Below are 72,089 nucleotides of genomic sequence, written 5' to 3'. Positions count from 1 at the left end.
GCATAAGCTTTCGCGGGCACTACAAAAAGTAATTTTCCCTCTGTTGATATTCACCCCTTCTCATCAACTGTTGGGAATGGGCCACATCCACCCTGATTGAATTGGATTCGTTAGCACTGACCCCCCACTTGGTTAGGCAACTCCCATCTTTTCATGTGCCGTGTATTCATTTATACCTGCCTACTGTATTTTTCAGTCCATGCATCTCATGAAGTGGGTTATAGCGCATAAAAGCTTATGCCCAAATAAATTTGTTAAGTCTCTAAGGTGCCACAAGGACTCCTTGTTGTTTTTATTGATACAGACTAACACGACTACCCCTCTGAAACCCATAATTTACAACAGTAATCAAATGGAGAAGGATATTCACGGAGACTGTAAAAAAAATAGACTAAGGATTTCTCAACTTAAGTAGTGATACTATGTTGTCCTATCTATTAATCACAAATCACACTAGCTTGATTTCATGCTCACTTGTGAAAAATGTTTGTGAAGTACTGACAAATCCCATCTTTACCTTTCCCAATATGGAAAATAAGGCTCTATAGTGGAGTTTCAATACCAAACACATTTAGGTGCTTAACTCTTCTATTACAGGCAGGATAATATTATAAGTTAAAAACAAGCTTTAACTGGGATAATCAAAAAAAAGAAGAAATAAATCTGATTCATGATGAAAAAACCACGGTAGATAAAACAGGAATGCACTCCTCTTTTACCTTTCTTAAATGTTTCAATACAAGAAATTAGGGCTTCAGTTTGTCACCCTTGTTCCCAATACTACTAATGTCACATCTTCGCACAATTTAACCTTCCTCAAAAGGACTGCACAATCTTGCATAGTCCATTTAGACAAACATTTATGACACAAGTGGAGGCATAATAGAGTGGACTAGGGGGACACGGTCTTGGGAACAATCTGATGAAGACTTCTTCAGCTAAACAGAAGGTTGAAAATGTTGCTTGCCTCAACACACACAGCCTTGGGAAAGGAATTACATGCAGTATTTTTGCAATTTAGACTCCACACTAGCCAACCAAACAGCAGCACCCTAGCTGCATTAGAAATCCTATGCTTTCCATCAAGTATATGCATAATTACTGTGGCTGTGGCAGAGAATGAAGATGGAAGATTGAAGTCACTGACAACTACTAGACAGGCAAATTTTATCAACATTTCAATCACTGTCTTAGAAAGGAAATTCTTCCTCCTGGGTACACAGATTCATCTTTCAGTCCTAAAATAGCAATTTTGCTTAACTTCTCTCCTTTGATGAAAGCAGTAATTACAAGTAAATAAAACCATGATCACAACTTTTTACCTTTATTAATAGATTTGTAACAGCCAATACAGACTCTTGCTTCCTTTTCAGTGTACTGCAGCTTACACCTCCGATTGCAACAACCACCACAGAATACCTGGGTCAGAACAAAATCTAGTTTAAACATTTTACTTGGATATGGTAGCGCCACCTATAGTTAAGATAGTCTTACAATGAGAAGTGCCAGGCAATTTTTACTTACTCGTATAATTACCAAGCTAACCATCTGAGCTGAAATTTTCCATGCTGGGTGTATGCCTCATGCTGAAATTTTTGCATTTCAGCAAAAATGGTGTAACCATCTCTCAGAATGAGGTTGGGGTGGAAATTTTTGTCCTCTCATATAAATACATTTCCATAACTGTTTCTCATTGAGAAGCTCTACATCCTCATGCTTTGGAGCAGGAATTTGAAGTTTAGGAGGGATTGCCTTTACGTTGAGGATGCACTTTTTGCTGTTCCCATGAAAATACACTTAAATTTGGCCAAATTATAAGCCTTTGAAAGATTTTAGGTCTCATGAAGGTGGCCACTCCTTAAATGGGGAAAAATGCATTTACTATGACCATAAGAACCCTAGAAAGTGTAGGATGAGAAAAGATGGGTTTGACCTTAATGTAACTTCAGAGTAGATATTACTGCCATATGGAACTTTAGAGAAGTTAAGGATAACCCCCAAGACTTAAAGGTGCAGAAGATGCTGTAAGACAGCAGAGTTCCCAGCCTAAGACTGAGCAAACCTTTTATCCAGTGCCCCAGATAGTAAACTCACTTGCAATTTTTTAGACTTTTCAAGGTGCTTTTGCAGCTCAACACAAGGGACTATATATCCCACATCTGAGAATATACAGGGGCACCTCTGGGTCTCGGTTTGCACATGCTCAGTAGAGACTTAAGAGTTTGGAAGCTAAGTTTTCTGAAAATGCCATTTGTACTGGACATGTTCTAGCCCAGGGCTGCAAGAGCTAGGCAGGACTTTAGCCTGGAACATCAACTGCAGGTAACGTAGCAACAAAAACCAAAACTAAGAGCAGGAAGACTATTTCTCCTCTGCTCTCAGGCAATATGGATGAAGAAACAGCTGACTCCAAAGCAGAAGAGACAAGAGATAAGCATGGATTGGGGGGAGAGAGTAGATTCATATAACTAGCTATGGGGAAGGAGAAAGACTAGAATTGGCTAGGCGAGAAGACTGGGATGTGACTCTGATGGGGGAGCACTGAGGAAAAAAAAGACAAACTATCTAGGCAAGGAAAATGGTATGAGGTATGGGGGGGGGGAGGAGAACTACTGAGACATGAGTGGGATGGAAGGGACAGACACAGAATGGGTCAGACTTGGGTTAAAAAACAGGGGCAGGATGATCTGTGACCACTAGAGAACACAGTCCTCCAGAACTTCAAAAGGAACCCAACATTCCTAAATCTCAACATACTTCTGTCATCAGCAAGACAGCTGTAAAACCTACCATCAAAATGAGCGTTCATCCTCTTCTAGAGTCTGGTTCACATACCAGATGACAACTTACTAGTGCTGTCAGTGAGCAGTTACCATGAGCCAAAATGGCAGATGTCTGTACTGTGGATCTAAGAGTTCCAACCCTGTTACTCAACCCTGTGGTATCAATATAAATCTATGAAATAAACTTACTTTTTTTTTCAGATTACCTTTTAAAAAGTTACAAACAAAATTATAGATAAAAAGATATGAAAAAATTAAGTTTGTAAAGTCAAGTACTCAAAAGTCAGGCAATGTCAAAATTAATATTGCCCAGAAATTCATATGGTCTCCCTATGAGTATGCATTATGATACAACTGCCATTACATAATCACATTTTTTTTTTTTTAAACAGTACTCCTGCCTCAGTCACAGCACAAGGTAAAACTGCTGTGAGGATGAAACAGGGTTGCGTAATGAAGGAAATGTGTGTAATACCACTGCATTATTTGCTACAGAATTTAGAAGGTGTATAGTGAATAAGGCTGGGGACAGCAGGTTAAGACAGCTGAATAATCCTCTGGAGAACTGGATTCTGCCATAGAGTTCTCAAGTGATTCTGGACAACTTGTTTAAACTAAAAACTTACCCCAGGTGCTTAGTTAGTGACCACCTGTGAAATGATATGCAGAATACTAAACACTCAGCTCTAACTAGAACCTATTGGAGATGTGCTTTGAACATGTGAAATGGTAAAAATAATATGTTACGTGCTTTGAAAAAAAATCAGGCTCTAGGCATCTCAAATTGGGCACCCAAAATTAGTGTACACTGTTGACCTTAATCTCTGAGCCACAGCTTCCTGTGTGTAAAACAGGAATAATACTGTCACCTCACAGGAGTGAGGTGAAAATAAGATGTATTACTATTTGTGAAGCAATCAGATAGTGATGGAGTGCCACAGAAAAGCCTATGAGGAAATTAATTATGTATTCAGAGAAGGCTTAAATGATGTGTGGCCCCATACCTTATTTACTGCACATTGAACCAGGATAATATAAAATATTAGATAGCAGCTTGCTGCTCATTAAGCACTATTCATCTGCACTGAATGAGGCAGGGGTCCTTAGTAAAAAATAGTATGTGATCATGTAATTAAAATCTAAGACTATTGTAATGTATATGCACTAAGTAGGCTGCACAGGCTTACGCTAAGCTCTTTGGGGCAGGGATCTTTTGTTCTGTGTTTGTACAGCACCTAACAGTGGGATTCTCGTTCAAGACTAGGGCTCCTAGATGTTACAATATCCTTAATTCTAGCATTTCTTAACTGTACGGTGCTTGACTTCGCAGTCTTAATATTCTTTTAACTTAGTGATTTTGTGTAATATATTAGCTCCATAGCAGATCATTGACATACAGTGGAAAAATAACTGAAAATAGCAAATCTTATTCATTATACCGACGACTTTACAGATTACCACAATCAAGAGTAATTATGAGTTGTCTTCCCCACATTCCCTGAACTGTCTCAGATTTCATTATGACTTGAAATACTAATTTTTATTATTCCATCATTTAGAGGGCAGAAAAAAAAAAAACTTCGGCTATCCAAAGAAAAAACTCCTTTGTAATTAAGGTGGTCAGTAACAGGTCATAGGGCAAGATTTTCCCCCTCAACTGTATTTTCACAGCAAAATCTTGTATCTTTGCTTAATACTTAGTATTTGACAATCACTGAGTCATCTGTAACTATAACACACATAGTTAATTTAATTCAAAAGTTTCCTAATGAAAAGTTGATAGGAGCCTAAAAAAGTAGTACTAAATATCAGGCAAAGGAAGGAAAAACTAAGTCAGAGTGGTTTTATTAGATTGAAAACCATTGTGTTATGGCATCATATTTTTCATTTGAGGACCCCAAAAAATTCTGAATGGAGATGCAGACTCCTTTGGAAATCTTAAGACAGTTTGCAGACTCCCAAGGGTCCATGGACCACAGGTTGAAAACCCCTGCTGTAATATAATCCATGGGCAAAAGCAATTTAATGCAAAGCACTTTTTTATAACTTACTTTCCCACACGCACGACAGTGGTGTCTTCTTTTTGTAAATGTGAATTTGACTTGGCAGTTCATGCAGTTGGGTGCCTCTGAATCAGGAACCCAGGGTGGCTGTTTTAATCCCAGAACTAGATGTGTTTTAACAGGTTCTACACTTGCAGATATGCAACTTCCGCCTGCTTCCAAGGAGTTTTCTGTATCAGGCTGATTACATTTGGAGCTTATGTCAGTACTAGTTTTGGTTTCTGAGAGAGGGGCCTTTGGGGGTATGCAATTCACTTCCTGGAATTCAGTCGTAGGCATATTTGGCTCTCTCTCAGTTGCAGTTCTTTGAGGAAGATTAAGCAACTGTTTAGGTCTAGCACCTCCAATATGTAAATTCTGATGGCTAAGAGTAGGGACAGGTACTTCAATAGGAGTCTCAGTTATATGGTTAGAGGCCTCTTGTTGAATAGGATATGTATTTTTTTCTGGGGGAGACTCCAATTTATATTCAACATCAGCTATTCTACAAGTACTTTTAATACTGGAAATCTCTTCAATCTCCTCCAGTTTTGCTTTTGTTTGTGAATCATCGACCCTTTTGAAATCCAGGTTTGCATCAGACTCCAGCAGATCATCCATACCTTCTTCAAAGGGCTCTGAATTATTGGGCTGAAGACACTGTCCAAATAAAAAGGCATCAAGCTCAGCATCACTAATCAGTGAATCACTTTTAATTAAGTCTTCCTCAATAGTTAAGTCAGCTAAAACTGGACAAGTAATACTTTGATCATGACTGTCAACTGGCTGAATACCATCACTGCAGAGTTCAATTTTAGATTCTCCAACAGGGCCAGCAGCAGCAGCAGCATGGATTTGGGGAGAATCACCTTTATTAATTTTGTTGTCAGATTCCCTCTTCTTTCCGGCTATAGTTATAGCTTCTTCTACAAAGCATTGGTTGATTTGGTTTAGATAGCCTTCCTGTTCAGAATGTTCCATCTTTCCAGAGGATTCCATATTGGAGAATCCATGCTTAGATTTTCCTGCATGCATAATCACAGTATCACTGATGACATCTGCTTTTTCATTCTGAGGTATATGACCACTTTTGTCTTCTGTTACAACTAATGAACCACATATGGATACAGCAAGTGGAAGACATGACAATGACGTTTGGATATCTTCAGCAGTTACATGTGAAATTGAAACACTGTGCAATATTTCATTGGTATTAAGTTCTGGACTGCACAAGTTCTCTTCTGTACTTTTCATCTTATCTAATACTACCCTATCCTCTATTTGAGATGAAGAATCTGGTAAAACACATTTTCCAGATAATTTTAAACTGCTTTTGTGTAATTCAGAACTCTTTGGCAGATCAGAAGGCAAGGATTCCCCATTATCTTCATCTTTTGAATCTACATTTTCATTAATACTCTCTTCAGGTGACTCTTGACTTATCACACAGCACAGACTTGCATCTTTTAGTGATTCACAAGGCAGCTTTTCAAGGATTGTGTCATCTTTGGAACTGAGTGCATTCGGGGTCTGTGATGTTACAAAGGCAGAAGTAGAGTTAAGGCCTGTGATTTGTTCCAGCTGATCAAATACCTGATTATCCTTTAAAGTTTCTGTCCTATTTTGACCATCAAGTGAATCTGAGAGCTTTGCTTTACCACGGCTGTGTGTTTTAAAATCCAACTGGCTCAACTCTTTTGTTGCAACATGTCCTTCATCTTGTAGTGTTGAGTCTCCACCACTCTGTTGTTCTGTGCCTGAAACACCACCAAAAGCTACTGACAAACTACAAACTGTAGCTGGTACTAAAGATAAATCAAACCCAACCAAAGAGTTCTCATTACATTGGAAGTCATCTGGCTGCAGCTTCTGAATATCTTCATGATTACTCGCTGAATGGATCAAATTACCTGTGTCACTGATGAGATCACATACAGGTATACTACACCTCCCCAGGCTCAAAGGCTGAATTTCATTTGAGGCACCACCATCTACAGTAGACAGAAGATCGAGTCCAGTAACATTTTTCTCACTTTGCGCTGAGGAATTCAGTTCAAACTTTGCTGTATTTGTTGTAGCCTGACTGGCTAAAGAGAATTCTTCTGACATACTGCAAATGCTAACATATTCTTGCACTTTTGGTACCAGGAATACAGGTTGTAAGTAATCCAATTCTGAAGAGACTGAATGCTGTATTGAATCACACTGGTTTGCAGCTGTTCTGTAGCAGTCAAGTTCATCTATTTAAACACAAAAAGGGATCAAAAGCAAAGTTTATAAAACTGGTTCTTCACATGGCACTCCCGCTTTGCAAAACCTTTCTTCAAACAAAAAACACCACTTATGAAGAACAGATCTAATTATTTTCACTTCCTCTTGGTCTTAACCATTTAAGTTTGTTTTCCCCCATACAACAATAAATAAATAAAAATAATAAAAAGTAGCACGAAGATCCAACTAACCTGTATTTTGCTCAAATTCATCAAGTACTTTGTCCAAGTCACAGACTGCTGCTTTAAAGTAATTGTCCATTCTAGTTATGGCTCTTTGTACCTACAAAGAAAAATGTGCTATTTTATTTATTCAAGGGATTAGGTGACAAACTGTTTACAGAATCACCATAAAAATGCTGTTTGAGAATGAGAACAGTTTTATATTTTACAATGAAATATTTTTCTTGCAAATTTTAGCATATTTCCCCATATACAGAATCCAAGATTATAAACACTGCATTATAAAATCCTTTATGTTCAATATGTTCTCAAGAATCCTCAAAGACAGAAAGAAACAGAGGGATCTAAATGGCCTTGCCAAAACTGAATCATTTGAAGGCATTTGCTGTACTGTCACAATTTCAGTTTCAAAGAGTTTAGGGTAGGAATGAACCACAAAGAACAGACACCACTTGATCATCTAGTCTGACCTCCTGTGTATCTCAGGCCATTAAATTTCCCCAATAACCCTTATATTGAACCCAAAAACTTCAGATCAAACGATTTCAGTCCTCAGGAAGCTAACCTGAGATGCGCCACAGGCAGAAGACAGAAGAAACTTGAGCTGCCACCAATGCCCTAAGAAGAGGGATGGACAGAATACAACTGGCCAATCGCATATTGGGCAGGAAAATTCCTTCTTGATCCCTGAAAGCAACCAGCTGAAACTCTGAAGCATGAGATTTGATTACAGTCAATGTCTTAGTGCAGGCTGCAAGTATTAGGAGTATGCACCAGGCAATGCAGAGCTTCTTGTTCTCTCTATGGCACATTAAGGGAAGGAATGAACAGGGGGAGTCATAGGACTGGTCTACACAAGCCGGTTATTTCGGAATTATCTGAGTTAATTGGAAGAAAAATGATTCTGTCCACACAACCAAACCTTTATTTATTTATTTATTTTTATTTAAAGGACTCTTTAATCCGATTTCTGTACTCCACCTCAGCAAGTGACACAGCACTTAAATCAAGATTGCAATCCTGGGTTAAAGGTATTGTAGACGCAATTCGAGGTTATTGGCCTCCGGGACCTATCTCGGAATGCTCCTTTGTGACCACTCTGGACAACACTTTCAACTCAGATGCACTACCCAGGTGAGCAGGAAAAGCCCCGGGAACTTTTGAATTTAATATCTTGTTTGGTCACCATCAGCACAGGTGACCATCAGCACAGTCCACCATCACAGGCAACCATACAGAGTCCACCATCACAAGAGATCATGCAGTCCCAGATTTGCAGACGAGCTCCAGCATGGTCCAAACGGGAGGTACTGGATCTCATCACATATTGGGGAGACAAATCAGTTATGGAAGAACTACGTTCCAAAAAAAGGAACGCAAATACCTACACTAAAGTCTCCAGGGCCATGACAGAAAGAGGCTACTCCAGGGACACAGAGCAGTGTCATACAAAAATCAAGGAGCTCAGGCAAGTGTAACAAAAAGCCAGAGAGGTGAACAGGCACTCTGGGTCACAGGCCCATACATTCCGCTTCTACCGTGAGCTGCATGCAATTATGGGGGATGACACCACCATTACCTGACCACTGTCCATGGACACCTGTGGAGGAAGACACACTGGAGGACGAAGAGGAGGAGGGCAGTGCACAGGCAGCAAGTGAGGAATCCGTTTTTCCCCCCTAGCCAGGAACTATTAACACTAGAGTCAACAGCCTCCCCCTACTCCCAAGGCAGGCTCTCGGGCCATGACTCCGGAGAAGGTACTTCTGGTGAGAGAGTGTCTGATTCGAGCCACGTGGTGTGGGGAAAACCAGCCACGCTGGGCTGTTCACGTTTAGTTTAAAGGCTCATCTCTGCTCAGAGGCTCATCAGAGCCACGTGGTGTGTGTGGGGGTGGGGGGGCATTGTGTGAAGAGATCATCCCAGAGAGCCCGTAGGAGAGCTATTTGGTTCAAGATGGCCGATGAAAGGCAGGAAATGGTTGTCTTCTGTAGGTTTCACGGAGGCGGGAAGCTCACTAGAGCTGCAAGAGCAGGAGAGCAGAGTTTGCAGCGCAAGCTGTGTGGCTCAGTTCACGATGGCCGAAAAATAGTGGGAAATTGTTGCCTTCCTTCTGTAGCTTCCACAGGAGCCCAGGACCAACAAAAGGGAAAAATGAGCTAGCAATGCAAGAGCGAGAGAGCAGAGTTTGCTGCGGAGCTGTGCTACTCAGTTCACAGTAGCTGAAAAATGGCAGGAAATGGTTAGATAAGAGAGTAGATAGAAACACGAGAGGACACATGAGGTGGATTCATAGTACCAGGACACAGGCAGTGCACTGTACTGCACCGTCTGCTGGCAGTATGGCGTCTGCCATAGCTTTCACGGAGGGAGGAGCGAGTAATGACACACACTCAGAAACACCTGCGAGAATGTTTTTGCCCCATCATGCAGTGGGAGGTTAACCCAGAATTACAATGGGCGCAGGAACTGCAGGAACTATGGGATAGCTTCCTACAGCACACTGCTCCGACTTTCAGTGCTAGCCTCAGTACTGTGGACACACTCAGCTGAATTCACACGCTTTAGTGGGGACGCACAACATAGAATGTATACAATCGCTTCCGAAAATTCAAATAGAATAAGTTTGAATTAATTTCGTACTGTAGATGTACCCTACAGACTGCAAAGCCTGACTCCCGACCACCTACAGAACACAGAATTCCTCCCACAACTGGATTAAAGTATATTTTTTAGAAAAAGATTTCTAATCTAATTTTAATGATGCCAAGTGAGGGTGAATCCACCACCTCCCCCGATAAGATGTTCCAAAACTTAATTACTCTCAGAGCCAGGAAGTTGCATCTTATTTCAAGGATGAAGTTGTCCAAATTCAACATTCAGCCACTGGATCTTGTTATGCCTTTGTCTGCAAGACTGAAAATCCCCTTACTATCAGATATCTTTTCCAGGGTATATTCCTGTGCATGGTGATCATGTTACCTCTCAAACTGAGTAAATTGAGCTCCTTCAGTTCTGTGTTGCAAAGCTTGTTTACCAGTACTGGATTATTTTTGTAGCCCTCCTAACTCCTTCCACTATTTCCATATCATTTTCTGGAAGTGTGGACACCAGAACAGTACACACTATTCCAGTAGCAGTCTACCTATGCTGTGTACAGAAGCATGACCATTTCCTTATTTCTACTTAATATTCCCTTTTCATACATCCAGAGATCACATTGGCCCTTTTTTGCTGCAGCATTGCACTGAGTGGTCATGCTGAGAGTGATCTACAATCATCCCTAAGCTCTTCTATGAGTCATTGCTTTCCATAGCCAGATATATTACTTGCATTTACCTGTATTAAAAACACATTGTTGGATTGTGATCATTTAACCAGACTATTCACATCACTTTGTAACAGAAACCTGCCCTTTTTGTTGTTTAGTATTCTACCAATCTTAGTGTTATCTACCAATTTTATCAGCAAAAGATTTTATAATTAAATGGACGTTTGGATTAGAAGGAGGAGGAAAATGAAAGTGCAACTGCTATTTAGATTTATGCACATTTGCAGAATGCACTGAAGTGTATGTGCACAGGTAAGAATCACCAACTCAATTATGTTTGAGTACAATAGTTAAGAAACTTTTTGAATACAAAGTGTCTCCTTTAGGTTACTATACTCACAGCCATGCATTACTCACTCCAACTGACATGCAGTGTTTAGCAGGCTGTTTGACTTGTCAACTAAACCCTTTATTTCCCTATAAAACAGGCAGAACACAGACACCAGTAGTGCAAGCGTCCCAAATTGTTTTAACCCCATTCCTTGTCTCCTTTCCTTGCCCGTTCATTCAATCATCTGACCTCTGTACCTAACACTGCAAAAAAAACTGACAACCCAGTTACAAAATAACCACCACATTTGATTTGTGGTCTCCTGGCAAGTGAGAACTTGACTGAGACCACAAACTCATTTCCTACAGGCAATAAGGAGTCTTCAGATGGCAACAACTTTCAGCTGTTAAGCATTTCATGTCATTTAGACTAAACTTGGGGCACAAAGCTTATTTCTATTAATATCTTGAGAAATGTAGTCCAAGACAGAACTACTGTAAGTAAATATTATTTTATGTTCTGCCTCTTATAGTTAGTCTATGCATAAAGAAAATTACAAGAATTGAGCGGAAAATTATGTTACCAATACTAGGCAGAGGGGCCTAGGTGGACACAGGGCCACCTTCTATCCCCAAGTCAGTCTTCATTAGTGACCATTAACTTATTCCTTTTCATGATCAATTATTTCACTAGATTACTTTGCACAAATAAGATTTTTAGAAATGTTACATTAAAAAAACCCTGTAGTTTAAACATTCATTTTAGAAGCTACCACTTCATGTCTAGAACTTTTATTAGAGTTGAGAACCTGTACACTTGCTTTTAGCCTAGTCACAAACAATTTTTCCTCCTGTGAAAAGGGATATAAATGATCAGACCTACAGGCATGAGCTCACCACTACTGACGGGGGTTGGGCACAAACTTCTGCCAAGAATAGGTTATTCCATAGTTGCCCACTGTGGGCTTTCTTGTACCTTACTCTGAAACACCTCATACTGGTCATTATGAAACAGGATACTGGACCAGAACTCTGGTCTGACCCAGTATGGCAATTCTTATTTTTTATACTATTAAACCTTCAAGAATAAAATATTAACACTGCCTTAAAACATTACTTAAAAATGTACTTTTATATGCACACTAATAAAATTACTGAAGAGCTTTATGAACACTGACTTTCAGTATCAGAGTATCATTATATTATGCAGCACCAAACACTGCAACCACATACAAAACCCTTGTAATTCAGACATATGATGTCACCTATGAATTATGAATAAGGTAATTATATTCAAGCTGCAGAATGGGGAAGCTGTTGCAGAAAGACAAGTCATATTATCTGAATTTTATCTTAATTTTCTTCTGGGACTCTAGTCAATATATTAGCCAGTCAGGCTTCAGTCTCCAGGATTAGGGTTCTAGAAAACTGTCTGTGGAATTACAGCCCTATAACTAAGTTACCCATTTACTGTAACTGATTTCTTGAACATTTTTTATTATATATATGTTAAAAATACAGTAAGCAAAGTATCTAATTGTAGCTCCTGATGTTCAACATCTTTTAAAAATTCTATGTTTAGAGTATTTTAAAAGGCAAGACAAGACTAGATAGCTTTAAACAACTGTTTTTATCTTTTATTAGAGCTTGAATTTGTGTTTCTCTGACAAAAAGATACTTCGGAAAAATAATTAATCTTATAACTGAACTGTTTACAGCTCAGCCCAGTATTCACATTAAATAGAAAGGAAATAACAAATAAGATGTTTTTCATTAATGGCTGCTCACCTCCTGAAGAAAGATTAATAGGATTTATACATTTTACTGATTAAAAAAAAATGTAAGGGGGTACTGAGGCAGAGTGAAGAGATTAAAAAATTCCTCAGGCAAATCTTTGTCAATCTACATTTTTTCTTAGAGCATAAACCTTTCTGGGGCAAGGACTGTCCTCCTTTGTATTTGGACAGCACCAGGCATAACAAGGACCTGACCCTTATTGACGCTCCTTGACACTACCAGAATAGAAACAAATATTTATCCCTAATTGGTTGTGGAAGACTGCTGCTGAACACATACGCCTCCCTCAGGGGGCTGAATCCATTACAACTTTGGATCACTCCTAGCCTCCACTAGAACGGATTGAAAGAAGCAGAAAGAATCTGGGAGGATGAAAAGCTGCCTGAGTTTGGGAGGGGAGATTTATGGTAGGTATGCATGTGAATTTTTTAATATTTTTTTCGGTGGGGGAAGCTTGTATAAAAGTCCCACTTGTACTGAAGTTGAGAGGAGCCTGCATGCGTAGGTGGATTCTGCCTGTGTTTGTGTACTTGCTTGATTATGAAAAGAACACTGTAGAGAGAAAGATTGTCAGAGCATGCAGAAGAAAATCATGTGTGGTTTGTGACTGGGAAAGAAATGGATGAAAGTTTTTGGAGGGGACGGAGGAGACCCAAGATGAAACTGGGGATAGTAATAGAGAAATCGGGAATTGAGAATACAAGGTAATAAAGGAATAAAAGAGGGTGAGGTAAGAGACTAGAAACTTGGAGGGAGGGAAGACGAGCGCACAACAAAGGAGATGACAGACAAGAAAAGACTTGAGAAAATAGACTGAAGAGAGAAAAATAAACAGAAGAAAAGAACATAGAATGGAGATAAGTAAAAATTTACTTAACAGAAAAGGTGGGTGCAAAGTGAGGCAATAACCAACTCAAGTATGCTAGAAGAACAGAAATTCACCAGGGCCAGCCCCGGCTGTTTAGGCTGCCTGTCTCCCAATTTTATCTTTAGGTCAAACAAAATTCTCTCCTAATTTCCCCACAACTTTTTTCTGTAGCTGCTTCTAAAAGCACCCCAGTTTTTGAAAAATACGGTGGTCACTTTATAGACGACAGTCCTCCAAAGAAAACCCAACTGTTGCAGAAAGTTGTGCTGGCAATTAAGTATTGGGTGCTCTTTCCTTTAAGCCAATACTCAACTCCCTGCATGACATTGGGCAAGAGGATGCAGGGGTAAGGGGTGGAGCTATATGGCTGGAGATGTTTTTAAGATGAGAAATAAGTCTGAGGCCCTCACTATCCCGATCAATCCCATAACGTCTTAAGAAGAGAGGGAGCATTAACTCCAGTGCCCAAAATCTAACTAAAATAACTACATTCTGAATATGTAAATTTCCCCTACCTTTTGAATCAGGGATTTTTTTTCCCTCCCTCATTTCCCCTCCTGAAAAAATAAATGTAGTGCTGTCAGTACCAAAGAGATGGCACCTTTCAGCCAAGAGGTGGTTATATGATCACATACTACAACTATGTCAGTTTGTGGCATTTCCTAGTGATGTAGTTAGTGGTAGCAATATTTCATGACAAAAGAATTTTACTTTTATAGCACCCATAACAATTGCCTGACTGTTTATGGTAAGCAACCACAAGACACTGTATGAATTATTTGTATTTTTATTCTTCTTTAAAAACAAAAAAACAACCTTCACAAGTTTGTTTGTTTTTTAAGTTCATAATGAACAGGGCACCTAGGCACAAGAGGACTTTTTGTTTAGGACAAGGATGGTGAAGGCTCCTCCTGACTGTTCAGAGGAGACAAGAAGTATTTTGAAAAAAAATGAAATCTGCTTCTCAAGAGCAAGATCCTTACATTTTATTTACCAAGGTGAATGAATGGTATGGGAGCACATGAACACAGATGGATAGACAGGGCGTTCAATTTCAGGGTAAAAAGAAAGTCTGATATTTTAGGTTCTTCATAAATGCTTACGGTTTCATGTTAGCACACACTTAGAAACTGGATTCCAATACTGACTTCCAATCATTATTTTACATTTGTGTATTCAGCAATTAGAGGATAAAGATGCCTTAGAGGGTTATTTTTTTCAACAACATTTTATTTTTATTAAGGTACCATATTTATGCCTGTAAATTATTTCAAAAAACTTGTATACTATTTGAAGGTTATGAAAAATCTCTTCTTTGGTCCTTCAAGAGTCTATATTAAAAAGTCTGAGAGAACATATAGCACCATTCTGCTCTATGACATTTGATATCCGTTCAAAAGGTAGTGCTTTCACAGTACGTTGCTTGAACACTAGCATGATGCCACTTTTCAAAGCAAAAAGTTTCATACAATAGGGATTGCACATTGGGTTGTAGCAGTTCAAGCAAAACTCAAGGTACGTCTATAGTGCAATAAAAAAAACCCACAGCACCAGGGCTTGGGCTTTCGGACTATAAAATTGTAATATAACCATTCAGACTTGGACTGAAGCCCAGGCTCTAAGACGCTCCCCTCTTGCAGAGATTCAGAGCCTGACTCCAGCTCAAGCCTGAACATCTACACAGTAATTTTATAGCCTCACAGTCTCCCCTCTCCCTGCAAGCCTGAGTCAGTTGACTCAAGCCAGTCGGAGGTCTTTTATAGCAGTGTATACATACTCTCAGTTGTCTGTCACTGAGCATGTGCCACCACCTCAAGAGTGAAGAGGGGGGTGTTAAATATTTGTGAACTGGAAGGTTGGAAGTCGTAACCTACAGATGGCAGTCTCTCACAAGATGGGTGAGGTAATATCTTTTATTGGACCAACTTCTCTTCATAAAAGAGGGAAGCTTTTGATGCTACAGAGCTCTTCTTCAGGTCTGGGTAAGGTACTCAGTTGTCACAGATAAATACAAGGTTGAACAGATAGTTTAGCAAAAGTAGTTAACACATATTCTAAGGGACCATTCAAGGTGAAGTGGCCCATTAACATCACTGCAGTCAAAGGACAAAAAGGAGGGTTAGTGGGTTACAGATTGTTGGAATAAGCCATAAATCCAATGTTTATTAACACCATGATTTTTAGTGTCTCGCAAAATTATAAATTTAAGGTTCCAGGCTCATCTTTTCAAAGTGTGCAGTTTTCCTTTAAGGATGAGGACTGAAAGGTCAGATAGCATCATCAATCAATCTGTGAGAAGTGTTTACCCACAGATGATCTGGTGTTTTGTTTTTAATCATTTCCTGTGAGAGTTCTTTCAAGAGTATAATGATCATCTGGTTTCATCCACATAGCTGTTACTGGGGCATTTAGTGCATTGGGTGGATGAGGTACACCACATGTTGGCACGAATCTGAAAAGATGTGTCATGCAGTGTGCTGATCATTGTAGCAGTGGAGATAATGAATGCAGGTTTTGCATCTGCTGTTCTGGCAGAATCAGATTTGTAACCCACTAATCCCCTTTTTAGTCATGTGATTACAGAAGTGTTAACAGGCCACTTCACTTTGAATGGTCCATTATGTTTCTGTATTGGAGTTTACATGAATTATTACTCAAAGTTCTGTATTAATATGCCTAGTAAGGAGTCCAAAAACATTTCCTGGATCTTTTTTGTTATCTGCATTGTTACAGACATATTTGCTTAGAGGTACACCTCTACCTCGATATAATGTTGTTCTCAGGAGCCAAAAAAAAATCTTCACGTTATAGATGAAACTGTGTTATACTGAACTTGGCTTGATCCACTGGAGTGCGCAGTCCCGCCCCCTCAGAGCACTGCTTTACCGCGTTATATCCAAATTTGTGTTATATTGGGTCGTGTTATATCAAGGTAGAGGTGTATTTTAAATAAATTAAAAAATAATTGAAACTAGCATGATTATAATGTGTTTTGACAAATAAAATACGCAGAATTTTGCAGAATTTTTAAATATTATGCACACAATTTTAATTTTTTTTTTAACTTTTACTCTCCCAGGAGTAAAAGATGTTTTACACAGTTAAAGACTGTATGGCCTACGTCTAGCCTACTGACTCACAAGGACTTTGCAGTTATTCTGCTGCAGGAGTTGACTGTCACCCAAGGATAAATAAGTAGGAACCCCTTTAAAAAAAAAAAAAAAAAAAAAAGAGGCTGATCACGAATGTTTCCAAGGAAATATTTACCAAACGGGTCTTTTTTCCAGTTATCTATCATTCTATAATCTATTCATTTTGTAGGTTGAGCACTATTATAATTGGGCCTACAAATTTACCCTAACACTGAGCATAGCTGTAAGCAGTGAGCAAAAGTTTATAAAATGTCAACAACAAAAGTTAAAGGGAAAATGTATGAAAGGGAGACAAACACTGAATGAATCCAAGAAAAAAAGGCCTACTGATACAACTCATGTTAACTTATGTTAAGATCACATGTGGTTAAAAAAAAGCAGCCTGGGATCAGAAATCAGTGAATCAAAATTTGGTGTGTCAGAAATTAAGCCTAACTGGTGGACAAAATAATGAGAAGACAAGCTACTCCACCAATCACTCCCCTTTTGGAATCTTTAGAGAAAAACTGTGGGGAGAAAAGCTGGCTATTGAAGTAAGCTTCATGATCAGGCTGCCATCCCCATCATCTCCAGGGCCTTTGTTATCCTACTGAGAGATGTCTTCACCAGATTAGGCCAGAGAGGGATCCAGATGACATCCCTATCTCTGCTGGCTCTGGCTGAATCCCAATCACCACCTGGGATGTGAGACATTGTCAAACTCCCTACCCATTTGTGTTTTCTTCTCCTTCCCAATTTACTAACCTCCTCCTTTTTCCTTCTGTTTACTAAGAGTCTATATTAGCTGGCCAAGACTGTATATTTTGCAACACTGCTGTGACCAGAAAAAGGCAACTAAACGCACTGCCCTAAACTCATATCAGCATTGGGCAGTTTGCCAGGGCTGTGCCTGTTTTTTTTTTTCCAGTAGTGATGTTGCAAATGAGAGTCAACACCAGAGAGAGAAGCTGTATTTTCTACTTCTGCTGGTCTTTCCTGTCCTCTTGTGAGTTGGTTGTGTTTTGTCTTAAAGGAAATGAGCTCAAAACATAACTGGAGCTGTTGTTGTTGCTGTTATTTCAACTAACTTATCTTTTCCTCAAAGAGACACAGTTTTTAAGCATATATACTGACATCTAAAACAGTGGTTCTCAAATCCGGTCTGCTGCTTGTTCAGGAAAAGCCCCTGGGGGGCCAAGCCGGTTTGTTAACCTGTGGACTGGCAGGTATGGCCAGCACTTCCCTCAGCCCACGCCGCTTCCCGCAACCCCCATTGGCCTGGAGCAGTGAACCACGGCCAGTGAGAGCCGCGACTGGCCGAACCTGCAGAAGCAGCAGGTAAACAAACTGGCCAGGCCTGCCAGGGCTTTCCCTGAACAAGCAGTGGACTGGCTTTGAGAACCACTGATCTAAAAACGGTCAAACTAGGGACTTTTTCCTTCTAAAAACTCTCTTCAGTTAAAAGGAAAGGCAAGATGGGATGTTGTTAAAAGCAAGCCTTCATACCTTACATTCCAAATCCTTTAACTGCTTTTCCTTCTTTTCTGTATCTTTAATAAACGGTTACAAGAATTTTTAATTGTATTTGCACCATGGTACTAAGCAGGCTGATGTCTCTCTAAACCAAACGCTGAACCTTGTTTAAAACTGTTTAATGTTGAGCAGTGATTGGTTTATGCTAACATCTTTCATTCCTTGGGCCTGTTTATTCTCTAAATTAATGTAACAGTAATGGTACATATGGGAGATAAGGGTGTTTGCTAATGTAAATAACTAAAAGTGCATTCCACTTTTCTATGTAAACATTTGGTCTGCTTGGAAACAAACCCACCATAAAACCTTAAACTCATAGTCTCATTGTTTTAAACTTACCCCAACATTTTAGGACTAGCCGTCAATTTAATGTAGTAGAAAATAATCATCATACAAAAAAAACTTACCTGGGGGAGGGAGTGGCCAGCATGTCCCTGCAGTTCCTGACCTAGGCAGAGGGGCCAAGGGGCCCTGCGCTTGCTGTCCCTGCTTCCAGGCACCACCACCGCAACTCCCATTGGCTGCGTGTGAATCCTGGTCAATGAGAGATGCGGAGCCAGACCTTGTGGTGAGGGCAGCACCCGCAGCCTCCCTGGCCTTCTCTCCCCTTAAGAGCTGCAGGGACACACAAAGCCAGGTAGGGAGCCTGCCAGCCCTCCCCACTCAGTGCCAGCAGGAGTCCCAGGCCACACACCGCTGTCCCCCCACCAAGCCACACACCTAGCACATACAGCACCCCCAGACCACACCTCAGAGCACCTGTAGCCCCCCAACCCAAGTTTTAGTTAGGGGTATATAGTACAAGTCATGGACAGGTCACGGGCTGTGAATTTTTGTCCTAGACTTTTACTAAAAATACTCATGACTAAAACGTAGCCTTAATTTTAAGATAATATGATTTTTATAGACTAAAAAAATACTTGTGCCACTCGTGCTCCACAAGCTAAGGCTGCTTCACATATACATTGTTAACTAAATCATTCAGTTGTGGGTCAACTGTACTCACTAGTCTATTTTGAGCAAACCAATCAAAATAAAGCAAAACATCAGTTTATACTGCTCCAATAAAGTAACTGAAAACAATGTTCTGCTTTCTATGGTATGGCAGTAAGCACAATTCAATAACCTGAGGTCTTGAGAGTAATCACGTATATTACATAGTACCTGTGGAGTGCAAATTGCTTCAATCCAAATTAAAGATGTCTAAAAAAAACAGCTGGTCTCCACAATAACGATCTGCAAACAAAGTACCAGTTGCCAATATTTAAGGCTGGTGTTGCATTTGTCAACCCATTTTACTCCACCCCACCCACAGATTTTCAAAGGCAGAAAGTCTCTTTCTACATTTCTAAAATGTCTCTTTCCAATTTATAAAATACCTTGCACATCTAGCAAGCTATACAGATGATTTCCATGACTACTCATAAGTCTTTGTTACTAAACTATAAGAAATACCATGGCAGAGACTAGAAGAAACTATGGTCTGCAAAAGGAACAGCCAAAAGAAGTTAAATGTGTTCAGAGATCACTCATTTTACACCCTCACTGGACAAAAAGTTAGTTTCTAAATACAGTATGAAAGAGAAGCCAGCTGAGACTCAGAGGAGACAGAGAGAAGAAAGAGCAGGAAACGTTATACTGTGATCCCGCAGCAGTCAGGGGTCTCCCTGTACTGGGAACATTGAAGAGTCTCCACAAAGGAGGAAGGAAGAGCTGTGGGGCAGGGCGGGAGGACTTGGTTAAGCTAGGGATGGAAAGCGGCACACACCAGAAAGGGACAATGAATCCCAGGGGCGCCCACCGATTGGGACAGCTTTCCAGGGCCTTCTGCAAGCCCAACAACAGAAGCACAGTGGTTTGCGAAGAGCCTCGCCCCCAAATCCTCCACCATCAGATTCCAGGGACCCCTAATCTCGGGCAGGTGGGTAGATCAACCACCCTCCCCTCCCCCCCCCCATACCCCGCTCACGCCAGGAACTAACCCTGCCCCCCAATACCCTCCTCATCCCGGGCGGAAGGGGGCGGAACTCCCGTCTCCTCACTCCGCTGGGGGGGCGGCGGGCACTGACCCCGCCGCCCCGAAGAGGGTGCTCGGCCCACGGACGCGGCGTGACTCCGCGATGGGCTTCTTCGTCGCGCCTCGGGGCAAGGGGCCGGATCCCGCCTCCCTTAGGCGCCACCTCGCTCACCTCATAGACGCCCCTTCCCCGCTGGCTCCGGGACGGCGACACCCGCCACTGCTCAGCCGCTTGTTTGCGTTTTCACGGGACTCGCTCAGCTTTCTCCGCGCATGCGCAGAGCTTAGTTCTCCTTGGTCCGACGGAGGCTGCGGCCATTCCTTGGAAATTCCTTTCTGCGCCTGCGCAGAATCCTGCACTGTACTTGTGGGGCGTCTTGGCAGCTGGGGGTGAGTTCCTCGAGAGCCTCCTGCTGCATGGAGCAAGGCGGCGTCCAGAGATCTAGCCCCACCCCGCCCTGAGGGCACAGGAGGCGCTGAAGAGCTGGAAAGCTGAACGGCTGGAATCCAATAGTAAAATCATCCTTCAGGTCCAAATTTGCTGCTGGCCGGTAGCTGGCTCCAGGCGGGTCCCCGCGCAGATCTCACACCCAGATCTCACACCCGTTTAGTTAAAATAGCATTAATCTGTTTAGTGACTGATTTCAGTGTGTCTACACTGCAGTCAGCACCGGTTTCGCTACCTTAGTGGACAAAATGTCAGTACAAGTTTTGTGTGAAAAGAAGCCCTCAGTTCTTGTCCAACCTCCTCAGGTTGCAGCAGTTTCAGTCTAAATTATGCACCAAAATCTACGTTAAAGGACTCCAGATTGCAAAAACAAAACACTCAGATGTTAGGAATTGCCGACAGGGGTGGCTCTAGGTATTTTGCCGCCCCAAGCATGGCAGGCAGGCTGCCTTCGGTAGCTTGCCTGCTGGAGGTCCCTGGTCCTGGGGATTCAGTGGCAACCTGCGGGAGGTCTGCGGGACCAGCGGACCCTCCGCAGGCATGCCACCCTTCACAGTGACCAGCAGAGCGCCCCCTGCTTGCTGCCTCAGGCATGTGCTTGGCGTGCTGATGCCTGGAGCTGCCCCTGATTGCTAGAATTAAAGTTGTCTGTGCACCCTTATTTTGTTCCCCTTGTGTGAATATATGGTTGCCAACTTTCTAATGGCACAAAACCGAACACCCTAGCCCTGTCCCTTCCCTAGAGGCCCCATCCCCACTCACTGCTCTCTCCCACCCTCACTCACTTTCACTGGGCTGGGGTAGAGGGTTGTGCTGCAGGAGAGGGTGAGGGCTCCAGCTGAGGGTGCAGGCTCTGGGCTGGGGGGAGGGAGTTGGGATGCAGGAAGGGGCTAGGGTGAATAGATGTCCCGACTTTATAGGGACAGTCCTGATATTTGAGGCTTTTTTTTTTTATATTGGCTCCTATTACCACCACCACCCCCGTCCCAATTTTTCACACTTGCTATCTGATCACCCTAGAAGGGGCTGGAGGGTGGAGTTGAGGGATTTGAAATGTGGGAGGGGGCTGCGGGTTGAGGCTGGGGGTTGGTGTGTGGGAGCGTAGGCGCCGACTCCGTAGGTGCTCTGGGGGTTGGAGCACCCACGGGGAAAAATTGGTGGGTGCTCTGCACCCTCTGGCAGCTCCCCGCACCGCCCCAGCTCACCTCTGCCTCCTCCATTGAGTGCCCCTTCGCTGCTTCTCCCCCTAGCTCTCAGCACTTGCTGCCGCAAAACAGCTGTTTCGAGCCGGCAAGCACTGGGAGGAGGGGGAACTTGCAGAACAGGCAGGGCCAGTGGAGATTTGGGGAAGAGGTCTAACGGGCAGGGAGGGGGCAGAGTTGGGGTGGGAACTTTGGGGAAGGGGTTGGAATGGGGTGGGGGAAAGGTGGAGTTGTGGGGGTCAAGCACCCATCGGTGACAGGAAAAGTTGGCGCCTATGTGTGGGAGGGAGTATGGGCTCTGGGCTGGGATGCAGGCTCTGGGGTGGGGCTGGAGATGAGGGATTTGGGGTCCAGGCTGGGGGTGGGGCTGAGGGATTCGGAGTGCAGGAGGGGGCTGCGGGTTGAGGCAGGGGGTTGGAGTGTAGGAGGGGTTACAGGCTCTGGGCTGGGGCCAGGGACGAAGGTTTTGGATGTAGGAGGGGGCTCCAGGTTTGGGGAGGCTCAGGGCAGGGAGTTGGGGCATGGGTTTACCTCAGGCGGCTCCCGGTCAGCAGTGCATGGAGGTTAAGGTAGGCTTCCCTGCCTGTCCTGGTTCTGTACTGCGCCCCAGAAGCTGTCAGGAGCAGATCCAGCTCCTAGGTGGGGGGGTGGGGTGGCAGGAGGCTCCACAGGCTGTTCTTGCCTGCTGGCACCGCCCCCCAGCTCCCATTGGCATGGTTCCTGGCCAGTGGGAGTGTGAAGCCAGTGCTCAGGGTGGGATGGGGTTGCAGATCAGCGCCTTGCCCTCCCTCCCCACAGCTCCCACCTGCCACAATCAGCTGTTTCAAGGCATGCAGGAGGCTCCAGGGGAAAGGGGGAAGGAGCAAGGACACAGCGTGGTTGGGGAAGGGGGCAGAACTGGGTGGGAAGAGGCGGGGTGGGGCTTTGGGGGAAGGAATAGGCAGGGCCGCCCTTGGGGGGTAATTTGCCCCGGGCTCTGCAGGGCCCTCCTCGAGAATATAGTATTTTATAGTATTGCAACTTTTTTTTATGGAAGTGCCTCCTAAAATTGCTTTGCCCCAGACCCCCTGAATCCTCTGGGCGGCCCTGGGAGTAGAGTAGGGGCAGGGCCTTGGGCAGAGCCAGGCATCGAGCACCACCCAGCACTTTGGAAAGTCAGCACCTGTGCTGGTAGGTTTTAATCCTTCAAAACCCACAATTGGGTTTTCTCTGTGTTACAGATATATCTCTGTCTTAGATCCTGAGCAGAACAAAGGCATAACCTGTTTCTTTGTATAGTTTTGATCTTGGCCTTGTGTAACAGGTAATCATCAAAGACCCTCTCCTCACTCAGTAGCTTCAAAGGCTGGGTGTTTGCACAACTGGAGCTGAGTAATTTGCATTCACCTTTCCCTAGGGATTCTCCAGGAGATCCACTTCACACTTATTGTCCCATAAGTCCATACTTGTCTGGCACATTTTTAATATAGTCTTTTGAAATCCCAGGCCTCACATCACATCTCTCCCCTGGAGAGGTTACATACAATCCCAGCACACAATAATACATTAATTTAGTGCAATGAGATTTTTCCAAAGACATTGCAGGATATTCCCATATCCGTTACAATGAGCACCATGGAAAAGCCCATGAGAAAATTAATAATTCTATCATCAGAGCAGGATTTGTGTAATATGCAGTAAATAAGACATAAGTAAATGACTCCATCCATTTAATAACAAAATATTAAATGGATGCCCTCATTTACTTATGTCTTATTTTCTGCATATTATGCTGTCATAAATATAAAGGGAAGGGTAATGACCTTTTTGTATACAGTACTCTAAAATCCCTCTTTGGAAACGCTTGGAGATGGAGTTAGAGCTGTAATGGCCAGCTGCCCCAAGAACCCCAACAGATACAGTTCATAGCACCAGGGTCACACCAAAGGTCCTCAGCCCAGATACCTCCCATGTACCCTCAAAGCGAAGGAAAACTGTGAGTGTGCATGGGGAAAAAGTTACAGCATGAAGGGACACTGGAGCACAAGTGTCAGCTATCTACCAATCCTTAGTGGACCCCAACTTAATCAACCCAGAGGTCCAAGTGACAATTCAACCCTTCAAGTAAAACTCCTTTGACTTCCCTACAGCCAAGTTGCCTGTCCAGTACAAGAGCTGGTTAGGATTGTGGACTTATGCAGTATATGATGACTATCCCATTCCCATGCTGCTGGGGGAAAACTTGGCCAGTCATGTGAAGCTAGCCAAGAGGATGGGAATGGTCACCCGCAGCCAGGCTAAACAAGCTGTCACACCTAACACTGTTCTTGAAACTTCTACAAGGGCCCAGTCCGTGTTACCAGAGACTCAGACTGAGGTGGTGGAACCGGACCCCATGCCAATGTCTGCAACAGCAGTAGTCGATCCAATCACAGAGACCCAGCCAGAGACAGTCCCAGAACTGGAACTGGCGAAGCAACCAGCACCAGAACCATTGCCAGCACTGAATCCAGCAGCTGCAACCCTGTCTGCAACCCCAGCACCAGAGGGCACCACCGAGCCTGCACTGGCAGCATCAGATAAAAGTATGCAAGAGGCTTAGCCGGAGCCTGAACCCCAACATAGTGCACCAGTGGAGAGCGGTTCACAGTCAACAGAAACAGATCCATCCCCAACATCGCTTCCAGAAGGATCAAGCGCAAGTCCACAATCCAATGAGGAACTGATATCTCCAGCATCAAGGGAACAGTTCCAGGCCAAGCAGAAAGCAGATGAAAGCCTCCAGAGAGGTTGGACGGCAGCACAAAGCAAACCCACCACCTCTCAGCTCTTCTACTCGATCCAAGGAATTAAAGGTGTGTCAGTTTATAGCCCAGGGAGGAGATGATGCTAGGTGGCCTGAAGGTGTCTACTACGAAGAAAAAAGTAATGGTGGCGTGGAAGAGATGAACCTCTCCAGGAGCCTTGGGCATATGCAGCGACAGAAGATCAAGAAGCTGTGCACTAGCTACACACCGATGTTCTCAGCCACCCCCGGACGGACTGAATGGGCACACCACTCCATTGACACAGGTAATGCTCATCCAATTAGAGCCCAACCTTACCGGGTGTCTCCTCAAGTTAAAACTCCTATAAAATGGGAAATCCAGGATATTCTACAGATGGGTGTAATCCGCCCCTCTGACAGTGCATGGGCATCTCAAGTGGTTCTAGTTCCCAAACCAGATGGGGGGATACATTTTTGCGTGGACTACTGTAAGGTAAATGCTGTAACTCGCCCAGACAATTATCCAGTGCCACGCACAGACTAGCTATTGGAGAAACTACCTTAGACTTAACCAAGGGGTACTGGCAGGTACCACTAGATGAATCCGCCAAGGAAACGTCAGCCTTCATCACCCATGTCAGGCTGTGTGAATTTAATGTGCTCTCTTTCAGGCTGCGAAATGCACCCAGCACCTTCCAAAAACTTGTAGATGGTCTCCCAACAGAATTGGGAGAATATGTAGTTGCCTGTGTTGACGATTTGGCCATTTTTTCAAATTCATGGGCAGAACACCTGGAGCATCTCCAAAAAGTCTTTGAGCGCATAAGGGAGGCAGGACTAACTGTTAAGGCTAAGAAGTGTCAAATAGGCGTAAACAGAGTAACTTATCTTGAACACCAGGTGGGTCAAGGAACTATCAACCCCTACAAGACAAAGTGGAAGCTATCCAAAAGTGGCCTGTCCCAAAGTCAAAGAAACAGGTCCAATCCTTCTTAGTCTCAGATATTACAGGCCATTTGTATTGCACTACAGCCAAATCGCTACCCCACTGACAGACCTAACCAAAAAGAAACAGCCAAATGCAGTTCAGTGGACTGAAGTGTGTCAGAAGGCCTTTAATCAGCTTAAAGCGACATTCATGTCTGACCCTTTGCTAAGGGTCCCAGGCTTTAACAAACCGTTCCTAGTAATTACAGATGCATGCGAGCATGGTGTGGGAGCAGTCTTAATGCAGGAAGAACCAAATCAATAATTCCACCCTGTTGTGTTTCTCAGCAAAAAACCGTCTGAGAGGGAAAGCCTCTGGTCAATCAGCGAAAAGGAATGTTACGCCATTGTGTATGCGCTGGAAAAGCTATGCCCATACGTTTGGGGAACGGCGTTTCCACGTGAAAAATGACCATGCTGCGCTGAAGTGGCTTCATATCATCAAAGACAATAAAAAAATCTTCTTTGGTGGAGTTTAGCTCTCCAAGATTTTAATTTTGAAATACAACACATTTCAAGAGCGTCTAACAAAATGGCTGATGCACTCTCCCATGGGAGTTTCCCAGAATCAACTGGTTAAAATTGTCCTTGAAATGTGAAAAATATTGTTAGTGTTTATATAGTCAGTAGTATATCTAAAGGTGCATGTGTCTTCTTAACTCTCTGTTTTCTCCTAGAGCTCCAAGAAGAAATCACAGGCAATGTGGAACCAGCTGTCCAGCACTATCTGTGATTTGGGGGGCATGTCATAAATATAAAGGGAAGGGTAACGACCTTTTCAGTATACAGTACTGTAAAATCCCTCCTGGCCAGAGACACAAAATCCTCTTACCTGTAAAGGGTTAAGAAGCTCAAGTAACCTGGCTGGCACCTGACCAAAAGGACCAATAAGGGGACAAGATACTTTCAAATCTGGGAGTGGGGAGAGAGGCTTTGTTCTGTCTGTTCTGTTTGGCTTTTGCCGAGACTGATCAAGGAAGCAAGCAATCCATTTCCTATAGAGTTAGTAAGTATTTAGCAAGGAAATGCGTTAGATTATCTTTTGTTTTGGCTTGTGAATTTCTCTGTGCTGGGGGGGATGTGTATTCCTGTTTTCTTCTTTCTAAAAACCCAAGGCTGGTCTGTGCTCATCTTGTTTATTCTCAAGCCTCCCCAGGAAAGGGGGTGTAGGGCTTGGGGGGATATTTTGGGGAAATAGGATTCCAAGTGGTCCTTTCCATGATTCTTTGTTTGAATCTCTTGGTGGTGGCAGTGTTTACCTAATCACAAGGGAAAATTTGTGTCTTGGGGAAGTTTTATCCTAAACTGGTAAAGATAAGCTTAGGGAGTCTTTCATGCGGGTCCCCACATCTGTACCCTAAAGTTCAGAGTGGAGAGGGAACCCTGACATATACAAATCCTGCTCTGAAGATAGAATTATTAATTTCCTCATGGGCTTTTCCATGATCCTCATTGTAACGGATATGGGAATTTCCTATGAGTACTATCAATTCTGTGCACTGAATAAGTCAAGGGTCCTATAGAAAAAATAAGATGTGATCATGGAATTAAAGACTATCATAATGTATACACACAAGGAGGATGAATTAAGGTTGTACAGGTAACCTTACATCACTAGCTTCCTTGTACCACTCTGTCTTAATCCTATTTTGAAGCAAACACCGTATGAAATAAGGATATTTTTTTCAGGGGAAAAGCTAACTTAAATTGATAGTTGGTAACAGTGTCAGTTATTTAAGCTTTTGAAAAGTAGTAATTTGGCCAATAGTAATTTAAACAGAGACCAGAGTCACTGACACACACACCCCTGCACTCCAGTCAGTCACCTTAACACCTTTCATTCATAATGGCCCTGTTCCACACTTAAGATTGTGACCTTAAATTGTAAGACTCTGCATCTGAATGCTACCATCTCTTCTCCCCCGACACAAGAATTATCATTTATATTTTAGCTATCATAACTAAACCTTACCAAAAGAATATTCTACAACTATTAGACTGATTTTTGTCAAAACATCTGAACATATTCTCTCATTTTTAAAGACCTTTAGCAGAAGGCACCACTCAGCATGCCGTCTGCTTGCAGCCTACGCTTTTGTGGAGCTAAGATTGGTACATTTAATATTTTTTGCAAGATCTACTTTACAATGCTTCAAGGTCACAGATACTTTTGTACTGCTTACAAACAATACCATTATGATTTATATAGAACTTTTGATCTCCATGGAACTTTACAAGCGGCCAATTTCTCAAAGCTGAAACCAACTATGAGCCAGATCAGCTGGGAGGAAAAATTTAATCAGAAAAATGTGAAGGATAATTGGGAATCATTTAAGAACACCTTCTTAGATGCTAAAAAAACACAATCCCACATTCAAGAAGGCCATACTGGTTAAAAAAAAAAACTGACCTGGTATAAAGGGGAAGTGAAAGAAGCTATAAAAACAATACCTAACAAATGGAAGAAAGGGGAGGTTGATAGTAATGAATATAAATCATAAGTTAGGATTTATAGAAAATTGATAAGGGAAGCAGAGGGACACAATAAGCCCCACAGAGGTAGAATATTTGTCTAAGTACTCTGGTTTGATAGGAAATCACTGCTAGACCCAAGAGGGAAGAGAAGAGGGCAAATGGCCTGCAAAGACAGAAATTGCCACAAGGGAATGTGTGCAGGGATGGAGCCTATCATTAGCCATTGCATTAGATGCTTTGTAAACACTTAAATAAGACTGTCCCTACTAGAGCTGGTCAAATAACTCTTTTTTCAAGGGCAGGTCCAAAAAAATCAGAATTTTGGTTTGGTTTGGATGAAACTGAAACAGCAGTATTTCATGATTCAGAAGCTGGAAAAATGTCATTTAGCCAGCAGTTAGGGCACGCAACTAGAAGTGGGGAGAGGTGGCTTCAAGTCCCTATTCCAGAGCACAAATTAAAATCTTGCATCTCCCACATGCTAGGTTGAGTAGCCTAACTACATGGGTACAGGGTATACTTGAATAGTCATTAGTCCAGAGAGGGAGTGACACTTTAGTTCAATATCTAGGGCACCCATCTCAGGGGGATCTCAGATTCCAGTCCCCCCTGCACTATTTGTATGTACAAAGTGGAACAGGTTGTTGAAAGATTGCGACCAATCTCCCAACAGACTAGCCTATAGCTTGGTAGGTCAGGTACTCAACAAACACAGGGGGAAACTGGGTTCACGTCTCTGCACTGCTCAAATATCAGATGAATGCCTGATCTGAACATTATAAGAAGGGGCAGTGTCACTGCAAACATACAAATAGTGCAGGGGGGACTGGTGCCTAAGTCTCTTTGAGAACTGAGCCTGAAAAATCAAAACAAGTGTCAAAACCGTTCATTTAGATATTTCTGATTCTTATTTATTTTCTAACTTGGACTTGGACAAGTCTTTCAGAAGTGTCAAAACTGTTCATTTAGATATTTCTGATTCTTATTTATTTTCTAACTTAGACTGAAACAATTTGCTGAAATCGACACAAATTTGCAAAATGTTTTGGTTGACCCAAATCTGCCTTCTTTGTTTGAAAAGAGTTTCAGACAAAAAATGTCACCCACCCTTAGTCCCTACCCCAGCAAGCTTAGAGTCTTAGATAATGAAAAGATGCAAAAAAGTGGAAGAAACAGACAAAAGGAAGGTGCAAAGAGCACAGAAGGATGAATGAAAACACCATGTGCAGCAAACACCAGTGCCCAAAGCCCATTGAAATTGCTGTCCCAATCTCTCCATGCAGAAATAAAAAAAGCCATGAAAAACGCTTTTGAGGTGCTTTCCTCCCACTTCTGTGGTGGAGCTGGAGGCCAAAAGTGAACTGAGCTATTCCTGATGGAAGCTGGCATTTTTCTTTCTATTGTCCTGTCATACAGTCCAGCAGATGGTGTCTGACAGGGAAAAATTTGCACTGTTAGCCCTTCATTCCATGAAGGGCGAGACTTAGGACACCACAGTGTGCCATAGCTTCTGCCTTTTGTCATTCCCTCACGTAAGGTGATCACATTCAGAAACTGAGAAATAGATGTTTCGTCTATTTCTTTTACACCTTTGCCTCTTTTTATTTATTTATATATATATTTTCAGATAAATGGCAGAACTCCATGTATTCTGATTCCTTGGCCACACAATTTGCTGCTAATGGCACTCTTTGCTTCAGAATTGTGATCAAGCACCTAGATGACTCTTCAAAAAAGTACTTAGGCTTAGAGCTTAAATAATCATAGAATATTTCCCACAACTCCCTCTCCCCCATCATTCCCGCATGCTTTAAAAACTCTAAGGGGGGTTGAAAATATTTACCAGATCTCTGTTTCAGACAGCGCCTGCTGAATTTAACCCCTGCTTAGGCTTTATTATGAGGATAACTTTCCAAATGTGAATTAAAGTGTAAACTGAGCAGTACTATCACCAGCCAGCTGGAAACAAATTAATGTTCCCCACCTATCTCAAGAGACTGTAAATGTACATTTTCATTTGTTGTCGGACACACTGGGCTAGCTGTGGTAAGATTTCAAGTTACCTCAGCCTCTGAACACTATTTCTTGCGGAAGCAGGAGCAGGGTCGGCTCCAGGGTTTTTGCCACCCCAAAAAGAAAAAAAAAGCCACGATCGCGATCAGCTCTACTGCTGCTTCTTCAGTCTTCGGCGGCAATTCGGCGGCTGGTCCTTCGCTCAGAGAGAGAGAGGGACCCGCTGCCGAATTGCCGACATCGCCCCGCATGGTTGGCTGCCCCAAGCAGCTGCTTGCTGGGCTGGTGCCTGGAGCCAACCCTGAGCAGGAGGGAGGGGCAAATTTTCATAGTAGGTATTGCTAGTGCACTCTCATCAGTGGACGATATTATGGAGTCTGATTTTTTTTTTTAAACACATGCACCTGAAAGCAACCATTTTAGGGATATTTTTTATAAACCTGGAAAATAAATAATGAACATAATATGTCAAACTAGGGCTTCATCTACACTACACAGCTTTTAGAGACACGGCCATGTCGCTAAAACTCAGGTAGTGTAGAAGCTGTTTGTCGGCACCTTTGCCAACAAAATACGTCCACCCCCTACGAGTGGGGTTCATGTGTTCGACAGGAGAGTGTGCCTGCCAACAATGAGCGGTTTACACTGCCACTTGCCACAGTAAATCGTTGGTCTTTGGGGGGTGTGTGTGTGTGTGTGTGTGATTCTTTAAGTACCTGTGAATGACAAAAAATTTGTTGTTCAATTGGCAGTGTAGACAAAGCCTTAGTCACTACAGAATGAGTAATTAAGGAAAAATGTAAACATTTAATAAACTTGCTACACAAGAAAAAAAGTTTTATGGTCTGTTTTTCAGAGGTGCTCAGCAACCCAATATTGTCAACAGAAGCACCTTTGTAAAGTTAAGCCACTACTATATGAAGACTCCATCTAATGTACACATGTATGTATTGCCTGCATCACTACAGTGCTGACTGATTAATACAGAATTTTATACTCAAATTAAAATTTTATTTTTGTAAATTTTACAATTATCATACAATACATGAAATGTTTGTGCCAGTATTTAAAACAATTTTAGAGAGGAAAAGAGATGGGTAAAGAACTACTACAACATTGTTTAAGGATATTGCATTTCACATTTGGACTAATAAAAGTATTTTAATTCATGTGCAACTGATATTTTGCAGAAATAAAGTCACCATTGATCTGTCCAGAAAGCACCAATTGTATGTTGACTCGGCAAGTAAACTTTTCTTATAGATTTCCTGATTTAGGAGATATAGTTAAAACAGTGCTCCTGTAGAACTGAAAATGTAAAGATAAATACAGCCATAAATTAACTGACAAGGTACACAGTGCATTCAAAAAATCCCAAAGGTGTATTTTTCTTAAATTCATAGATCCCATTGACAACCATGTCATTCTTAAATTACTAGAGTTTATTGGAATTTTTTTAACAATTATAATTTAAAAAAAAAAACAGTAGTCTTTGCTTAGTATAGTCATAGATATAAAGACCTGTATTCCTAAATAAAAATTGAAGAAGATGTAACTACAAGCAGTCCAATAGTAGTAAAACATTTAACAAATATTTACCTTATATTTTATTTATATAAAATCTCAATATATGTTTAGGTTTCAAAAATATTATTCTCTGGTTAAATTACATCATTTATTATTCATATTATGCTAGCACCTAGACGCTGTAGTAAAGGATCAGGGCTATACTCTACTAGTTGAAATCTCCACCAACTTCCAGTACTGGGCCCAGAATCTTTTAATTTATAAGGAAATTCAATGCACACGAAACAGTGACTAACAGCCTTGGCATCAGCCAGGGATAGTGTGGGCAGGTGATCTGAAAGATTTAACAGCTCTGCTAATGTATCTTAGGGACCATATGCACTATGAAATTATCTGTCAAAACATGTTTGGGAACCTCCATGTTGCAACTCTGCTTTGGTCCCGGTCTTTGTGTACAGGACCAATGTTATAACCAGGCTAAAGTACAAAACAACTAACCTGTTTTGGACTTAGTCTTTATCAAGTTGGTCCCCAGCTGTATTAAATCATCATGCTTTAAAATAGTCACTTCCATAATGTAGATGGGAGCAGGATCTGGGCCTGTGACCTAATTAACAGCAAAATTCACATACACTTCAATGAGACAAGGCTTTTGTACTTAGTCCCTCAATATAGTTGTTAGCCTCCCTTGAGCAGAAACTACTCATCATTCCAAATTTCCCAAATTGCTAACAGAGCTGAAACCTTAAAAAGTATATTGTTCCTTTTGCTAGTTCCCTGTTTGAACATGAGCATCCTGAATTATATCAGAATTGGTCTGTGTACACATAGTTCAATACTATTCAGTGAACATATATGTCAGCAAACTGCTGTTTTCCCGAACCATTTAGCTGGTCAAATAATATTAATTGAAAAGATTTTACTCTAAGAATAGCAGCAATGTCAATCAAAAATATTCAACATTATTTTTTCTGGTATTCAGCCTGTTCTAGCTAGAAATGGAGTTAATCATATAACTACTTGCTGCAAATGCAGCTAAATAGAAACATTTTAAAAAATGACAAGTACTTGCAAATATTAAAGAGAGCCATGGAGTGATAGATACTTTTAATGAACGAGAAAAAACCAACTTGGAACTGGAAGGCTATCTCCCAGAAAGTTTCAGTGTAGGTCAACGTTTGGACTGTGTCCAAATAGCTGATAAAAATTATGTTTAAGTTTAGTCTCAGAAACCTAATACCTTATCATAAGTAGGGCGTTACCAAATTCAAAGCTATGAAAAACACATCACGGACTGTGAAATCTGGTCTTTTGTGTGCTTTTACCGTATACTAAACAGATTTCATGGGGCAGACCAGGATTTCTCAAATTGAGTTGCAAGGGGGGTCAGTTGCAGGAGGGTTGTCACAAGGTTATTTTAGGGGGGTTGTAGTATTACCACCCTTACTTCTGTGCTGCCTTCAGAGCTGGGCAGCTGGAGAGTGGCAGCTGTTGTCCAGGTGTCTAGCTCTGAAGGCGGCACCCCACCCAGCAGCAGTACAGAAATAAGGGTTGCAATTCCATACCATGCCACCCTTACTTTTGCATTGCTGCTTCAGAGCTGGGTGGCTGGAGGGTGGCGGCTGCTGCCCTAGGGCCCAGCTCAGCAGGCGGCAGAGCAGAAGTAAAGTTGGCAATGTCATACCATGCCATCCTTTCTTCTGCGCTGCTGCTGGCAGTGGCTCTGCCTTCAGAGCTGGGCTCTCGGCCAGCAGCTGCAGCTCTCCAGTTGCCTAGCTCTGAAGGCAGCACTGCTGCCAGCACAGAAGTAAGGACAGCAATACCGCAACAACGGCCTACAATAACCTTGTTACCCTCCCACAAGCCCTTCTTGGGTCAAGATCCTTTCAATTACAACACTGAGAAATTTCAGATTTAAATAGCTGAAATAATGAAATTTATTATTTTTTTTAATCCTACAACCGTGAAATTGAACAAAATAGACTGTGAATTTGGTAGAGACCTAATCATAAGGTATATCAAAACACTGGTATAATTATAACTTAAATAATAAAACAAAACAAACACTGAAACCATGAAGCTATTTGTTGGGACTTAATCTGGAATGGTCTTTGCTGCTATGTGTTACATACAGGATTTTGAAATGCATCCAGCATTGCTAATGTTAATTAATGAACAGATAAAGCACAGCATGACTCTTAGTTTTCCACACATTTCTTATATCCCTTTTTTAAGCACATGGCAGAGTTGGAAGAGAATCAAATGGCTTTTTAACGTCTTTAATTTGGTTATCAGATATAAGAGGAAAAGAACAGGTAAAAGGCAACGTCTTCCCCGCAGCAAAAACAAGCTATCTTGATTAATAGACCAATCCTTCCAAAAACTTTTGGCCGACTTTTTTTCATAATAGCAGGCACACACAGAAGCAGACAGTAAACAGTTTACAAAGTCTAAAAAGGCTTATTACAGTACAACATAATTAAAAAAATAAGTATCAACATTTTTAACCGGAGTATGGAAATATGTTCTTTAGAAAAGTAGTTCATAAAACCAAATTTTTCAGATTTTTATTACAGAATTAGAGTTTAAATTTACTTGTGCCTTGGCATTATCACAAGTTATTTTTTAATTCTGAGTGCTCTTGATATGTACAATTCATATCTGTAGTTTCATCTGTCCCTTGCACATAATTTTCTTTTAAATTCCTGGATGGCCAGGAATGTGATTTTTTAAGTGGTCCTGCTGATTTTTGATATATTTTCGTGTTGAGAATTGAGAAAGTATTGTCCTGAGAGCCAAGATTTTGGCAACATGAATATTCAGGATCAGTTGATTCTTGAGATTCTGAAGCTGTATCCTGATGGTTCTTCAGAGTAATGTTCTCTCCTGAAAGATTGTTTTCGTTACTCTGCTTTGATGCATCTTCTTTTTCCTCCATTGCACGGGCCAGCATATAACTAACCTTTCTTTGATGAGCCAAAGCCTCTTCTTTATCATTCAGCTGTATTCATATTAAAAAGAAAACTAGTTTATAAACTATTCCTTAGAACAACATCATATGCAAGTCAACAATATTTGTTTGCTCAGAGGGAACAAAGCCAACTTTGATCAATATGCATTTTTGAGATTTTTTTTAAGATACTAACCAAATCTATCAGCATCCTAAGGATTTCATGAGGATTATCTAGTTCTTCCATTTTCCTGCAGTCAGCATCAGAAATAAGCATACCCGTCAACTTTTGTCCCAGATTTTTCTTGTTCCCTTGCAACATCACAAGTCCTGAGAAAAGGAATACATTTTATTTGAAATACACGAAAAGGACATGAAAACTAGTATTCTTTAAGCAAAAAAGATGACGACTTTGGGATAAAATATACATTTACAAAGTAAGATATGGAAGTTTAAAAGTGGTAATCCAAATTATAGTTGACTTTCATTGGCCACAATATGGCAAATAGTTTTGCATGCAATGCTTGCTCGCCCACACCAACGATAAAATAGTCTTTTTATTACAAACATGGGTCAGCAAAATGGAAACTTCTGGAACTGCATGAGAAATACACTTTGCTTCTTCTATAAAGACTGTGAAGTCCTTTGAGATCTACTGATGAAAAACACCATATAAGAGAGTAGGTATTATAACAATCCCTACTTGTTTTGTTTTTTGTTTTATAAAAGGGACATTATATGATAGGTTAAAAAAGGTTTTGTGAAAGAAATGTAAAAAGTTGTAAGTCTTAAACTGCTAAATATATATTATTTAAATTTCAATGAAGATTAAAATAAACAAAGGATAAACTATCCTGAGTTAAAGTCTAGAAATATATGCTAATATCCCACTATAAAAAGAGTGTGGACATTTTAAGTTTGCTGAAGATGCCTCAGGACATATAATTAGCGAACAAAGACACCAGAATAATCAGTAGTTTCATGAAAACTTCTAAAATATATCCCATGTCAGAATATTACATTCTGGGGCCTCTTTAACAAACAAAGAAAAAATCCCAGCAGATTTCACAAACCATAGCAGCAGTGGGTCAGTGGATAACACATGGGACTGGAAGTGGGTTCTGTTCCCAGCTCTGCCATGGATTTGTGAACAAAGCACTTAATATTTTCTGTACCTGGGTCTTCCTATGTGTATAATAAGGATAATGACATTTACTCCTCTCCTTTACAGATTTCTTTGAGATCTGTGGATGGCCAGTGCCAAGTATTATTGATAATAAGAACGTTTTCTAAAAATAGTTAAAACTTGTTTATATATTATGCAATATTTCTCAAATTGCCTAGGGAGTGGGGGATATTCAACAAACATTTCTGTGCTTAATTCAAAGTTGTAATTCCCTTACCTTGTGAATTTATCATACATCATAATTAAGGCTAAGATTCAGTCACACATATTTTTAGTAAAAGTCACGGACAGGTCACGGGCAATAAAGAAAAATTCATGGAAACCTGTGACCTAATTGTGACTTTTACTAAAAACATGCATGACAAAATGGAGAGCTGCAGGCTCCCCATATCACCCAGGGAGGCCTGCGTTGGAGGGGCAGAGTCCGCCCACCACCCATGGCGGCTCCACGCTTGGGGCACTCTGGCTGCCCGTGGAGGCCTCAGTGCTTTGTGCTGCCCATGGAGACTCATTTCTCCGTGCTGCTCATGGAGGCTCAGTGCTTCGTGCCACCCACGGAGGCTCTGAGTCCCTTGCCACTGCTGGCGGCTCTTTGCTCCCAGGCGCCTGCAACGGCTCCGTGCTCCAGGGTGCCTGTGGCAGCTGGCTGCTGCGGGCAGCGGAAGTTTGGGGTCTCCCTGTTGCCTCAGAGCTCTGGGCACCCCTGCCTCCGCCCTGTCTGGGAGATGCCTGTAGGGCAACCCTGCCTCCCTCTGCAGCCGGGAGCTTGGGCCCCTGCAGTTCCCAGCTGCCAGGGGACCCTACAGCTCTCGGGCGCTGGGGGCTCAAGTCATGGAGGTCTCTGGAAGTCCTCTCTGACGAAATCAACAAATTTTGTACTATCAACAATTTTTTCTCTTTTATGAAAAAAAAATAGCAATTAAAATTTGTAACAATAAGCTTGTATAAATCCTAAAAACAATATAAATCTTTTCACAAAAGATCATTACAATTCAAAATAAAAGTTGTTGGTTGTTTTTTTCCTGAAAAGAAAACAGTACTCACCTTGTGCAGTAACTGCAGTTCTTCAAGATGTGTGTCCTTATGGGTGCTCCACTTCAGTTAGTTCGGGCGCACAGGTGCCTCTCAAGCCATTGGTCAGAGATTTTCCATTAGCAGTGTCCATTCGACTCACACATGCCCTCTATACAACCACAGGCCACACACCAATGATATATAGGACTGCACAGGCAAAATTTCCCTCAGTTCCTTCCAGGGGTGCAAGTAACAAAGAATTTACCAGTACGTCGGAGTCCTGAGTGTGGGCGTGGGCTCAACCAGAAGAGGCATGGGCTCAACCGAAAGAGGCAAGGCCTTACAAGATTAAAAGGTCCTGGGGCGCCGTCTGTGGCTGAGACTATAAAATTTATTTGGGCATAAGCTTTCGTGGGCTAGGAGTAACTTCTTCTTCAAGTAGTGTCCCTATGGATGCTCCACTTCCAGTGACTCCCAAGGGGCATCCCCACAGGGGATTGGGAGGTTCGGAAACAAGTCCATGACCGAAGACAATAGAGCAGAACCAAGTGTTGCATCGGAACTGATGGCAAGAACCAAGGCATAATGTTTAGAAAAAGTATGTACTAAGGCAGAGCTGCTAGATGGCCCTGTCTCAAACACTGGAAGGTTTTTGACTAAAGCTGTGGAAGTTGCCTGCAATCTGGCAGAGTCTGTTGTTATCCTCTGGTGAGGTATAGCATCGTAGCAAGCAATAATATACTTAGAGAGCCACCTTGAAAGTCTCTGTGAAGATTTCATGTATTCCCTGAATCTTTTTGCAATGAAGACAAACAGTCTAGGTGCTTTTCAGAATTGCTTGTTCTTATCCAGAGAAAAGGTCAATGCTCATCTCAGATCCAATGTATGAAAGGAAGTATTATGCTGAGTGGTTTAGGAAATAATACCAGTAGATGAATAGACTGTGTAAGATGGAAATCTGTCAGCACCTTAGGTAAGAATTTTGGATGTGGTCCAAAGGAGACCTTATCCTTGAAAAATACCATAAGTGGGGGATTTGCCATCAAGGCCCCATTCTCCTCAACCCTGTGGGCTGACATGATAGTGACTAGAAAGACTACCATCATAGATAAATGAAACAAGGTGCAGGTCACCATAGGTTCAAACAGAGGTCTCAAAGTATCTAAATACCAGTTTGAGATCCCATATTGGAGTAGGATCCTTAACCTGGGGATGGGGTCAAGGTTCTCCAAACCCTTAATAAATCTACAAGACACAGGGTGAACAGGTATAGAAAATCCCTCTAGTGGGGAATGAAATGCTGATATTTCAGCCAGATAAATCTTAATGGAGGTAACTGATAACCCTGATCTCTTCAAGTCCAGCAGGTAATTCAAGATGGCTGAGAGGGGAGAAGATTCAGGCACAAGGTGGTGACAGTGATACCATTAGTTGAACCTTTTCCATTTCTGAAGGTAAGTTGATTCCCATCTACTGTTTAGTAATGCCTGTTGTACACCTGTCAAGCAGGTGGATTCTAAGCCTGTGGACATCTATAAGCCATGCTTGGAGATGAAGGATCTCTAGGCTGGGGTGAAACACACAATCTGCATCCTGGGAGGAAAGATGACAGGTGGTCAGAAGCTTAAATGTCAGTTGGACACATCGATGAAGCAGATATGGATACCATCTTGGCCTCAGACAGGTTGGTACTATAAGGAAAACCCTGGTCTTGTCCTGTCTGATCTTGTTCATCACTCTTAAAATTAGTGGTGTTGGAGGGAATGTGTGGAACAAGCCCTTTGTCCAGGGAAGGAGAAAGGCATCTCCCAAAGAATGGTGACCTAGGTCTCCTCTTGAGCAGGATAAGGGGTACTTCCAAAGGTGAGCATATTTGTCACATCAACTGAAGTCCCCACCTCTGGAATATCACATGAAGAATTTGAGAGTTCAACTCCCATTCGTAGTCCTGGGAGAAGCCCCTTCTGGGCATATCATCTGTGACATTCTGGACTCCAGGGAGTTAAATGGCTGAGATCTGAATCTGATGGGCTATTCACCAGTTCCATAACTTTATAGCTTTGGCACACAAGCAGGGGGATCTTGCTCCTCCCAGTTTGTTAAACATGCAAGTCATACCATCTGTCATGATCTTGATTGATTTGCCCCGATAAGAGGTAGGAACTGAAGGCAGGCATTTCTGACTCCCCTGAGTTCCAACAGGTTGATATGGAGACTGGTTTCCTGAGATGACTATCTGCCCTGAGTTATCAGGGTATTGAGGTATGTGCCTTACCCTAACAGTAATGCATATGTTGTCACAGATATTGTTGGAACTGGGTGGATGAAAGGGATGTCCACACAGATACTGAGTTAATTTTTCCACCAATCTAAGGCATTCTTCACCCAGAAGTGAATTGTGACCTGTTTGTCCAAGCTGTCTCTGGTTGAGGGAACACAGATCCTTTTGAACCAGTCCTGAAAGCAGTGGAGGCATAGTCTTACTTGCTTGGTCATGAAGGTGTAAGCTGCCATATGACCCAGGAGATGCAAACAGTTTCTTACTGTAGTAGATAAATTACTACTATCACTAGAACCTTTGAGAACACCCTTGAGGCTAAAGCGAGGCCAAAGGGAAGTACTCAGTATTGAAAATAATCCAGGTCCACAGTGAAATATAGGTATTTTCTGTGTGCAGGATCTACTGCCATATGGAAGTAGGTGTCCTGTAGCTTGAAGGATAAAAACCAATCTCCTGCCTCTAGAGAAGGGATTGCAATTGCCAGAGTCACCATTCTGAACTTTTAAGACTTTACAATTTGTTCAGTCACCTCTGATCCCCCTGTGAGGGGATGGGACTGGTTCTATCACTTTTAAACAAAGGACAGAGTGTACTTCTTGACTCAGTATAGTCTCATGAGAGGTGTTCCTGAGGGATAGGGAAGAAAGTGGGAGGGACATAAAGTGGATGATGTAGCTGATGTTATAATGTCCATGACCAACTTGTCTGTTGTAATAAGCTGGCTGTTGGAAATGGGAAAGTCAGTCTCAAAAAGCGGGACGGTGAGTGAGTTTGCATTTTGCAAACTGGAGCCAAAGGAGGAGTTGAACCCTCAACTAACCCATCAAAACTGTTGTTTCGACAAGGACTGGGTGTTCGCTGAAGGCGGGTGAGAATATCTCCTTCATCCTCCTCAATGTCCTTTAATGGGGAGGAGGGACCCAGTGGAAAAGGGTGGGGAATCCTGCAAGGTAGCAATGGTAATCTGGGGACTGGGGTCTCAGTACTGAGACTCAGTCAGCATCCATGAGCAGTGAGGCTCCAGCTTGTCTAACACTGACAAGTCCCTGGAGTAGCAGAATTCCTGGGGTAGCAAGTGGGTTGGTACTGATCAGAAGTTGAGGTAGAGGGTACTGTTGATCTGGAGCATATAAATGCCGAGGCCAAAGGTGTCTGGTGCTTTGATTTTGCTGGTACTGATGGACCAGAATGTGAATCCACCACTGCTAAGTCTGATGTAGATGGTACCTTTCTACAGGAGTGTATTTTCTGGGCCACTCTGTCCTTCCCAGTTGGTAAGTACCAAGGAGCTGCCCTTCTCCAACGTGCTCCAGGATCTCCCAGCCCCACCAGTACCAGAGGAAGAGTCCTTCACCTCCACGATACTGAGTCAAGAAGGCGAGACCTCTCACACTGCAGACATAGAAGGAGATTGGGGCCTTTTGGGAGCTGGCTCTTGTAGTGGGATCCCAAGGTCCTCTTCTTCGGTACCTTCCCTGAGTCCTCCACAGTCTTCCCCCACCCCTCGTAGAGGAGACCTTAGCTGAGGTCAAAGGGGCACTGGAGACAGATGTCTAGGAGGGCAGTCTCCTGATCTGACTCAGAAGTGGGCTGAAAGGAATGCTCCAGCATCCGAAGCTTCAGTTTGGTTTACCGATTCTGCCATGGTCTAGATTTTAGAGCTAGGCAAAAGCTACATTTTTGGGAGACATGGGACTCTCCCAAGTAACGTCAGCACTTGGGTTGGCCATCACTGACCAGACAGCTTCCTGACAAGAAAAGCAACATTTGAAACCTGGGAAGGCAGGCATGTCCAGCTAGACCAGATAAGCTCCCTAGGGGGAAAAAAGGGTTGGGGAGGGAGGAAAAAATCCAAAATCTCTCACTACTATCTACAACTAATTCTAACTAGACACACTAAACTAATAACAGAACAACAGCAAAACATGGTGACGCATGCACAAAATGGACACGCTAGAGTTTCATCTCAGTCCCAGGTTGTAAAGAAGGAACTGAGGGCAGTTTGCCTGCTATATAACCTCAGTGTGTGGCATGAGATTGTATAGAGGGCATGCGTGAGCTGAACGGACACTGCCTGTGGAAACTCTCTAATCAAGGACTCAAGAGACACATGGCACATCTGAAGTAACTAAAGTCGAGGATCCACAGGGACACTACTCAATGAAGAACAAACATTCCCTTTGCAATATTTACAACTGAAATGTGATACACTGTGCTACTACAGGATAACCTGAAAGTGAGATTGACTAAAGAGACCAGTCTATTTTCACAGTCCAAGTTGAGTGCAAAAGTTAAACAAATATCAAATGGTGTAAAAGTATGTTTGCTTTTGAAGATCCCTGCAGTTTTAATATCCAATATGTTATTAGTGCCATATTTAACAATTTTTTTCAGTGATTTTATTCAGACCGTATCCTCCGAGTGCAGGATAAAAAAAATAGATTAAAAAACCTAGACTGATAGATCCAATGTACTGTTAAATTTATTATTAGTGATTACAAGCAAGTTCTATTTATGTACAGAATTCCTAAAATAGAAGTTGTGAAACCTCCAGCAGAAAATCCCTAACTCGATGACACAGTATTGTAATGTATTTTACAGTTTTCACATAACTTTTCTCCTTTTTTCTTGATTCTCAGGATTCTTAGATCAGCAATTGGATCAGAGCTGTAAATGAAACAGTGTCGTAACTCTTCAACAAACCTATCCTCTTTCCTACTTATACTTATTAATTTTACTTAAATTCCAACAACATAATTATGAAACATCACAGTTACCATCCTCTTTCAGACGTTTCCAGTTTATAAGTTTTGTTTCTTTTTTACAGATCTTATTCACTTGTGTGAGCCTCAAAGCCTGGTCTTTCCTCTGCATTAATTGCTGCTCAAACGCAATTCTGAAGGCATCTGCCATAATATACGCTTCTTCTTTACTCTTCTTCAGAGCTTCACACTATTTTAAATTAAGGAAAAAATAGAATGTATCTCACAAACTAGGAAGCCAAAGCAGTTAAAAAATTTAGTCTACATCTATTAACACAGATAGCAGGACTTATACTATTATGGAAAGAGCACTGCCAACACAGACACACTCATACCAGGCCTTTATGGGTGAATGGAGATAGAGGAGGAGCTAGCCAGATACTTTTAGGGAAGTGGTGACATCAATACTTTCTTCAAAACAATCTTTTCTTCTTTTTAGAAGGAAAACAAACCAAACAGTAGCTTGTTAACAGAATAATTTTGAAATAGGGGTAAGGATTTCAATCCCCACCCCTGAATGTGTGTGTATATATCTACATACACATGCATCCGCTGCACTAATTGACTCTCCTGCAGTACTGCCTAAAGAGGAGCAGGAGTCTTGCATGCCAGTTGCTTCAGCACTGCTGTCACAACCAGGCTGTGAATATGTGCAAGAGAGTTCTATGTTATTAGAAGCTGAGGTATTAGTGTCAAGGAGAACAACCCATGTACAACAGAGCCACCATAGCATCATTTCCAAATCTGTGCTGCTCTTTGAAAAGGGAACTGTTGCCCTGCAGCTGCAGGTTATTGAAGAAGGATACCATACTTATAAAAGAAATAAAATAAAAAAAGAAAATAAAACAAAAATGCACCACGCAAATTATGGCTTTAACTAAATCTATTCTTTAAGCAAGGTAGACAGGAAACACTTTAAAACAAGACCCTCATGCAGCAAATCTTTTTTAAACCGTCAAATTCCAAGAACATCCATGTAAAGGAGCAGTACTGGAAGCTCAGGACTGCTCCCCGGTCAATGAAATAGAATTCCACAATATATACTCTATTGGGCCATAAAGTATCCATCACTGTATGTTGTGAGGTACTCTGAAGGATTACATGGGATTCAGCAACTGAACATAAGATTAATAAAATCAAAGCAAATCTAGTCTCATTTTACAAATTCTTCTTTCAATCCTGCATGCTTTTTATATCATATAAAACATTAATTTATGTTAACAGATTACATTAGGGCTCCAATACAGCAAGGAGCAGTTGCTGCTATTTTCAAGTCCTCTTTGAATCCTAGGAATGATGATAATGTGCTGTACAAATATGGTGCATTTACACCGAAAAATGAAAAAAAGTTATGAAGCTGTGTATATGTTTCCTGTTTTTAGCTGTTTTTTCCCCTTTACTGATCAGTAAAAGTTTAAAACTGTCAATTTGCTTAAAACCACCCGCAACTTTTAAAGTACTTATAATTACAATTTGGAGAAAATTTGGGCTCTGGTTTAAAGGCTGTTGCATCTTGCACATAATCAACTGTGGCAAAGATTATAAGAAAAATAAGGGAGCAGTCCATCTCTGTTAAACAACAGGAGAAGAGATTTATAATGCTAGCAACTTGCATTTAAGAAAAAAATATGCTTGGACTACAGAAGAATTGTATGAGTTGCAGAAGTGATATTCCTGATCTCTAGGGCACGGTCCTCCTCTATGGAAAATTGCCACACTTAATACCTGAAATTAGTGCTGAAAAACTGGATTTGGAGGCAAAAAGATTTCTCTGTCTCTCGTGAAGTTCCTCCCTCTCTCTGGGAACTGCTAAATCATCCCTACCAGTTGTGACTTAAACCTAGTAATAATGGCTAGTACAGAAGATTCCTGGTATAGATTTACTGGCAAGCCTTCCTAGTATAGATGCAGCTTATACCAGCAAGAGTGCTTTTGCTGGTATGGTTTATATTGGTTTCTTTACGAAAACATGGTACACTGGCAAAAGTGCTTTTTTGCCAATATCGCCATCTACAATAGGGCTTTATAGAAATGCCAGGATAGAAATGTTGTAAAACAAAAAATTACTACACAAGCAAAAGTTTCTAGTGTGTTACTATTACTAATTTGTATTACCACAGCATTTGCTAAAGCTTGCAGAGACTTTTGAAAAGCACTAATTTGTTTTTGAAATGTACTAGACCCAATTAGCAAGTACACATTTTCACGAAAAAGACATCTATGTTGCTCCACATCCAAGTTAGGCTATATTACCTCTTGTCTGAGCTGAAGGAGCTGCTTTCGAGTTGCAGCTGACATTTTAGCACAGGAACAGGGCTCTCCTCCAGAAGCATTACAGGTGCAGGCTCCAAGAACTGCCAGCTTCAAATCAGAGCATTACACACCAGTTACTCAAACACCACTATGTGCATACAAAAAGTAATTTAAAGAATCTAGATTTTTACCAATAAAAACATCTTGAAATCGTAGTGGAATAGGTTGGGGAAACCCACATTATCTACACACACATCCATTTATTTTTAATTAAAATAAGCATTAAAAACTATTCAAACTTTACAACAGGGATCGGCAACCTTTGGCATGTGGCCCACCAGGGTAAGCACCCTGGCAGGCTGGGCCGGTTTGTTTACCTGCCACGCCCACAGGTTCAGCCGATCGCGGCTCCCACTGGCCGCGGTTCGTTCCTCCAGGCCAATGGGGGCTGCGGGAAGCAGCACGGGCTGAGGGATGTGCTGGCCGCAGCCTGTGGATGCGGCAGGTAAACAAATCAGCCAAAGGTTGCCAATCCCTGCTTTACAACATTCATTTCATGGAGGTTCCTGAGTTCCTTTTCAACCTCCCCTCCCCTCCTTCGCAATATTTTCTCTGTTACTAATCATGCCAGTTTGATATTTGGTATATGACATTTGCAACATCTTGGGCAGAGGAGGAGAGGTGAAGTAAACCCTGATGGAGACCATCCCCATAGGAATTCAATGTGCTTTAACATCACATCTTTAGTTAATTCTTGAGTGTCCCCATGTAGACAAGCCTGGAAAGAAAAATTTTCAAAGCCAGGGACAGATACTATTTGCTATATTATACGCTCTAATTTTATTTGGGACATATGCATGGATAAGCTTTTTTTTTTTTTCCCTTTTTCTTTTTAGAGTTCACTTGTTTGGGTACGTAAAACCTGGAAAAATGTATTCTGCATAATTAAGACTATGATTAAGTTACGGAGGTCAAGGAAATCACAGAATCTGTAATTTCCAGATACCTCCGTGACATTGGGGCACCACAGCACCCAGCCACTGTTGGCAACAGAGGACCCTCCCGCAGCAGCCCTGCTGTGATGTGTGGCAGGAGGACCCCTGCAACTGACCAGCCGCCGCCACCGGCAGGATCACCCAAGCTGCCCAGCCACTGGCACTGCTGGTAGGGGACCTGGAGCTCTGTAGCCATAGTGGGCAGCGGGGGAGGGAGGGGTACTTGCAGCTGCCGCAGGCAGCAGTGGATTCTCCACCCCCCCAGCTCCCAGCCCCTCAAACAGTGGGGGATTTCCTCCCCCAGCTCCCAGTCCTGGGGGCAGTGAGGGGCCCCCAGAGCACCCCAACCACCACCAGCAGTGGCAGAAGGACCCAGGCAGCTGCTCAGTCACCACTGCTGATGGGGCCCCCAACAGCTCCAAGCCCAGCAGGGAGCAGGAGATCCCCCCCCGCTCCCTGCCACTGGGCATGAATGGAGGGCTGCAGCTCCCAGCCACTGCATGCAGCGGAGCAGGATGCTGGACCTTCCTCCATCCCTGTTTTGTCAGGGATGTTTTTAGCAAGAGTCAGGGACAGGTCACAGCTTCTGTGAATTTTTGTTCATTGCTCATGACCTGTTGTGATGGGGTGGACTAGGCCCAGAGGCCCTCTGCTGGAGAACTTAGGGTCCTGCCACACTCATCCCAGGTAAGAAGCAGTGGAGAGGTCCTCCAAGCAGGCTAGAGTGGGTGCAGGGGAAGCAGCCAATCAGGGACCAGGAGGGCCCTATAAAAAGGAGCTACAGCACCTGTGTCGGAGACAGGGCAGTTCCTTGCTAGAGCTGGAGGAACATGGATGGTGTGACTGGCTGGCTGAGGTAACTGCAGCATAATGGACAGACCAGTGCTAGTAGGGACTGGGGGAGCAAGGAAGAACTCCTGGCTGGCCACTGGACCTGAGCTTAGAAGAGCTCTGGGTTAAGGTTAAGGCAGCAGTGAAGGCTAGGTCCCCTTTCTCCCCATAGGCCACTGGGGAAGGGCCTACAATTGGACATCAGTAAACCTCCAGAAAGAGACTGAACTGTCAAAAGGCCCAGCCGAAGACTGGGGCCAAAACAGACTAAAAGGGCAAAACCATTGCCTCTAAGGAGGAAGCCCTGGGGATACAGCCCAAAGGCAGGGCTGGGACTGGTTTAAAGACCATGGACACAGCCAGCCAGGCGGGGGAGGAGGGCTTGTGAGAGGTGGGCATGGACTCTATTAACCTGGCTATGACTTTCACTAAAAATATCGATGACAAACTTGTAGTCTTATGCATAAAAAGTCAAGCTATTCCCATAATAAATATGTAGACAAGGTATTACTGAGTTCATCAGCCTATGAATAAGTAGCTGCCAGATATTTAACAAAAGTGGACATACCCACACATTGTATATTATGAAATTATTAAAAGGCTTAGGTGCAGATTTTCAAAAATGCTTAAGGGATTTAGGGGCATAAATCCCCATGACTTTCAATGGCAGTTGTGCTCCTATATCTTAGAAGCTTTTGAAAATGTTCTCCCTAGTTGTAATTGAACACAAAATTAATAAAGAGACCATTACAGTGTAATCTTGCTAGAATGAATATTTCCAGGAATGTGGATTGAACCTGTCATGTCATACTATTTGTCCTTGTCAATAGGATTCTGCCCCTGGAAAGTTAAGGAAGCCTTGGATATATTCCAGACTGCTCTCTGGAAAGCTCAGATCTTGGATCACATAAATTGGAGTCTTAAGTCATTCACCCTCATTTTTGCCACATTTGCAGCATGACAGACAGGATAGTGGAATATCTTCCGCTGACCAGAAGCATGGCTTCTACCATACAGCATAAGGACAGTCAGAAGAGTTGTCAGTATGTTTATGCTGCTCCCTGAAGACCTCAAAAGAGGTCTCCTCTCATAAGGGAAAAATGCAGAGCTTGAAGTGCTAAGCCTGTTGACATTAGTAGGATATCCTGATGCTTCCTCCGTCCGCTCTTCCTTTTCTCAACAGTAGCAAAGCAGATAATTGCCCAACAGGCTCAGACCACTTATTGCAAGCACTCAGTTAATAACAGGAGGCGTATTTCTCGTTTGCTATAAAAGTCACACTTTATTCTGATGCATTATCAAAATGAAACTTTTGGAAGAAAATGTTTTGTGGAACTTCATTAACTGGTCAAACAAAATGTATTAAAAATCTTCCAACCAACCATACTTACTAAAATAAAGAAAACAAAATTTTCACTTACTTCAAGACCTGTAATTTCCATAAAGCCACTTCTATTAATGGACATATTTTCCTGAATAATCTTCTGTTGTTTTACATCAAGCATTGCAAGAAACTCCAAGTGCTGTTGATTCAAAACTATGAAATTCAACATTGAAAATAATTAGTTTTTCCTGCTTCTAATCTCTTCAATATCTGACTTTGCTTACCAAGAAATTGCAGCAGAGTGATAGCTCTCCAACAATTAAGGTTAAAATCAGCTCTCTGTTCAAACCTTGATTCTGCTGAGTGCTCTAAAATTTACACTATTAGCTGTATTGCTTTGTAATGTGCTGTGCTGGGCATGGGATTCAAATTTGGGGCCATTTGATCAAAGCGTACCAAGATATAGCCCCTCCCCCCCCCAAAAAAACAGCTTCTCTTAAAGTTGAGAGTTTCTGGCAACTTTTTTGCCCTTACAGATAGAAATTAAAACATGGCTCAGATCATTGCATCAGGGTCTCCAACATTCAACGGTTACCCCAACAAAGTGCCAGGTACCCACCAGCCCTTTGGGCAAAATCAAATTAATACATGATTTGAAAAAGATTTTGCTTCTCCAGTTAGGCTCTTTGAAAGCCTTATGTGCTTATTCTCATTTCCGATGGATTGTACCAAGAATGCACGGACTGTTACTGTCACATAAACTTGATAGCTCGAGGAGATAAGCAGTAGTCCTTTGAATCTGACTCATCCAGCTAGTGTCTGTTCAAGTCCCACTGTGGGTCAAAAGGCTGGATGACATATTGCTAAAATCTGCCTGTTAGGGCGTTTTTTAATTTTAAAAAAAAGTAGACGTGAATGTTAGCTGAGAGGTGAAAGGGGTTTGCTGCCATATGAGGAGAAAGGGATAAGTGGACAGGGAGCTATGAGGGGTTGGGAGCTCAGGTAAGGGTCACTGAAAAAAAGTAGGAACATCTGTCAGCCTCGCATTCTCCCCTTCTGTGTATGTACCAGGATCTGAGAAGCCTAAGCCCCACTTCCTACCCACCCTCCATGTGAGCTGAGGTATGGGACGGAGAGCCTGCAGGTAACAAATTAACACATCTGGAAGAAATTACTATAAGGAGGAGAGCTGGAAAAGTTGGTGGGTCAGAAGATGGAGGAGAGAGGCACACTAGTCTTCTCACACACTTGAAGTTGCTATAATAGAACTATCAAGGTTTTGGGACATAGACCAAAAGATTTTTCTCACTGGGTCTGTTAGCAACTACACATTACAAATGTTTCAAAGTACAACCATTATCCCCATCCTGCTATAACAAAATGTACTGGAAGGGGCAGGAGCAATGAGGAATCACATAGCAACTGTGTGACCCAGTGGAAAAACCACTGGACAAGGACAATTCCTAGTCCTGCCACTGGCCTGCTGGATGACCTCAGGCCAGTCACTTCACCTCTCTAACTCAATTTCCCATATGCAAAATGCGGATGATGTAAACTTCTTTGAAGCCTATTGATGAAAAACAGTATATAAAATCTAAGCCCTTTGATTACCTACCCAGAGTAGTGTATTGACTGCAAACCTAGGTGAGAACTACAACTGTCTAAATGACCATTAACGCCTACTGTTTTTAAAAAAAACTTAGTAAATTAAATGACAAAACTTTATTAACACAGTTAAGGTTGCCCGCTGCTGGCTTGCGCCCTTCCAGAACATCAAGTTCAGCAAACTCAAAGTTCTGAAAACAAGGAAATATAGAACAGGCACTATCTGCACTTCTCCTATGCTCAAACACTGAACCTAATCCCCTGAAAAAATACCACACTTGTAAAACTAAAACAGCCACTTCCTCTTCTTTTACAACCCAACCTATACTTTCACCTACCCATCATTAAATCCACACACTGCTTTTATATCCCATCTCACTACTAACAATACCCATGGCAAGAAAATCCCAGTATCCTCCTACTGACACAACCTACACAATTCTGTATTGAAATGATGCAGACTGGAACTTCAAGGTATATATGCACCTCTTTCCTTTGATAACACATATAGGGGGACTCTGACCCACATCTCCTCATATCACAATCACAGCTCTATGATGCTCTGCAAAGTAATCCCCAGATCTCCTCACATCACAATTACAGCTCTTCTAAGCTGCTTCAACTTATTCCTTCACCATTCTCAGTACAGCTACACTTAACATACTGAATGCAGCTGGAGTGCATGCACATAATTCTCAGCAGTTACTGGCAGCTCCAGCGGGACAGAGTTAAGGTTGCATGGGTGTTTATCTTAACTCTGTATTTCCTGGTTTTCCAAAATTTGAGTTTTGCTGAACTTGACATTCTGGAAGGACACAAGGTATCACCAGGCATCCTTAACTCTGTGTTAAAGTTTTTTCCATTTAATTGAGAGATTTGTTTAACCATTTAAGCATCAGGTTTGGAATACCTAGACTCCCTAGAACCAGAGGCTCAAATTCCTTCCTCCTTCTAAGGAAGGGAGTCTAATGCTCTCGCAGTGTGGACCATATTTTAATAGAGATGATATCTCATATCCCCTCTCCTCCCATTCAACACCATATGACCACCTCTCTTTCCATTTATAACAATAATTGCCTAGTTCAAAAAGTAATACTAGGAAAATATTAATTTATTTTAGTGGTCTTTTAAAGCAATTTTGTAGCTACAAATAAGGGGAGATGCTTACATCATATGATCCAACCAGCTCTCTACAGACCACAGTTTAGGAACCTCTGTTCTAAGGTAAATAAGTTGAGTATCCTACATTATATGCTATGGGAACCTGTAGATGAGTGGACACACCCCTGCGGCACGTCCTGCTGGTTGTCCTGGGGAATGAGCTCACTGCCAGCCCAGAGCATCCTCTGCAGGCCAGTGATCTGCCTTCCAGCTACTGGCCCCCCCATGTCCCTCCCAGGACCCCAGTGCCCCTTTCACTGGGTCTCCCCCTCCCAGGGGAACCCCCAACCCCACTATCCCCACTTTGTCTCAGTATTGGCTACGTAGCCCCTGTTCGCTGGGGCAGACTGCAGGATAAGCCACTCTTCATCAGCAAAGGGGTTTGGACCTGCTGCCTTTGCCTACCTCTGGGCTGCCCCCTGCAACCCCCAATACCTCTTGGGGTAATGCTAGGCTGCAGCCTGGGGCTTTCCAGGCAGGAGCTCCCTAGCTCCTCTGCCTTTCCCCAGCCCTGCTCCACCCAGGTACCCTATGTCTAGCTCCCTGCAGCCAGGCCCTTCTCCCTCTATAGCCAGAGGGAGAGTGACTGGGCTCCTGGCTCACAGCCTTTTATAGGGGCCAGCTGTGGCCTGACTGGGGGTGTGGCCCAGCTGCGGCCACTTCCCCAATCAGCCCAGCTTTTAGAGCTGCAGCTTTCAAGCCCTGCCAGGCCGCTTTTTAAACCTCTCAGGGCAGGAACAGGGGTCCACCCTGCTACAGAACTTAAAGCGAGGAGCAGTGGGTGCTGTCCGGGGTTCTCTGCTCGGTGTCCCTGTCAGGCTCCCTTCTTATGACCCTCTGACCACACTCCCGTCCCTGTTCTTTTATTAGTTGTCCCCCGTAATCAGTGGGCTTCTGTGGTCATGTGGGTCCTCCCCTTAGGTTGGGGGAAATCCTTTAGCAGTGGGCGGGCGAAGCCCACTTCCCAGCAACCCAATAGATACAGAACTTAAAGTTCAGATATTAAAAACTAAAGGTCATTGTCCTATGTAGTCCTTACTATCTCATAGTAATTTTCCTAACAGGAGTCTGCCCTGGCTTTCTTAGTCAAATGTTCCATTTCTCCATTGTTGTACAGGGAGCAGGATAGTAGTTTCGCTCCACACCTGAAGTGGCTGTATTTTTGTGCTGTTATAAATTTGTGAAATACTTCAAGATTCTTTGGGATAAAAATCATAGTTAATTAAAAAAAACAAAATATTTTATTATATCAGTATTCTCACATTCTGTACTTAGACACTTCTCAAGTGAAATTGTTGAACCTCATTTTATTAACATCTTATTTCTCCAGTTTTTAATGTATTTCTACTCTAGCTTCCATAGCAATTACTTCCAGTATCCGCTTAATATAAATCACCAAGTTTTATTTCACACTCCATTTCAACAATTCTATTATTATGCTGTTGCCTGTTTTTTTGCTGAATAATACACCTCTCACTTTCTTCCCCAATAAGGTCTTTGAATAAAGGAGCTGAAACAATCTGATTTGGATCACTATCAAACACCTCGCTGCTGAAGACAAGTTAAACTGTCCATTTTATTTTTCTTGTCTACAAAATGTGTGTACAAAGAAAAAAATCAAGTTAGTTTCACTTTTTTAAATAAACTCACTTTGCTTAGTTATGTTTTGCTACTGATCATGATGGAAAAGACACAATGATTCTTTTTTTAAAAGTTACCTCATTGTAAGCTCATTCAGAGTGCCCTACTTCATTATTTTAATGCAAAGAGTGGCAACTAAAACAAACATTTTAACAGTCAAATCATACATCTAACATGAATTTCGAATCTACACTCAACCTATCGTTCCCTCCTGTCTTCCCCATCTCAGAGAAAATACCCCAGAACTGAAAGGCCAGGAGGACTGAGAAGAAAAAGGCAAAGACAACAAAGATGGGGCTCTGTTACTAAAGATGAATATCCTACGACCCAGCACAAATATGTCAGTGATGCTCCAACAGGTTGCTAGAGAACAATGCACAAGTAATGAATGGCAAAGAGTCACATTTTTAAAGGAGATAGTGAGTGTCCTCTCTCTCGCACATGGACACATCCCTCTCCTTATTATATTATGTAAAATATCAGTACATCCTGAAGTCACAGTTATGAAAGTAAGTTGAAATGAATGAAAAATTTTGTAAGCCACATCTGGCTTAAGATGGTATCTCCAGACATCAGCTGCTAAAGAAGATTTCCAGATCCAAAGTTAAACAAAGAAAGATCAGATGAACATGTAGGCACCGAATAACAATGTGTTGGCTCTTAAAGTAAAATAAACCTCTTTTGTGACACTCCAGGAGCAATCTTTGCCGTCATGCTGGCATACATCCCCATTTCCTGGGACCCTGAGTTTTCATCATCCTGATCCTGAGGGATGTCCTGACCAAACCAGGCTGAAGAGAGGAACCTGAATAACATCACCCCCCCAAGAGCTCAAGCTGAATCCCAAACACCATCTGGGATGAAATGGATCAGACTTACAATAGCTGTAGCCCACCTCAAGTAACTTCTTCTCTTTTCCCAAAAAGGACAAATCATTACCATATTTAACACCATCTAAGAGTTTGTCAAACAAAGAGATTTTCCTTCTAAAAGGATGTTTAATAATGTGTTTGCCATAGTACTAAGCAGACTACGATTTCTGTACAACAAACCCCGAACCTTGTTTAATATAGTCTTTGTCCAACATTAAACAATGTTAACACCTTTGGCCCATATATTCCAACTAAATTAATGTAACAAACCCCTTATGCTTAACAATCTCTTCCAACTTGTATTTAGACACTCGTTACATTGCCAAGACCCAAAGAACTCTATGAAGCTGTCCATTTCATCAACAGAAGTTGGCCCTATAAAATATATTACCTCATCTATCTTGTCTCTCATTAAAAACAGTACTTTTAAAAAGGGAAAAGTATTGAGCAATGCAGTGTTTGCTTACTTGCATTTTCAGATTTAAGAGTTCTAACTTCATCTGTTCTGAGTTTCAATGTTTTCTTAAGGGCTGCATTTTCACAATATATCCTGCAGAAGTTGGAAACAAACACAGATTGTTTTAGCTTTGAAATAGTTATTTAAAAACTGACTCAAGTTAAAATCACTTGTGTCTTAAAATGTTTTCCTTAGCTTTTCTATATGTAGCAATTAGAATTACTGAAAGATTAGAGAAAAATCCCCCTGCCCTATTTTTTTCATTTTGCTTACTCTGTGCCTCTGACAAGACTGTGGGCTGGTCTTCACTACCAGAGAGATCGCTGCTGCAACTGATGCATCAGGGATTGATTTAGCGGGTCTAGTGAAGACCCACTAAATCGATGGCAAAGTACACACCAGTGGACTCTGGTACTCCAGCTCTCTGAGAAGAGTAAGGGAAGTCGACTAGAGAGCATCTCCCATCGATGCAGCACAGTGAAGACACAGGGGTAAATTGACTTAAGCTACATCGACTCCAGCTATGTTATTCACTTAGGTCGACTTACCCCCGCAGTGAAGATATTCCCTGTGTGTGTAATCAGTTTCCTCTTTTGTTTGTGAAGATTTCTCACAGCAACAGAAAGAGAAAAAATATGTACAAGAAATGGAAAATACTGCATCATAAAATTACAAAAACTAGCAAAGGGTTGGTGCAAATAGCAAATATAGAACCTGAAACTACTTTTTACTCTTAAACCCCCCCCCCCCAATAGCTAGATATTAAGCTGATAATGTCCCTTCAACAGTCAGTGATTCTTCGTGGGAGATTCTGCTAATAATATTTAGTGTACTGCCCATTATATAACAAACACAAAAAGAAATATTTAAAAAAAATGCAAAAGTACATATTCAAAGCCTTTGCAATTAAGAAACATTTTGAAAATTTCAAACAAGTAAAATAGAACATAAGATACCTGAAAAACACCATTTTCTCTCAAGTTCAGGAAGATAATATATTGTCACAGGGAACAGTCATTAAAAATATGTACAAAATACATACCGTATATACTGAATTTTTTTAGTAAAAAAGGTAAGCATCAGAGAAGGGGGTCGGCTTATGAATGGGTATGGAAAGGCGGGAGGTGGGACACAGCCCCCGCCCGCCCCCAAACAGAGGGGGCAAGGAGAGCTAGCAGAGCCAGTAGGGAAGAGGCGGGGCCAGAGTCTCTCCTCTTCTGGCCACACTGCTCACCCCCCAGCCTCCAAAGCAGCTGCAGCTCCAGGGCTGGCAGGCTGTGGCCGTACTGCCCGGCCCACCGAAGCAGGCTGCAGTCACATCACCCGGCCTGCCGGAGCAGCTCTGACCAGGCCAGAGACATCCTCCCCCAGCCTGCCTCAGGTAAAGTGGGAAGGGATGGGATGGGGAGAGTATGGGTGTCCCGGGCTAGAGATTGGACAGGGAGGGGTTACACAGGGAGGGGTCATGTGAGGAGGTCCCAGAGTAGGGGTGGGGTCATTTGGGGGGTGGTCACAGGGGTTACGCCCTTGACCCCCACCTTCCCCCCCATCCAAAATTTCCCCACCAATTGATGTCCTGGCCCATTAGGGTAAGCTGCTGGTGGGCCAGGACATTTTGTTTACTTAGGTTTACCTCCGTGCCTGAAGACGCTCGAGGTAAACAAACAGTGGCCCACCAGTGGCTTATTCTGATGGGCTGGGAGCCAAAGTTTGCCAACCCCTGAATTATAGGGTCAGTTTATGAATGGGTCATAAAAATTTGCCATTTTTACTTATCCATCTTGGGGGGGTAGGCTTATAAACGAACCAGCTTATGATCAAGTATATACGGTAATTATGGTACTTTGAAATATTTGTTAGACAATCCATAATGTCCATTAAAATTTAAAATACAGTGATTTTATTGGGCACATTTGTGTGTTACAATATGGCTTTGTCCTTAACATACAGTGCAAACTTCCTATTTCCTTAAGTATGGTTCTAAAATACATCTGTTCTTTTAATTCTTGAGTACATCAAAATGTAATGCACTTCACCTTGCATTTAAATATTTCCTGTTCCTGGAAGAGAAAGGAACATAAGCCTTGTATCCATACTTTTTTCCTGATATTGTATTAATAAAACATCTCTGGAGTTTTTATTAAAATACATTTAATTACATCTCATGAGGGGTTTTTTGTTTGTTTTTTTTAAACAGTTAACTGATGGACTGAAATCTCTTCCTTTAAATATACATCTTAAAAGGCAAAAGACCCACACTTCTCATCTTGTCGTCTCAGGGATCAGAAAACCTTTTGAAAAATTGATTGAGCTCTCGAATTACTGCAGCTTTCTAAAACTGTTTCTTAATTTCGGTTTCAAATCGAACTTTATTCTGGCCTACTCAGCAACTCTTGCTAACCAGCACACAAGTTCCTCTTATATGCAATTTTAAGCATTAACAGAGTACCGATATACCGGTTTTTTTCCTGGGTCTCTTTTTGTGTGATTTCGCAACATGTGAGTTCAGCTGAAGTGCTCACATTCATGCACTCATGATTTAAATGGAAAGGGTCTGATAGCTTCCCTTATATGAGAAGCCCTTAATTCTGGAACTTCCTTCATCATTAGCTGGACAAATGCAGAGTATGACCTTCAGGACATGCCAAAAAGGTCTATCCATTATACCCAAGCTTTCAAGAAGAGAAGATGAATTAGGAGGGTGTAGGTGTTTTTAAAGAGCATTTGTTGATAATCCTGATAGGTTAGATGAGTAGGAAAGAGCTGATAATTTGCAAAACATAAACAAATACATAATAATCAACTAATGTACATGTACTTATTCCTTGGTTCTAGGTGTGTTTTTAAAAAATATAAAATAATCTTCACTGAAATAATTGAAATTCTGCTGTTTGGACTTCAGAGAAGTTACTCATGTCTTTAAATAATTAAAAGAAAAAGTCTGCTGGGAGACTGCTTGTTAGTGCTCTCAGTGTCTGTTATTGTGTTACTAATTCAGTGTTTTTGGTTGTCCTACATACCCAACAAGTAACAGCTGCTGTCAGTCAAAAAGCAATTTTTATTTAAATGTGGGGCAAGTGATAATATCACATTTCTCTTGAGCACACTCTTATTCATGGCTATAGTGTACAAAACAAAAATATCATTAACCATTGTTTGACACTACTACATGCATGCACGCCACACCAGCATTATTTTCTACACCTCATTAAATCAAATGTTAACTTATAAATAGTCCTGTACCAGTTGGTTAACATAAGGAAAGACAGATTGAATTGAAAGCTCAAATCAGCAAAGCCACTTAACATATACTCTTCAAACAAGAGTAAAGAATTGTGAGTTATCAACTTTAGTGCTCAATACTTAAAAACTGACATGTCTAGCATATTGGTGAATGTTAAATACTTTCTGAGATCCACAAGGAAATTAACATGAAGAACTAGAAAATCTGGTACATTGGGGCATGCAGATGACATTAGAAAAACTTCACGCAAGAGTCAACAAGATATTTAAAAATCAAAAGATTCCATAATTGGATTCAAATACCTGTCACATTTTTCTGTCCATGCCTCTTCTATGTTTTTAAACCTTTCTTGATCAAATTCTATTTCCCATTGCAAAGCATTTATTTCCTAAGGAAAAAAAAACAACAGCAGCTAATTACAGGAATGAGTCTAAAGTACCACAACATTTTGTTTAAAAAAAAAAAAAAAATTGTCCATGTTCCAGACTTTTTATCCAAGGAAACTCTTGGTTCTGCTTTCCCTAATATCAGAGTTCAGTTTCACTCTGTTACTCAGCCAACTAACAGTTCTCTTTAAATTAAAGCTGTCTTTAAAAAATACTTAATTGGTAATTTTACATGACTAGTTAAAACTAACTATAAAGAAGATTAAAAAATAAACACATCTAGATAAATACTGTGGAAAGAATCTGTAGGCAGCCTCCAGATTTGGTGACAAACTGCTGGAATATTTATCAGGATTTACAACATGGTATTAGCTTGTTCTTTTCTCTGAACATAATTGGAGGGCAATGCGACAGACTACAGCAGGGCTTCTCAAACAGGGGTCGCCGCTTGTGTGTAGGGAAAGCCCCTGGCGGGCTGGGCCAGTGTGTTTACCTGCCTCATCCGCAGGTCCAGCCGATTGCAGCTCAAACTGGCCGCAGATCACTGCTCCAGGCCAATGGGAGCTGCTGGAAGCAGCAGCCAGTATGTCCCTCAGCCCGCGTCACTTCCAGCAGCTCCTATTGGCCCGGAGCAGCAATCCGCGGCCAGTGGGAGCCGCGATCGGCTGGACCTGTGGACGGGGCAGGTAAACACACCGGCCTGGCCTTCCAAGGGCTTTCCCTACACAAGCGGCGACCCCTATTTGAGAAATCCTGGACTATAGGATTGTCTGTACACAGAGCTGCATTGGTTTAAGGTGTGATTTTAAATGGATTTAGTTAAACTGGTGCAAGTCTGGTTTATTTTGGTTTAGTTTAGAACAGATTTAAGCTAAACTGAAATAAGACACTCAAACTGGCATAAGAGTGCTCACACCAGTGAACAGTTTAATTAAACAGGTGCAAGTTTGTGTGAACACTTGTCTTCACAGAAAGTGACATCCCAGCTCCAGTGAGGTTACTGGGAGTTTTGCCACTGACTTCAGTGGGACCAGGATTTCACCTGAAGAGTTTAAGAGGGATCCTCTGAAGAGTTTAAAAGCAGACTACAAACTGCTGGGGCTTCTGAAGTCCATGTGTCAGAAGTCCCTATTACCTTTTTAGGTTAAGACATTCTGTATGGTTATTTTTCTTGGGTGATGCCCACTAATTGGGCGGTTGGGGGAGAACAAAACAAAAACCCAATAGATTCCTTTTCAGACACAAGGTTAAACTAACTAATAGTTTGGGCTGTCCAAAAATGCATGGATATTATGCCATGGTTTCTTTAAGGACCCCTTTCCCTTCACAATAAGTGTTCTTTTCAATACTCATACATCTAAGATGGGCCTTTTTGACATTAGACAGTTTCTCCTATGGGAGTTTCCCATACTAACAGTAAGCTGCTATCTGTACAAAGAATATCTAGTTGAAATTATTTATATGAAGAATATCAGTATGTGTAGAAATCCGACCTGTCTGGATGTAGCATTTAAAATTAATACTTGACAGATGGCACACTGTTAGATACATATTGAAAAATTCCCACTCTGCTTTAATTGTTTTACTGTGAAAATCTGTCACAGTTTCTCTGCAGTGGTGGCAGTTAGCAACAATCTTCCAGTGAGGACACAAGAGATGTGTTTTCTTAAATACATTAGGCTACGCTCAAGGGGATAATGGTAAAGTTGTCCAGTATCAAAGTGACACTATCTCATGGTAACACTGCAGTAAGGTACCTTGTTCTAAGCTCACCTTTTTGATGGAAAATTCTCCAAAATGTCAGTGTAATGGAGAAATTGATGGTGTTAGCTACTTTTGAGTAATAGTTCCATATTGGGAGAGAGATCAAGTGATTATCCTCCTTCTAACATGCTATCATTCCAAGTAATCCCTTTGCCTCACCACACAACAGTATGTAGTAGATAGGGTGACCAGATGTCCTGATTTTATAGGGACAGTCCCGATTTTTGAGTCTTTTTCTTATATAAGCTCCTATTACCCCCCACCCCCATCCCAATTTTTCACATTTGCTGTCTGGTCACCCTAATAGTAGATGAAGAGGAGGAGCAGGTTTTCTCGTATTAGAAGTGGCACTATTAACAGCTTTAGACCCAAGTACAATTGAGTCAAAGAACCTGGTTATAACATGTTTTTCTCCCAACCCAACTACAATTATAGTGTACAAGGAAACTTCACTGTACCCAAGAACTGTACTAAGGCTGTAGGTATTTCCAGTGTCCTATCTATACTACAATTTGTAAGTGTAGTAGCCAGGTGCTACAACCCAGTTTTATTTGCAGTGCGGACTGGTCTTCAGGATGGATTCCATATGTTGAGGCAGTTAGGCCAGACATTTTCCACATGCATTCATGCAATCCCTATGTGTTATTCAGCAGGAAAAACTGCCTCTTTGTGGCATATTACAGTATAAATTCACGGTGAGTGTTCACTTAGGCAGTACTTAATTGCCAGAGAAAAGGGAATTCCGTGTCCATATTTCAATGTAATCTTTTGTACTTGTCTAAATCCCACTTGTGTATGTGTAAAATGCCCATGTATTGGACACCTTAAAGGCTCAGAACCAAGCATAACATTGCAGTAATGCTCTTTAGAAAGGCAGACAGCTGACAGTCTAACATTTGATTAGAGATACAAGTTCAAGTCTTAAAAAAATGAGTTAAAATAGTTTCAATTATTATACTTGCCCTCAACCCCCTCCACCAGTTTCTAATGGATCTACATTTATATTCCTAGTCTCGGAATGTCTCTCCCCCACCTTGCTCCTGTGTGTGAAAAAGCCACCCACCCACTCATAAAAAATTAGAGAAAAAAATCACTAAAATCGGAGAGTTGGAAACCTAACTCTCTTAAGTTCCTTTGAAAATCCCAGCCTATGTACAAAGTGCTGTCAAATGCGCAAAGTGAACAAGTTGAAAAACATTATTTTTTCTGTCTTTTCAACATAGTAATCTTAAGAATTATTTGTAAATAGAAGGTACAAACTTTCAGACATAAATGTGATAAGTTAACATTGTCTCCTTAAAGTTAAGTGGGATGAGACTTCTGTCAGCAAAACCTAAAACTGAAATAAAGTCAGATATGTATTATATTCAAAAACAGAGGGACCACCTTTGTCACTTCAGAATAAATCCTAAATTATTGGTTTAGCTTCACAAATTACAAGGAATAAAGCCACTATGATATTAGTATGATTTTGCAGAGATGAGAAAACTGCACCCTTACCTTTTCCAAAGCTCTCTTTTGTTCCTCAGTTTTTTGAAGGATTGCTTTTGTATGACTAGTGGCTTTATTAAACACTGTCTGTGAAAAAGATGAACAAGAAGAAGATCATACAGACAAATCTAACAGTATTATATAACTAAATTAATGTATCATTTTACGTCCTGTCTTGTCTACACTGGGGTGGGGGGAGGGGAAATTGACCTAAGATACACAACTTCAGCTACGAGAATAGTGTAGCTGAAGCTGACATCTCTTAGGTCGCCTTACCTCCCGTCCTCATGGCGCAGGGTCAACTGCCGCCACTCCTCCGTCGACTCCGCTTCCGCCTCTCGCCATGGTGGAGTACAGGAGTTGACGGCAGAGCGATCGGGGATTGATTTATCGCGTCTACACTAGACTCGATAAATTGATCCCCGATAGAGCGACCACTACCTGCCAATCCGGCAGGTAGTGTAGATGTACCCTTACAGGTGGTATAAAGAATTGTAAGCTCTAGCAGCTATTGGAAGAAAGAAGGGCAGGGGAAGCAAGATAGAAATTAGAATAATATGATTTTAAGGTTTGATATCTCACAACCTGTAAAAGTTAGAACTAACCAGCATATGCTTTTGGAAAGCTGGGATATCAAGCCCTGTTTCTGAAAGACCAAACTTTAAGTCTGTCATTAGTCTCTCAGCTCAGCTGTTCTTTTTGGCACTAATTAAGGGCAGAATGTAGAAAGCACAGAACTTCAGACTGGTTTTCAGTTCCCAGAACATGTGTGTGGAGACTCATGGACAGATTAGATATTTAACTCCCAAAATTAACCTGCTCACTGGTGACAAATATTGGCACCTGTGAATCAAAGGGAGCTCTTCTTGATCATAGGTTTTATAGACTCCAAAAGCCAGATTTTGCTTTCATGACAAGGAGCAACCACTTCTTAAAAACTTAAGTAGACTGATATAGCACTTTCTATAAAAAAAGAAAAATTTGTGGGTCAGAGTTGTGAATGCAATTCCTTACTGAGGGATTAAGTCACATACACTTCTTCACATCAACAGACTCATAAGAAAGAAAAAGAAAACTCTTTAAATTAAATTTACATTTAAACTGATTACAAAAATCCTAGTGGTTTTAGTATTCAAGGTGTTAAACTTTCAATAGCTGGGCTGCAAACCACAGCTGTGTTTCAACTCCTGCTAGTCTTTGCTATTTTTAAAGTTTAGTAGCATTTCAAGAACATAGAAATGGCCATAATGGGTCAGACCAATGGTCCATCAAAGCACAGTATCCTGTCTTCTTACAGTGCCCAGTGCCAGATACTTCAAATGGAAATGAAGAGAAGACAGTAATTTCAAATGATCCATCCTGTCATACAGTCCCAGCTTCTGACACTCGGAAGTTTAGGGACACCTGGAGCATGAGGTTCTGTCCCTGACTATGATCTTAACTAATTCTTTTTTGAAATCAGTTATATATTTGGCTTTCATAGCATCCCAGACAATGAGCTCCACAGGTTGAGTGTACATTGTGTGAAGAAGTATTTCCTTATGTTTGTTTTAAACCTACTGCATATGAATTTCATTGGGTCATCCCTTGTTCCTGTGTTATGTCCAGGGGTAAAGACCTCTATTGTATCACTCCTAAGTTGTCTCTTTCCTAAGATGAACAGTCCCAGACTTCTTAATCTCTACTTCTATAGAAGCTATTCCATACCACTAATCATTTTTGTTGCCGTTCTTTATACCTTTTCCACTTCTGATATATCTTTTTTGAGATGGGGCAACCAGAACTAAATGCAATATTTAAGGTGTGAGCATATCATACCACTATATAAATTCATAGTATTTTCTGTTTTTTTATTTCTCTCTTTCCTAGGGGTTCTCTACATTCCCTTAGATTTTTTGACTGCTGCTGCACATTGAATGGGGTGGTAACAGCTAATTCAGAAACCATCATTTTGAATTCATAGTTGGAATTATTTTTTCCAATGTGTATAACTTTGCACTTACCAACACTGAATTTCATCTGCCATTTTGTTGCCAGTCACCCAGTTTTGTGAGAACCCTTTGCAACTCTTCAGTAAGTTCTGGACTTAATTATCTTGAGCAATTTTATATTATCTGCAAATTTTGCCACCTCACTGATCACCCTCTTTTCCAGATCATTTATGAATACGTTGAACAGCACTGGTCCCAGCACAGATCCTTGAGGAACTTCACTATTTGCCTCTCCCAACTGCAAAAACTGACCATTTATTCCTACCCATTTTTTCCTATTTTTTAACTAGTTACTGATCCATTAGTGAACCTTTCCTCTTATCCCATGACTGCTTAGTCTGCTTAAGAGTCTTTGTGAGGGACCACGTCAAAGGCTTTCTGAAAGTCCAAGTACACTATATCAACTGAATCATCCCTTGTCCACATGCTTGTTGACACCATCAAAGAATTCTAAAGATAGGTGAGACATGATTTCCTTTTACAAAAGCCATGTTGATTCTTCCCAAAATATTGTGTTAATCTGTGTGTCTGATAATTCTGTTCTTTTCCCAAGAGGTTCCCCAGTTCCTAATAAACCTAAAACTCTCCTTCCTACACAATTGTCTCATCCATGCATTGAGACCCTTCAGTTTTACCTGACTTTCTGGCCCTGTGTATGGAACTGGAAGCATTTCAGAGAATACTATCAGGGAAGTCCTGCACTTTAATCTCTTACCTAGCAGCCTAAATTTGGCCTCCAGGACCTCTTTCTTTCCTTTCCCTATGTCACTGAACCTACATGTACCATAACTACTGGCTCCTCCCCTGCACTGACATAAGTCTGTCTAGCTGTCTCATGATACTTGAAACCTTTGCACCCAGAAGGCAATTTACCATGTGGTTCTCCCAGTCATCACAAACCCAACTATCTCTATTTCTAATAATTGAATCCCCCATCACTATTACCTGGCTCTTCCAAGTAACTGGGGTTCCTCCTCAGGAGAGGTATCCTCAGTGCGAGGATACCATGACATCATCTTCAACTTGGAGAAAAAAAATTAAAAAGATCTTTTTTTCTTTTAAGTCCTGTCTGTGTTACAAAAGTAACTTTCAAGGACCCAGGGTACTGTATGAATGATCGTTGACCCAGGTACAATGCCAATACAATTTTAAATGGATGGGACCTAACAGTACTGTAAATGGGTTGCATAACTACGCTAAAACCTTGGGAATTGATTGTGGTGGCTTTGATTTGAATAGGAAACAAAAACATCACAACACATACAAAAAAGTGATACCCTAATAGTTATTAGGTATTGTCTTTTATTGTGAGAGATCTGGGCATCAACTGAAAGAAACCTCTGATTTGTGATGAAAGACACAGCACAAGAAGCAATGTTAGTAAAAGGAGTCAAAGGAAGATAGCATCCACTGACTAAAGTGGATAGATCCTATAAGGTTAAAACTACCAATGTGCTATTATAGCGGTGCCTCTTTCAATAATAGTTGTGATTCTGTGTGGAAAGCAGTATTCATAATTGCTAGCTCTTTAATATTCACATACAGTTAATGTTTTAAATTAAAACCCTATTAAATAAGCTGTTACTTTAAAAGCACTTCTTACCATATTTTGCAGAATTTTAAGGGCTTCTTCTTTTCCTTCAAGTTGTCTCTGCGATGCTTCAAGCTCTACTTTTAAAATCTCTACCTCCTGAAGTGCAAAAAACCAAAAACATAAAAACTAAAGTAAAAGCCAGAACAGTCTTATGTCTCTACAAGTTATGTTACCAAATGAGCTCCCTGCAGAAGATAATCTTTACCTATTAATATGATTTACAGCTTGTTTCCAATATGACATAATGCTAATGAGAATACATATTTAAACAAAATGTATAATCCAGCATACATACAATTACTATTTTTCCCATTCTCTGCAAATGTACTTTAAAAACATATGATTGGATTCTGCAGTTCTTTTGTTTTGTGTTTATTCTGGCACAGGTTTTTGAACACTATGCCCTCTTCTGCTTTCTTCTTTTAATTTTGCTACAACTGTATATGGATATTATATAATATATGGATACTATTCTAGCATTATTTTGTATATCGAGAATTAAGCAGCTGTCCAAGTAAAAAAGCTCCTACCCAACTGTATCCTCATTAGGATGTCTGGATCACCTTCCCTTCTCCTCTTACAAAGAGGTCAGTTTGCAATTTCAAAGAGTTAAAAAGAAAAACCACTCCCTCCCTCCGCTCCCTTTCCATTTCTGGTGACAAGCAACAATGACCTGCCCCTACTCTGAGCAAATGCACACACACAAACACAAAAGTTCTGTCTTGGAACTTTAGGTGAGTCAGAGCAGAAAAGCAATGTTAAGCACAAGGTCTCAGAAAAAAATGTCCTGGATTCTTTTAACCGAAGTTCATGTTAAACGATAAGAAGTCAGTCATGTTAATAGCTGAAATTCATTTTGCAGATTTGTAGGTGGTAGAAATCTGACTGGTTGCTAGAACTAGATTCTGCTACAAAATCAATACTGACAACCAGCATTTGTTACAGTTCCACTAATTCAGCAACTGATACTGAAATGTGCCTATATTTGGAGGACTGACTTGGGCGACAAGTGGAGCCATTCAGTTGCATATCTCAAAACAAATGGACAAAAATAAACATTGGTTGAACAGATAGTGGCAATTGATTTATTCAGTACAGAACATGATTGTATATGCCCTACACCAGAGGCAACCTCTGGCATGTGGCTCACTAGCGTAAGCACCCTGGCGGGCCGCGACCAGCACATCCCTCGGCTCGTGGCACTTCCCACCACCTCCATTGGCCTGGGATGGCGAACCGCGGCCAGCAGGAGCTGCAATCAGCTGAACCTGCCAACGTGGCAGGTAAACAAACCTGCCCTACACAATCAAGAGTTAAAGTATTTTAGAGTTTCAAAAGTAGTCCTTTTCCTAGAAAATGATAATTTTCTTATCCAGTGATTTTAGCCTTCAATCTAGACTATATAGGCATATATGCTTTGTATTTAGTTTCTACCTTACATTTGGTCTCTAGAAGCAGCACACGCCAAATCTTTGGCAAATCATTCTTTGAAGTATGTCATGTTTAAACTGCAGGACTAAGTAGAGAATTTCAATAAATTATGCTCTCTCTCTCACAAACTGATTCTCAGATGCATGATGCAGAATGATCCTATTGAGTACAGAGTGCCTCTTGGGAGTTGCTGAACACCTTCAACTCCCACTGAATTTAGTGGAAGTTGAGGGTACTCAGCAAATCCCACGTGTTGAGCACCTTCAGGGACTGGGCCCACATTTTATGCTGTTTGATGATGAACAGAATGGTTTCTGACTTGCATATCCTCTCTATGCCAAAGCTTTATGCTCTTATCCATATACCCTCTTGGAATAGTTTTACTCTGCTAGAACGAATGCTACTATCCCACGGCTTTAACTGGAGACTCCTATTTTGTTCTCTTTACTTAGCTTTTCATTTTTGTGGTTTGTTTATCTTGTTACTAAGACAATACTAATGTGTAAAGGGTTCGTTTTTGTATTTGTTTTACTGTGACAGTAATAAGATTTGTGTTCCTGTGTTTGTCCGCAGGTAACGGAAGTTGCACCACAACACATTCAAACGACAATTTTTCCTTGTACTGTACATCATAGCATCCCAATTTACCAATATTTGATTAATAAACTTGATGATGTTCCTTGAGATTTTACTATGCTCTGCATGCCAGGATCCCTTCAACACAGCTGGCTTGAAATAGGCCTGCCAGCTTCCAAGTGATCCAAGTTTTCAAACTGAGAGTGTCATGAACAGATTGCCTCTAAATGAAGTATTGCCTCTTTAAAGCCCTCCACACGTTGGGAATCTAGAACAAAGTCTTCCTCTTCACTGCACTCCTGAATTGGAAAATCCACAGGGTACAGTGACCTTCAGGCTTATAGATCCTGGGGCACAGAATCTTTTAAGTCTTCCAGCTAGCACTCTGATTGACAGAACTCATGTTTACCCAAAAGTTCTGGGTATTCTAGGATCTTCCAATGAAATAACATTATACATATTTTATTACATTATAATAAACAAGTATTTCAAAAGAAGCCCATTCAGGACTAGTACTAACCTCTATTGCCTCTCGAAGTTGTTGCCTTAATTCTTCATTTGACACGTCAGAATTAGACTCTGTATAAAATTGATGAGATACCAACACATTCACAAAACTCCCAATTCTTTTAGTTTTCTTTACCTTTATATTGATAGGAGAGCCCATTTAGACATTCATTATCATCCCTGTAATTTTTATGAGGCTAAATAACACAGAATTACAAAATACATGAAAACAGTATCTATTATGTGGTCTGCCATATTTCACATATAAAGAAGCCAAAGTTAGAAAAAGAAAAGTTTAGCCACACAGAAAATAAATTAATTTCAAATGTTTCCTTTTACCAAAAAAACACTCTTCCAAATGCATTTTCATTTTTCCTGTATATTTACGAAAAAAAGCGTTTTAAGTTTTCAACATTTAAAAAACAAGACAACAACTAGCTACCAGGTATCCAAGAACTCTAATTGCATAGAGTGTGGATGACTTGCGTGAAGCCTTGCAGGAGTACATGGAAGGAAGCACTACACTGGATCCACGCATTCAACTCATACAGATTCCAGGTGCTTATTATGGGCAACTGCCTATGCCCTAATCCTTCAGTGACCTCCATTCCACATAGGTAGACCCCTATGCAGAGGCCCAGTGAATTCAGCATGGTTCCATGTGGGCTCAAGCTCTGCTGCACAGACTCTTATCATTTAGGGTGCAAGCAGAAGCATTGTGAAATTGACTGGGATTGCACAAGTCTCATAAATTTCACACTGGTCCTGCTGACACCAACAAAAGAGCAATTATGTTGGACAGTTTGGTTTATGTTGGAGGGGGCATGAGTGAGCCAGAGTCACTAGAACACCAAAGAAGGAAACACTCAGTTGGAGGTAGTAAGAATAACTAAAAAGATATTTGAAGGGGGTGGGAAATAGAAGCACTAACTGTAGTTGGACTATATTCACAGCATTGCCACCTTTATATAAAATTCAACACTAATAATGAGAAAACAGAGATCTTCAAATGCTGTAGAGTGACTTTTTAAGGGTGAGATTGTTCCTGAACTATAATTTCAATGAAATATCAAGCACAGATGTTTGATATTTAGTTGGAAACTAAATTTTAGATATAATTTCAGGGATGATGTACTTAAGCAGCTTACAGACACAAGGAAGTGGAACAGGACTGTGTCATTCCAATTCCTCCATTAAAAAATAATAATAATATATGGAGATGTGCCTATCTCATAGAACTGGAAGGAACCTTGAAAGGTCATTGAGTCCAGTTCCCTGTCTTCACCAGCTGGACCAAGTACTGTCCCTGACAGTTCCCCCAATCCCTAAATGGCCCCCTCAAGGATTGAACTCACAACTCTGGGGGGTTTAGCAGGCCAATGCTCAAACCACTGAGCTATCCCCCCACATAAGCAAAGAAAATTAGTTTGCTTCTTCCCCCATCCCCTTATTTCCTGATCTCTTTGTCAAACCTCACTTTCAATGATCTCACGAAAGAGGGGTCATAGGACCAGTAGCTGAAAGGGAAAAATCCAATATAGCTTCAACATAGCATTTGAAGAGGCTGGAGGGAGATCTGAGACCATCCCCAAACTAAACTGAAAATACAGTCCAATGCATTTGGCTGTATTTATACAATAGTTCAGTGTATATCATGCTAAATCAACTCCCAAAAGTCTAATGTAAATAAACATTTTTATTCAGCAATTCACAGTCTACATATTCTTCATTCTGTTTGTCATAAAAATATCTCAGCACTGCAGAGCAGTCTCAGAAAATATAAGCAGCGTAACTAAAATTCTTAAGCATTAGACTGCTAAGGGTGACTAACTTTATGGTGACATGACATGAGCTCGAAAGACTACAACACTAACTTTTAAGATTATATCAGTTACCAATGTATTGTGCAAACATTATAGGCACATCTTAAAATGTTATTCACATTTTGAATAAAGCTTCATAACACTCTTGTCAGGTAGATTATTTTCTCAATTTCACAAATGAGAAACTTTAGGGGCAAATAATTAACTAAAAGTTAGTCTTACCAGAACTATTTTGTCGGCTGCATCTAGTAATGCCACTTATCCCAGGCTTTTTGGATGACACATCATACAAACCATTGCATTTTGAATAGTGAAAAATTGCAGCATCACTTTCTTCCCCTCTCTTTAGCAGAAGCGGGCTGAAGATCTTATCAGACCCTTTCCTAGATCTAAATGTGTGCACATTTAAACCTTCCATTTCATAGACACCACCAGGTCTTCTACCAAGTCCATTTCCCAAGTCTCCACATGTCATGTCATCCTCTTCACCTTCCGAGTCTCTCTCCGCCTGTTTGCTTTGTAATGTGAACACCTCACTCATTGGCAATGCGAACGATGTCTTCTTCAGAACTCTATATACCTATTTTGAAAGGGAAAAGATCCTCAAACAAAGCAGCTGTACAGAAGGGAATGTAGTACTTTGCCTGAGATTAAGTGAAAAATCTTGTGTTTTTAGAGTCTCAGTGTTTTCCAACACTATGTTGAGGATCCCAGAAAATGTCTACTGTGCACATGAACAAAACACACTAAGACAATCTAAGTTATTTGTCCATAAAATTACCTGGTAGGTACCCAAGAGTAATTCTGGTGACTTGAATCTATGATTAAACAAACAGATGGGTTTTAACTGACACAAAAGCAGCAGGTATTTTCAGTTTGTTCAAAGTATGTTTCTAATAACATAAAAGCATATCACAGTGTTCTGATCTCTGCCAACGAGGCACAAGAGAATACGCCTACCTACCTACTCACTAGGTTTCTTTACTTTAAAAAAAAAAAGGCAGTAAAGAGGAAGTATTATTTGGTTTACAATTCACTAGGTACAAGAGTCACATCAAGTTCTCTGAAGTGTGTAACATTTAATTCATGCACAAGTAGTTCATGTACAGTAGATAAGAAAAATTATTCCATTCTGAACTTTCTTGAATTTAATGGATTTAGTTTTAAACAATTTAATAGTATTTTCACTTGAGGCTTGTTCAGTGATAGACATTTAATTTGTAAAAATAATTAAACCTTTATAAAGAGGAAAAGCTTTATATCCTTTCTTTAGTCACAGATCACCTTCACTCTGTGTATATTATTTTTAGCACGTTGAAATGTCAACACCAGCTGACTTGGTAACATTTTCAACACTATAATAGTTGCAAGCTGATGTAAACATTTCTAAATCATGTCCCTCTAATTTGGACTTTACTTCTCTTAATTTGCAATATGATTTAATAATAATTTGATAGATGTTGGAACCAATAATCCCAGGATTTTTTTTTTTTTAAGAAAGGGGCGGTCACCATTTATCTTTTAGGCATTTCCATTGTGCCCATCACCATGATGTCTAGTGCTAGAAATTAAGAATCAAAAGACAATTTATCTCCAAGCTTCCAAACTCAACTGCTGCTACTTATTTCGTTTACAAACTCAATTCTTCCTGCCAACCCTGTCTCCTTATCTTCTCTCACGGAAGAAACACAGTGACAGATAGTCCTGGATTATTCTAATTAACAAAAGTGTGTAAACTCCAGTCACATTTTAAATATATTTTGAATTCCTCCCAGCTGAAACAGCATCCTGCAGCCAGGAAACACAGAAGATCATGCTAAGACTGCAGGGCAAGAAAATCAAAGGCCAAATTCTGCCTCCAGGTATACTGGTAAAGCAGAGCTTCATCCTTTCTCGTGAGCAGAAAGTAGCAACACAGACCAAAACAGATACTCTAGAACAGCAGTTCTCAAACTGTTGGTTGGGACCCCAAAGTGGGTCACAACTTTGTTCCAATGGGGTTGACAGGGCTGGCGTTATGACTTGCTGGGGCCCAGGGCTGAAATCGAAGTCTGAGTTCTACTGCCCAGGACCAAAGCTGAAGCCTGAGCTCTGCTTTGGTCTTGGCTCCCCTGTCTGGTTTGGCAGGGCTTGGGTTCTGTCTTTGGACCCCCACCTGAGACAGCGGGGCTTGGGCGGGCTCAGCCTTTGGTCTCCACTCCTGGAGTCATCCAGTAATTTTTGTTATCAGAAGTGGGTCATGATGCAATGAACTTTGAGAACCACTGCTCTAGAATCAATAATTCAGATGGACAGCCTACTGGATAGTGTGCATACTGGATACTGTATGAAAATTGACTCGTCAAATGTTTATTCATTAACAGACCTAATTAAATTTCTATTCACAGTATTTTTTGACAGACTAATGGATTAATTTTTTCAGTAATGTTAGCTGAGTGGCCAACTGAACAAATATGTAAAAAGTTTAAAATTACACCACACTGCTTAGAAACTCATCTGTGTTGAAAAAGAAACTCTCAACATACACCTGGCTGTCTGAAAGAGGGTAATCTGCAAAGTCTGTCTCTAATCAGTTATTTATTAGACTCAAATTTATAAAACTAGAACAGATATGGTATATAGGGTAAATTCCTACTCTTTACACAAGGACACCTAGAAAGATAAAATGATACTTAGTTATTATGGTGAAGGGCACATTAGAAATACCACAGTGAATAAACTGTTGTGACAGTGCTGTGATGAGATCCAGCCCAGCATGTATCACAGAGCTGAAACTGCCTAGTCATCACAACTGAATACTTTAGCTGGTTACAAACCATGATTTATATCTATTGTGAAAGAGGCTTATTTAGAATGTAAAAACACAACCTCTGAGAGCCATCCGAAGGCAGCCCTCTGTATATAAGCAGCTATGTTAAGAACATAAGAGCTCATTTTTCTATCAGCCTGAATAAAAATATTAAAGCTCTCAGGTCATTGTAAGGCAGTTGTAGTCAGTTACTGTTCAGTTAGGGCTTATGCGTTGCAGGAAGTTTCACAAGAGGTGCACAGACAGCGAAAAAAAATTTAAAACTAGATTTGTGCACTTTTTTGCTGTTTATAATTTATAAAGGTCAAAAGGCATTTTTTAAAATTAGTTTTCCTCTGCCTGTTTTTACACTAAAAATTCAAGTCATGTCTAGCCTAAAGGACTATGTGGCTTTGTTTACATTGGGAATTAAAGGTCTGAAAAATCCTAGCTGTGTAGCTCCATCACCAGTGGAATGGATGAAGGCTGCAGCATAGACAAGGCTCAGGGATTTTTAGTTAGCCCATTTTTAATGTCTGAGCCTGCCCAAACTTTGTATACACTACTGCTTTCTCTGCTGCACCTGAGGGAAACCACAGGTATAAAAAAAATCCAGCTAGATACAAGGAGAACTCAGGAAATCAAACCCTTTGCGCTCCCCTGTGCACACGTGTGATTTCTCTTAGAGAGCGATGAAAATAATCACACCTGTGTATAGAGGAGCGCAGTCCCCGCACTCATCAGCCCTGACCCCAGAGCGCCTGGCAGCCCCTGAACCCTGTGCGCCTACAGCACCCAGTGGGCATTGCTGCTTCCAATTGTGCAAACCTTGTTTTATTACCCAACCCACCGCCTGCACCCTACCCCCAACAAGGCCTCTCTGGCCTTCCTCCTCCTGCCCCCAGTTCCCCAATCTTTCCCCTCAGCAGCCTCCCTGGAGCGCCCAACCCTGCAGCCCAGCCGCACCCCTCGCACGCTCCCATGAGCTGCATTCCCAGCCCAGCCCGGGGGAACCGCCCCAGGCGGCGCCGCTGCTGCCCCTTCCAGCCAGGATGCCAGTGCCTGTCCGAGCTCGGCGGCGGGAAACCCCGCGGAGTTCCCCGCACCAGTCGGGACAGGCCCTGCAGCAGCCACCGGGAGACCGCGACCACCCCGCAGCCCACGAACCTGGGTCTCTACGCTCGGCAGCCGCCCGCGTTTCCTCGTCCCCCGCCTGCGAGTACCTGCAGCGGCGGTCACTCCCTCGGAGGCAGGGCCTTAGTCAGCGCCGCCCCCCGGCAAGCGCTCTGCGTGGCAGCGCTATTTCAGGGCGGGAGAGAGAAAGCACCGGGCGAAGGCAGGTTGTGATGCTCCCCCTACGCCCCAGAGCCGTGGGTGAGCCCGCAGGCAGAAAGCAGCCAGGAGATTGTGGCAGCGAGGGCATGGGCAGAGCTCGGCCTGGCACCCAACTGCCCTCCGCATTTATTACCTGCTGCGCCACAGGAGAGACACAGAGATGGTGGATATGCAATTGCTGATACTTCAGCTTCTAGCCGAAAG

At 41.6% G+C, this 72,089-nt stretch overlaps 2 protein-coding genes across 11 annotated transcripts in view; both read right to left on the bottom strand.

Moving 5' to 3' along the window:
- Positions 1 to 20,826, bottom strand: part of ZFYVE16 (zinc finger FYVE-type containing 16) — a 53,679-nt gene extending 32,853 nt beyond the window's left edge. For 2 of the 9 annotated variants that reach the window (XM_032769550.2, XM_032769549.2), the window contains exons 1-4: positions 18,616 to 19,112; positions 7,288 to 7,378; positions 4,835 to 7,065; positions 1,323 to 1,419 (exon numbers count right to left, since the gene is read on the bottom strand). In XM_032769550.2, the coding sequence (XP_032625441.2) occupies positions 1,323 to 1,419; positions 4,835 to 7,065; positions 7,288 to 7,378; positions 18,616 to 18,726 (2,530 nt within the window). In that variant the 5' untranslated portion in view covers positions 18,727 to 19,112. Of the gene's footprint in view, positions 1 to 1,322; positions 1,420 to 4,834; positions 7,066 to 7,287; positions 7,379 to 10,423; positions 10,571 to 14,059; positions 14,102 to 14,538; positions 14,747 to 18,615; positions 19,113 to 20,277; positions 20,369 to 20,397 lie in introns of those variants that run through there. The other 7 variants (XM_075067039.1, XM_075067036.1, XM_032769548.2 and 4 more) reach the window with 7 other exon arrangements.
- Positions 20,827 to 31,085: 10,259 nt separating this feature from the next.
- Positions 31,086 to 71,816, bottom strand: CCDC125 (coiled-coil domain containing 125). 2 transcript variants are annotated; one of them, XM_032769586.2, is made up of 13 exons: positions 71,718 to 71,764; positions 68,544 to 68,580; positions 67,985 to 68,342; positions 65,953 to 66,011; positions 63,435 to 63,521; positions 59,850 to 59,927; positions 56,502 to 56,587; positions 52,966 to 53,048; positions 47,317 to 47,432; positions 44,070 to 44,177; positions 41,832 to 42,006; positions 34,770 to 34,903; positions 31,086 to 34,624 (listed from the first exon to the last, which is right to left on the bottom strand). In XM_032769586.2, exons 3-13 carry the CDS (start codon positions 68,301 to 68,303, stop codon positions 34,235 to 34,237), a joined length of 1,635 nt encoding a protein of 544 aa, XP_032625477.1. In that variant the 5' UTR covers positions 68,304 to 68,342; positions 68,544 to 68,580; positions 71,718 to 71,764; the 3' UTR covers positions 31,086 to 34,234. The 2 variants fall into 2 exon arrangements, with proteins under 2 accessions (XP_032625477.1, XP_074923136.1); XM_075067035.1 differs by lacking the exon at positions 68,544 to 68,580 and having other exon boundaries at positions 71,718 to 71,816.
- Between the last annotated feature and the right edge of the window lie 273 nt (positions 71,817 to 72,089).

This window comes from Chelonoidis abingdonii, chromosome 6 (assembly GCF_003597395.2).
Source record: "Chelonoidis abingdonii isolate Lonesome George chromosome 6, CheloAbing_2.0, whole genome shotgun sequence".
NCBI lineage: Eukaryota > Metazoa > Chordata > Testudines > Testudinidae > Chelonoidis > Chelonoidis abingdonii.
The sequence above is the reverse complement of the archived record's forward strand: the minus strand, read 5'-3'. Positions and strand labels throughout refer to the sequence as shown.

Coding starts and splice junctions, on each gene's coding strand:
- CCDC125 (XM_075067035.1), bottom strand. CDS start 68,303: ATGAGTGAGGTGTTCACATTACAAAGCAAACAGGCGGAGAGAGACTCG. Junction 56,588..59,849: donor AAAAGAGAGCTTTGGAAAAG/GTAAGGGTGCAG, acceptor TTTTTTCCTTAG/GAAATAAATGCTTTGCAATG. Junction 34,904..41,831: donor GAAACGTCTGAAAGAGGATG/GTAACTGTGATG, acceptor TCCTTTTCTCAG/GACTTGTGATGTTGCAAGGG.